The sequence below is a fragment of the Argiope bruennichi genome, chromosome 10 (genome assembly GCF_947563725.1).
Source record: "Argiope bruennichi chromosome 10, qqArgBrue1.1, whole genome shotgun sequence".
NCBI classification, from domain to species: domain Eukaryota; kingdom Metazoa; phylum Arthropoda; class Arachnida; order Araneae; family Araneidae; genus Argiope; species Argiope bruennichi.
In genome coordinates, this window is record NC_079160.1 from 42,587,852 (window position 1) to 42,659,940 (window position 72,089).

Below are 72,089 nucleotides of genomic sequence, written 5' to 3' on the forward strand. Positions count from 1 at the left end.
GGCTCTTCGAATGTGAATTAACACGATAACATCAAACGGAGAGATCCAGATAGATAAAATTTGGTTAGCAGAATTAACTTTAACAGTCTAGACACCTGTCACATTTTGAAGCAAATCCAACAAAGGATTGATTGTCAGTAGGCCTGTACTTTTAGAAACATGTAAACGCGATTACTCAAAAACGGGATTATTCAAATACATCAAATTTGGAATGTAATTTTGGACTACAAGTGTAATTTTGGGTCAAATTTTAGTTTCAAGCAGGTGAGAAAAGCACATCTAAAACAAAAAATAGTTAGTGCTTTCTAAAATAGTTAGTGCTTTCTAAATCGAAAACGTTACTGCCTGCATAATCTATTGTATTTAAAAAATAATAAAAATCAATTATTTGGTACACTCAAATCTTTGGATATATTATAAACTATCTAAAATAAGTAATAGCTAATAAAATATAGCTAATGAAAACTAACAGATTAGACAGAAACAGATCCACTTTGGAAATTTGAGTTCCCTATCAGAAAATACCATTTTCCGGACCCTGGGAAACTACAATCCATTCCTACACTGTCAACCCTCCATAGCCAAATCTCACACCAGAAGGATATAATCGGCTACCACTCTTGGAAGTCAAAACCGAAACTTATAAAATCATCAAAATTCATATTCTCCAGATACACCAGAAGAAAATAATTGGCTACCACTCTTGGAAGTCAAAACCGAAACTTATAAAATCATTAAAATTCATATTCTCCATATATACCAGAAGGATATAATCGGCTACCACTCTTTGAAGTCAAAACCGAAACTGATAAAATCATTAAAATTCATATTCTCCAGATACACCAGAAGGATATAATCGGCTACCATTCTTGGAAGTCAAAACCGAAACCGATTAAATCATTAAAATTCATATTCTCCATATATACCAGAAGGATATAATCGGCTACCACTCTTTGAAGTCAAAACCGAAACTGATAAAATCATTAAAATTTATATTCTCCAGATACACCAGGAGGATATCATCGGCTACCGCGCATGGATGTCGAAACCGAAACCGATGAAATCATTAAAATTCATATTCTCCAGATACACCAGAAGGATATAATCGGTTACCATTCTTGGAAGTCAAAACCGAAACCGATAAAATCATTAAAATTCATATTCTCCATATATACCAGAAGGATATCATCGGCTACCACTCTTTGAAGTCAAAACCGAAACTGATAAAATCATTAAAATTCATATTCTCCAGATACACCAGAAGGATATAATCGGTTACCATTCTTGGAAGTCAAAACCGAAACCGATAAAATCATTAAAATTTATATTCACCATAGTCACCAGAAGTATATAATCGGTTACCATTCTTGGAAGTCAAAACCGAAACCGATAAAATCATTAAAATTCATATTCTCCATATATACCAGAAGGATATAATCGGCTACCACTCTTTGAAGTCAAAACCGAAACTGATAAAATCATTAAAATTCATATTCTCCAGATACACCAGAAGGATATAATCGGTTACCATTCTTAGAATCAAAACCGAAACCGATAAAATCATTAGAATTTATATTCTCCATAGCCACCAGAAGGATATAATCGACTACCACATTTGAAGTCAAAACCGAAACCGATAAAATCATTAAAATTCATATTCTCCAGATACACCAGAAGGATATAATCGGCTATCACTCTTGGAAGTCAAAACCGAAACTGATAAAATCATTAAAATTCATATTCTCCAGATACACCAGAAGGATATAATCGGTTACCATTCTTAGAATCAAAACCAAAACCGATAAAATCATTAGAATTTATATTCTCCATAGCCACCAGAAGGATATAATCGACTACCACTCTTTGAAGTCAAAACCGAAACCGATGAAATCATTAAAATTCATATTCTCCAGATACACCAGAAGGATATAATCGGCTACCACTCTTGGAAGTCAAAACCGAAACTGATAAAATCATTAAAATTCATATTCTCCAGATACACCAGAAGGATATAATCGGTTACCATTCTTAGAATCAAAACCGAAACCGATAAAATCATTAGAATTTATATTCTCCATAGCCACCAGAAGGATATAATCGGCTACCACTCTTTGAAGTCAAAACCGAAACTGATAAAATCATTAAAATTCATATTCTCCAGATACACCAGAAGGATATAATCGGCTACCATTCTTGGAAGTCAAAACCGAAACTTATAAAATCATCAAAATTCATATTCTCCAGATACACCAGAAGAAAATAATTGGCTACCACTCTTGGAAGTCAAAACCGAAACTTATAAAATCATTCAAATTCATATTCTCCATATATACCAGAAGGATATAATCGGCTACCACTCTTTGAAGTCAAAACCGAAACTGATAAAATCATTAAAATTCATATTCTCCAGATACACCAGAAGGATATAATCGGCTACCATTCTTGGAAGTCAAAACCGAAACCGATTAAATCATTAAAATTCATATTCTCCATATATACCAGAAGGATATAATCGGCTACCACTCTTTGAAGTCAAAACCGAAACTGATAAAATCATTAAAATTTATATTCTCCAGATACACCAGGAGGATATCATCGGCTACCGCGCATGGATGTCGAAACCGAAACCGATGAAATCATTAAAATTCATATTCTCCAGATACACCAGAAGGATATAATCGGTTACCATTCTTGGAAGTCAAAACCGAAACCGATAAAATCATTAAAATTCATATTCTCCATATATACCAGAAGGATATCATCGGCTACCACTCTTTGAAGTCAAAACCGAAACTGATAAAATCATTAAAATTCATATTCTCCAGATACACCAGAAGGATATAATCGGTTACCATTCTTGGAAGTCAAAACCGAAACCGATAAAATCATTAAAATTTATATTCACCATAGTCACCAGAAGTATATAATCGGTTACCATTCTTGGAAGTCAAAACCGAAACCGATAAAATCATTAAAATTCATATTCTCCATATATACCAGAAGGATATAATCGGCTACCACTCTTTGAAGTCAAAACCGAAACTGATAAAATCATTAAAATTCATATTCTCCAGATACACCAGAAGGATATAATCGGTTACCATTCTTAGAATCAAAACCGAAACCGATAAAATCATTAGAATTTATATTCTCCATAGCCACCAGAAGGATATAATCGACTACCACATTTGAAGTCAAAACCGAAACCGATAAAATCATTAAAATTCATATTCTCCAGATACACCAGAAGGATATAATCGGCTATCACTCTTGGAAGTCAAAACCGAAACTGATAAAATCATTAAAATTCATATTCTCCAGATACACCAGAAGGATATAATCGGTTACCATTCTTAGAATCAAAACCAAAACCGATAAAATCATTAGAATTTATATTCTCCATAGCCACCAGAAGGATATAATCGACTACCACTCTTTGAAGTCAAAACCGAAACCGATGAAATCATTAAAATTCATATTCTCCAGATACACCAGAAGGATATAATCGGCTACCACTCTTGGAAGTCAAAACCGAAACTGATAAAATCATTAAAATTCATATTCTCCAGATACACCAGAAGGATATAATCGGTTACCATTCTTAGAATCAAAACCGAAACCGATAAAATCATTAGAATTTATATTCTCCATAGCCACCAGAAGGATATAATCGACTACCACATTTGAAGTCAAAACCGAAACCGATAAAATCATTAAAATTCATATCCTCCAGATACACCAGAAGGATATAATCGGCTATCACTCTTGGAAGTCAAAACCGAAACTGATAAAATCATTAAAATTCATATTCTCCAGATACACCAGAAGGATATAATCGGTTACCATTCTTAGAATCAAAACCAAAACCGATAAAATCATTAGAATTTATATTCTCCATAGCCACCAGAAGGATATAATCGACTACCACTCTTTGAAGTCAAAACCGAAACCGATGAAATCATTAAAATTCATATTCTCCAGATACACCAGAAGGATATAATCGGCTACCACTCTTGGAAGTCAAAACCGAAACTGATAAAATCATTAAAATTCATATTCTCCAGATACACCAGAAGGATATAATCGGTTACCATTCTTAGAATCAAAACCAAAACCGATAAAATCATTAGAATTTATATTCTCCATAGCCACCAGAAGGATATAATCGACTACCACTCTTTGAAGTCAAAACCGAAACCGATGAAATCATTAAAATTCATATTCTCCAGATACACCAGAAGGATATAATCGGCTACCACTCTTATAAGTCAAAACCGAAACTGATAAAATCCTTAAAATGTCTATTCTATAGTTTCCTTTTCCGATTTATAATCTCGTTGAGTTTCATTATTAGAATAAAGGGAGCAAAGCACCAGATTTATTGAAGATAAAGGGAGGCCCTCATCAACGGTTTCTTACCTTCGAACTCTAAGTCCAGTGTCCAAATTAAGAAAGGAGAGAAGAGGTAATCTATCACATTGACGGCAAATCAATATTTTTCTATTATCTGAATCGTCAAAGCGAATTACGTTTCTAGAAATAAACACTGTGAATGGAGCCTAATGCTGATCAATATGGCCACCAATCATTGGAAGGAAGATAAATCATTCAGAGTACTTGTACTTGCATTGAAAATCTAACAAGTGTTTATCTGACGAAACGTTGACTGGAAATTTGACTATCTCATTATTTGATCTAATGTAATGAAATAATAATCTTCATAATACAGAGGATATATTTTGTTTATAGTTGTGTGGAGTCTATAATTATTGCTAAATACATAACCGAATTCATAAACAGAAATTCAAAATCTGTCGTAAGCGCATTTTGAGAAAGTTATTTAGGGATTTCGGAGAGAAAAAGATTTTGAAATTTTTCTGTTTTGATTTGATATATGTTTATATGCCGATTATAATATTATTTATCCAGTTTTGTTTCTACTTGTGCGATTGCATTGATCTCAAGCTGAAAAAGAAAGTAGGACAATGTTCGATAATCTCCTGTTTTTTAGAGAATGTCAGAGATTTCGTCAAGCAGTAATCTGAAGTTTAATATTCTTGATTATTCCATTTGCTTTTTGTCGAATATAGGGAACTTCATTCATACATTTCATTCACTCAACCACAGATCGTAATTTAGACTTGAATCAGAGAACGATCACCCCTGATCCAGTATATTGCTTTTTTTACATCAATTTATAATGAAAGAAAGGGTATTTTAAAGATACCACTTTTTTTTCAATGAATTAAGACATTTTTTTTTAAATTTCATATTGCATTGTTGTCATTAATAGTTCTAATTGCCACGAAGAAATTGAAACCAATTTCATTGTTTTAACAAATATTTAATCACTTGATTTTTTTTTTGTTGTTATTTTTGAAAGCCAAGGGTTAAAAATTCTTCTTTATAAATTTTGTTTAACCATTTCACTACTGATCCGATCCAAAAGTGGAAATTCTACTCTGGAAGGCCGGTTTCTGTTTCGAACGAAAGGTGCAAGATATAAAACGAGTTACTACGAAAGATGTTCTCGCTTTACATCCTGCACATCTTGGTTACAAACGAAATCGACCCATCGGAAAAGAATATGCACGGCCGGTTGAGCTGGGTCAGTAATGAAAAGCTTTTCCTAACGAACCATTTTTAAGCAACATTAGCACTATTTTGAGACAGACTGCACTTGCATCGAAACTTCAAATTTCTGCACCACAGCAACGGAAGGCCATTTGGGACCAAACAGATTTAGCATGCACGAGAGCAGCGTATGCGGAGATTCTTGCACAAAAAAATCAGATCTCGAGATAGGATCCCTCCGGTACCGAAACTGAGATCATACCACCAGATCATGGCGGCTCCCGATCCTGTTTTTTATCCTTGCTGAATGAGAAATTCCATTATCAAAAAAGATAACGATCTTTAAGAAAATAAATTACATGCATAATTACTTTATTAATAGCATTATATTTTCAAGGCATTTGACTTTATTAGGAAGGTTGAAGTATATAATAAATTTTAACCCTTTGGCCCCACCCGGGACATATCCCGCTAATATTTTTAAATCATCCAAAGGGATAAGTAAGTGGGGAATTTATTGAAGTGCATGTGCCGATGGTTTTATGTGATTACATTCATATGTTAGTGTAATTTTTAACTACATCTTAGTAATAAAGTAATAATAAAGATACCCGAACGAAAACTTTATGTACCATGAGTAAAGTTGCACTCTGCAATACCTGTTTTGCAATGTATCATACATAGAAACGTCATGAATAATGTTGGATATGTAATTTCTTGCACTGAAATTGTTTAAAAATATTATAAAAACTAGAAACTGTTCACTGTGTTTTATATGGTTACCTAAACCCCAATAGGACACATGTGTCCCATTTATAAAGACTACTGGGACACATATGACCCACCTCAAAAATTGCATCTATGTTATTTTTTGTTTTTATTTTAGTACAATATAGCTATTTGTACTTCATTTGACCCATTAGAGCCCTAAAGTTTCTTAATTTTGTAAAAGAAAAACCGGTATTGAAAGGGTTAACATATGAAAAAGTATTAAAATAGCAGGCTTTAATATCTACATGCTTATAATTGAAATCAAACACAATCAATAATAATGAATCAATTGGTCTCCAAATGAGAAACCTTCAAAATAATTAGAAAATAGATAATGGTACTTTGCAAATTCAAAAACTCCATTAAGAAGGTTCATGTATACAATAATTTTCAATATGTGAAAGGCTTTATATCTTTATATATAACAAGCTTTATATCGATACCAATTTGTTGCTTAAAAATTTTTCTCCAGGAAAGAAAAACATCGAGCTAGATATGAGATGTACTTATAATTGAAATCAGACATTATCAGTAATGGCGAATTAATTGTTCGTCAAATGAGGCATCTTCAAAAGAAATAGAAAATAGCGCTGCATGCATTCAAAAATTCCATTTGGAAGATTCATGTATAGAATAAATTTTAATATGTGAAAAGGATATTAAAATAACAAGCCTTATATCTATGCAATTTCATGCGTAAAAATTTTTCTCGAGGAAACAATAACATGAGATATACATATTGTTACGAATCCTTGATGCGGCTTCCCAGCATAGTGGGTTCCATAGGAGATTCCAGAGCTTGGCGACAAACTTGGCGACCATTTGGCGACTTGGCGACGAATTTGGCGAATTTGGCGCCAAAATAGATTATAACCGAAACATCGATAATTTTCCCCAACCGTCCAGTAGGAACGGAGATACGTCTCGAACGTTCCTGATTGGTTGAGAGGCTTCTAGCCCTGCCTCCTGATGCCTATAAAAGGAAGCAGTCCTGCCACTGCCGGAGTAGTTGTGAACCAGTGGTGAATTGAGTAGTCGGAAGCGACAGAGAAGAGTAGTGTGAACCAGAACGGAGAGAGTCGTCGTGAATTGAGGTGCCGTGATCGGAGGCGACGGTGAATTGAATTCGTGGACCAGTGGAGTCGAAGAGTAGTCGGAACCGACGGTAAAGAACTGGCCTTCCAGAGATAAGCGGAGCAGCGACGGAGTGAAGCTAGTGCGGAACTAAGCTGTGCTCTACTGTCTGCAGTAGAGACTGTTGTATGCTGTTTTGTATGCTGCACGTCTCGGCTGAAGATAATCGTCTTTTGTGCTGTATATAGTTGTCGTCTTTGTGCTGTCCTGTGTGTCTTCGTCGTTGTTTTATTTTCTACTGCCGCGTGGTGATTGAGTGTTCTTCACACCATATAACTTCCACAATCCAAACGAACCCCCGGAAATTTCGTAACAATATAATTGAAATTAAACACAATTAATTATGGCAAATCTATTGGTCGCCAAATGGACTCTCTCTTCAAAATAATTAGGAAATAGATAATGGCATTTCATTCATTCAAAAACTAAATACTGGAGAAAATACACTTTCCAAAGTAAAACATTGAAAAAAATAGAGGTAAAAATGCAATGACTTTTGAAATCATGGAAAAATATTTTTTGAATTAGGTTCGCAGAAATCGTGATATAAGCTTTAGGAAACTTAAAAATATACAAAAAAAAAATGGTTATATTTAGAACACAACTTCCATAATGTGATTTCAAGTTAAATAATTAAATAACATCTCTCAAGAAAGGGCGCTTTTGGAAAAAATTTTAAACAAAAAAATTACACACACACACACACACATATATATATATACAAAAAAAATCTCTTGTGGTTTACAAAGTCTTTCCTATATATGGTTATTTATATCTTCTAGCTTTTTCTTTATAAAAAAATCTAATTAAAACTCTTAAAAACTAAGAGAAACTAATTAAAATTTGAAATATCATAGAGAATCACAAAAAAGAATCAGAGTAAAACCAGGTAAAAACAACAATAAAAAAATATACCGATTCATGAAAAAATGAAATGAAATGCTTTTTTTAAGCATATACTATTTTTAAACATATATTACATCATATTAAGTCATCGTAATTAAAATTCAACGTACAACAAAGAAAATAAAAGTTAGAATATTAGATGAGAGAGTAAAATTAATATCGTGATATAAAAAATATAAAAAATCAAATTTTGATGAAAATATTCGGAAATACTTATTGTTTGTTTGAAAATACTTATTATTGTTTCTATATCAATTGTTTTATAGCTTTTTATTTTATTTGCATTATTCGTTTTACCAATTTTAAAGTTAAGAGGATTTTGCAGTCTTTTGGAAAGGATTATTAAGTATTTTTTCCTTCATCAGTTAAGTTTCGTTTTAAAATTAATTTCCCTAAATTGTCCTTCGATTTTTTTTAATTAAATCTAAATTTCTAAATTAGAACCTTGAATTTTTTTCTTTGTTTTAATTTCTTTATAATTATTGTTTATTTTTCAATAACAATATTAGTTCCTATCTTTTACTACTTAAATTAAAGTGTTTAAAAGCTTTATATTTTTATTATTTTCAACTTTTAATATTTAATATATTCTATAACTCATTGCGAGAAATATTATAGAATTTAAAGATTTTTTTATAAAATTTATTTAATTTATTATAGAATTTAAATTTTTATTTATATTTTGTAGATGGTTACACCTGCCAAATCAATTATTTTGCAAAATTAATACAGCAACTCATTGTTAAAAACTCTAAAATTGCTGAAATATTATATTATTATCAAGAACCAATAACTGTTTCAAAACTTTAATATTCTAGTACATGACTAAGTGAGTGAAAAATCGATGATGATATTCCAATTTTACGAACGTGAAACATGCGAAGCTAAATAAAAACATTTAATAATTACTAAAAAAATAAAATTGAACAAAACAATGTTTGTTAATTTTATAGCAAAAGGCGTCACCCAAAGAATGTCACTGCATAGCATAATTAACTTATCTGTTTTTGAGCAAAATTAAACAGGCCAACTCAGTTATTGAAATGTGTCATGCAATATTTATTTCATAAATGCAAACCTATAATGAGCATGCTTAGTGGTAAAAGGAGTGAAACTGTTTATTACGCAATAAAACTCTTGCATAATTCGACTTCTACGCTCTACACTGAAATTATACTCTCCAAAATTCGACTTATACGTTCTACATTGCAATTATACTCTCCAAAATTCGACTTCTACGTTCTACATTTCAATTATACTCTCCAAAATTCGACTTCTACGTTCTACATTGCAATTATGCTCTCCAAAATTCGACTTCTACGTTCTACACTGCAATTATACTCTCCAAAATTCGACTTCTACGTTCTACACTGCAATTATACTCTCCAAAATTCGACTTATACGTTCTACATTGCAATTATGCTCTCGAAAATTCGACTTCTACGCTCTACACTGCAATTATACTCTCCAAAATTCAACCACAAACAGAACAAAAATTGAAGTTTGGATAAACAATTGTACGATAAAAAAGATTTTATTTATATGTTTTCTCGTCTTTCTAATTTCGGTGTTATTTTTAGACTCCATAATTACCGTATTGATTTCACATTATCGAGCATCTTTACGATCATTTCCAAACTAAAATAAACTAATCCAAGGCTCTTTCTCTGGTAAAATGGACTGATATGCAAATACTTTCATTAAACAACGAGATATTTGCTTTTATATCAAGCCATTCCGACTTTAAAAGCACGATTTCAGTGCTTTTTATTGATTTTCCAACAATTAAGGTGTCTGTTCATTTCCTGAAAATGAAGTAAGTGCGTTTTTGTTTAAATACATCAAAGATGTCATATAAAATGTGCTCCCAATTTTTTAAATTTTTTGTTCCATTAAAACTAGCATGGATTAAAACTAGTCAAATGATTGATATTTCTTTTTCTGCTTAACTTCGTTCAACCCGAGAGTTTTAAGTGCATGAATTCGAGAATTTTGCATTTCATTGCGAGAAAAAAAGCAATCAAATTTTTCAAAGAAGTAATTTTAAATGAGCTATTGACCGAGAAACACTTTCTATGAAAGCGTTTCGTTTCGAAAAAATAACAATATATTTTCACAATTTGCTTTGTATGTTTATTATTTTCTTTGTCTATAAATATACTATACTGTATATTACTATACTATTGTATTTTGTCTATTATTATACTATTACTGTCAGTTACTATACTGTCTATATACGCAGTATATAGACAGTATAGTAATACTGCGTTTATAGACAGTATAGTAATCGCCAAAAAACTCCAACTCGAGATTTTTACGAATCTCGACGTAAACCTGACGAAAAACACATCTTTCAAAAATGTCCTTCTGTCTATCTGTCTATGAAACTCAAAATCTCTTTAATCTAGACGGATGAAATTTGGTATACGGTTTGTTCACCAAATCTGATAGCCTGGTTGGTAGAGCGTTGGATTCGCGTCCCTTAGGTTGCGAGTTCGAACCCCGCAGGCCAAAGATTCCCCGCGTACTTGGTGGCCGACGCGCGTATAAATCTGTCATGGTCACAAAGTCCTGCATGTCCAGAGTAATACCACTGGGGGTACTGGATCAGGGGTGATCATTCTCTGATTCAGGTCTGAATTATGGTCTGTGGATGAGTGAATGAAATTCGTTATAAAAGTCCGCACCGTAAAAAGGGTTGTGACGTGTGTGTAGCTAAGTCATTCGCTTGGCCCTAGATGGCGCTACTATAAAAACAAGAGACACTCCACCATCGGCTTAAAATCGCTGTCTTTGTAACAGCGGGCTTGTCCATGGCAAGTGCCATAAAAAAACACAAACTCTGTAGATTTCAATCAAATGTTGAGCAAATTCTGCTCAGATGAAGTCTGTCTGTCCGGTTGTTCGAATATAAGTTAATACGATCATGACAAAACTAAGGGATCTAAATAGATAAAATTCTGTACTCAGAATTAACATACATAGTTTAGACACCTATTGAATTTTCAGCCAAATCCAACAAGGGGTGGATTGTTTGTCGATCTGTACTTTCAAAATCTTGTAAACGCCATGACTCAAACACGTAATTTAGCATGCGTTAAGTATTCTTAGTATATAAATATATCAAATTTGGACTTAGTATATCAACAAAATACTTAATATGAGCTCAATACAAATATATCAGCCCAAAATCACGTGTAACTGTGGTTTTGTGACTACAAATATAGTTTTGTGTCAAATTTTTGTTTCAATCGGTTGGGAAAATGTATATAAAACACAAATACGATTTTCTGTTATTATTAATCGCATGACCGGGATTAATCGCCAATTATCTCGCCAAGGATGGCATGATAGATTCAGTAAAAATGCTAATCTTATGCCAAAAGTCAATATTTTATAACTATTATTGTACGCCAATGCCATGTAAGGATTCTCTGTCGTTATATCTTTATTAGAGATTATGCGAGAAAGTTTGGGGGTGATCATTCTTAACAGCTTAACAGTTTTATTTTTATTATCTCAGGCGGGGTGGTGATAATGTAAAAGAGGCAACAAAACATCGAAGATCATGGCAGTCCGTATTTTTTGAGTATTTCTTCAACTCCCACGTGTAGCGCTGCAGTTTTAAGCGTTTTGTATTTCGTAATATAATAAAAGAAATTGACTTAATGTTTTGGATTCCTACCTTTCCATCGATTGAAGGCAAAATTTGATGCATAAGTTTACAATTTTAACCGCAAAACTTCATACAAAATTTTATATATTTAAAAAGTTGGGTTTCTACGTTTTGCGGTGATATGTATATTCGAATATACAAACTAACAAATCAGCTTGTAGCTATTGGAGATAGCGAGGACCGAACTCGTAACATCACCACTAGACAAAAGTGATCACTCCTATCCAGGGGCTGTTATCTGGCTTATAAAACTTCAAGACAAATTCAACATACTGACAGGCTTTCTTTTGACAGATTTCATCTAAAATTTAATATACATTTGCAATCTGGAAATAGATTTGAATACCGAATTTCATCTAATCAAATTTTTGCATATTTATATCATGTTCACATGTATACGAACAGACAGACAAAACTCCCTTCAAAGAATTTTAATCAAGGTTTGAAAGAAATCTACATATTTGGTGTTAAAATTTGAAACCAAATTTCATCGCTGTAGATTAATGCTTTTTGAAGTGATCTTGTGTTGTCTCAAAGTTGTGTTTATCGGATACAAGAAAGTATGAAACGGGAAAACTCGTGAAAATTTCTCAAATCGGAAATTTTTTATGCTAGGGAAAGTTAAAAAGTAAAGGGAATTTTGCAATTTCTCTTTTCAGGGTTTGGTAACATTGCTAGTATCCAGCTCTGAATCAGTGGAGTCGGCAACGCTTCTATGCAATGTGTCACTCTTATTCTCGTGTTAGTCGGTAGAGTGTAGCAGACCATTAAATACGGCAGCTGCTTTGTCAATCTGCACCAAGGGGAAAATGAGAGCAGAGATTCGTTTTGTTTATTCTTTCCGCCTTTTGTTTCGCTTTTTCGGAAAGATTTAAACCTGCAGAAATTATTAGTCGAATATAAACCCACCATCACCAGAAGTTAAGAAATTTAAGCATCAACCATCAGCTGGTAAGATTATATATCACTTTTCTGGGATATGGAAGTCGTAGTAACCATTCATTTCATCCCAAGAGGCGACACTATGAAGACTGAGAACTATTGTGATGTGAATGGTAACTATTATGAACTATTATGACCTACAATCAGATTCAAACATCGTGGAAAACAGCGAAAAAGTGTCATCCTCCAGCAAGATGTTGCTAGCCCACATTCTACCCAACGGACGACAGAAACAATAAAGGAGATGGGATTCGAATTGTTGGGACACCTGCCATAACAACCAGACATGGCTCCAAGCGATTTTCATATATTTGAAGAAATCACTAAGAGGGAGAATATTGGAAACCGATAAAGAAGACATTGATGAAGTGCAAAATTGGTTACAGATACAAACGAAAAAGCTTTTTTCCGACGATATAAAAAAACTTGTGAAATTTAGGGAAAACTGGTTAAGTCCAGGGTGGTTATGCAAAAAAATAATGTATGTCTCAGTTTTCTATTATTAAAATACATGCGCCTTTTCTCAAATGTCCCTCTATTTTTTGACTCCCCCACGTATTTATACTAACTTTCTTTATATACTTCGTGTACAAGAAAGTAAAAATGACGACTAAAATACTATAAATAGCGATTACTAGAATAGCATAACGTGTTTCATTTGTATTTATTTCTTAGAAATCCTACTAGTAACATAAAAGACAAATTAAATTTGACAAGAATAACTTCTCTAACGTCAATGTAATTCAAAAATAGAGATTAAATTGATTTTCTAGATAATAATACACTACACTTTATCTGAAATTAAGAAAACAAAAACAGGACGAAAATCCAATTTCCATATTTTCTAACTTTAGTTAGAAACAACAATAGAAAGATCTTACATCCAATCTCCAATTAATTTATTTTCTTCTTAAAAGTCTTGTAAGAAACAGACGAGCGAAGAGCCTCGTCATTTCCAAGAAGATGCTTAATATTTAACGAAGTCAAAAAATAAATAATTACCGAACTTGTTTTCTGTGACTCTCTCCCCAGCAACAAAATTAAAATAAGGCAACGCAGTTTAGATTAGGACGTTCCAGTCCTAAATGAAGCTTTAAAAATTTACGGAAAATCCTTTCCTAATCGGGGAGAGATCAAAAGTCTATCTGCGTCTTTACAATGACGTCACTAGCATTAGCAGACAGATTCATAGACAATCTGGATTATTTCCTGCGAATAATTTATGGAAGTCTGATATGAAAAACGTTAGATTTTGAAATTAAACAAAACATAAAATCTCACAAACCGGACAATACTGATTTCAGAGTAGAAATCAGTATCAAAAAACAGGATATCCACTCTAATAGTTGTTTAGAAATTAATACCTACACCTTTAGTAACAGGCATATAGTTTGAAACGGAACGGAATCTCTCTCTCTCTATCTATCTATCTATCTATCTATATATATATATATATTATATATATATATATATATATATATATATATATATATATATATATATATATATATATATATATATAGTAAACTAACTCTGGTACACTAAAATTTGAAACATTTTTTTTTTTTCTTCGACTAAATCTTACCATGTTATGAAACTCTGAATTTCATTATTTTAGGCCAATTAACGTCCTTTTCTTTTTGGAGATGGCCTTCGAAATGATCTAAGATAATAATGCTCAAGGTTTCATAACTCAGTTATTTTTATTACTTAACGATAAAACTTTTCCTCCTTCAAATATTAGTACAATAAAAATGTTTTATTGTATATACTTAATAAAACAGTCAGAATATAAATATTTAGATTTCGTTATTCTTTCAAAATGTATTTATTAGCAGAATCGACATAAAACAGAATTAGTTATATATCATTTAAAGCATTTTACCAATTGGAATGATGAGCCGGCTACTGTTGATTTAGTTGGTTGAGTTTGTCAGTTGGTCATGCTGAGAAGGGATGACGTTTATAAACCCTGCAAAGCGTTCTTCAACGCTCTTCTTGGTATTTTTCCAAAAATGATGTACATACAAAAAGATGAATGTTTACATGCTTTTTTCATAGAAATCTACAATTTTGTTCCATCGTCCGAGTCCTTCAAGATAAGATAAAGGTCATTGTTAATTTTTCAAAGTTATCACGTTAATACAAAATTCAATTTATTAAAAAAACTCATTTTTTTCATCGATCCAAATTTCAGATTTTTTTCTATGTTGTATAAAACATAACTGTTTAAATAAGGAAACTATTTAGTTTCCCTATATTTTTTTTACATACTGGAAAAATATGTTAACAAATATTAAAAATGTATTACATTTTAAATACAAGGAAATTTTCAAACCCTTGATATAGTGGCATCATTACCCCGTTACCGGAGTAATTCCATCACACTTTTGAGGTATGATGCTAACCTTTTTCAAATTTCAGGCAATGAACTTCAGATGAAATTGGAAGTAATAAATATCAGCTAGACTTACATTATTTTTTGCACAATTTAAAAATATACATATAATGAGAGATTAAAGGTTTTTCCTATTAATTAAACATAAAATTTTTTTTCAGTGATAGGTTACTTTTTTATAGCCATCAGTAAAAGTATTTTTCTTAATAAAAGTAGCAAGGGGTTAAGGAGTTAAATTATCCATATTTCCACCGTACAGACCCCGCTTTAAATAGCCCGCTACTGACTTTAATGCAGTTGACAAAGATTTACATAATCAAAATTAATTAATATTTACATAGTTACAAAATTACAAGATTTACATAAGGGGCAACTGTAAATTCTTAAATAATACAATTGTATTAAAATGTGCATTTAATTTTAATAGATAAATCACTTAAAACGTTCGCTTTGGTTTACTTTATACTTATTCTACATTTCAAATTTTAGTTACAGCGCCCATTTCTCCTCTGGTGTCGCAAATATGAGATATTTTTCTCTTTTATAAAACAATTCCTTATAGTCTAAATAAAATGTTTACAAAATGGCGCTACCTTTGGACCAATACTTTTTTTGTAATTAATCTTCAAACATCTATATTTCAGTTATAAATACCTAGCAAACTGAATTGTTCTAAAAAAAAAAAAAAAAGAGTCGGAGACTAACACTGTGCCGATCAATCTCAGACGTCTGGTCTCTTTATATATGAAACAAAAACTAAGAGGGGATTCATTTTTAATTTTCATTTATTAGAAATTATTTTTTTACCCGATTTCTATTCAGAAATTAGTTAATTAGTAATTCATTTAAAAAAACAGTTACATATTTATAAGTATGAGTAACAATATTTGAAGTAATCAGATGCATTTAATTGAAATTCGAGAAAAAAAAATGTAAAGAATTCGGAATTTTCTTGACTAACCTGTAGTGTCTCATTATGCGCCAATTGCTAATTTGATACTGATTGTTTATAAAATTTTGATGAGCTATATTTCCATTTTATATATGAAAAACAAAATTCATTTGGTTAGAAAATTAGTTGAATTTTGGATCGTAAAAAAATTAGTATATCCAATTAAATTTCAAAAATTCTTAACACTTTTAGGAAAGCAGCACCATCGTATCATTCTAATATTATTTCAATTTTCGAGTTATTTTCTAGGTTGAAATTCATTTATAAACAGGATTCTATATTTATATCTATTAATTAAAAATAATTACTTTCTTCTTAAGGTATACGAACACGTTCGGAGTACTTTTTTAGAATAATATGGTGCAAACATACTTTAACCCTATTTCTGGGTTTAAGACTATTCAAAATTAATAATAGGATACAAATATTTGAAATAAACATTAAAACTTTTTGAGAATTGGCATTTAATAGCATAAGTTAAAGCAAATTCTCTAAAAACCTTAAATTGGCTACACCAACAACTATTACTCTCATCCTAACAATACTTATACCAAAATAAACTACATAGTTTTCTCAAGGGAATGAACTACAATCGTTTGATTATAATAATAAATAAAAATTTCAGAACCAATTGAAGATTTATCAAGAAATTCTTAATAAATTTATGACGTTATTATTCAAACAATATGCTGTAAATTAAAAAAATATTCACTCAATCTAAATTCTTTTAGTTCATTCCCTAGAAAATAATAAAAAGACAAAGTCCACCAAATTTCTTAGTAATATGATAATTATATTTTGAGTTATTTGATTTGAAGTAAGCAAAAAAGAAGTGAAAATCAATTTTGAGAAAAAATGCATTTAAAGTATACAGTAACATGTTTTAATAATAAATTATGTGTATACATACTTATAATTCACCACATTTGTTGGTTATACCTTCTCCCTCCGCAGCGTTTAATAATTTTCCTTTTTTAATTATTTTTTTCTGGCAATCTTTGCATTTGGCAATGAGTGCCGCCTAGATTCATTTATTCTGTCTTTGTCGAGCTCAGCAAATGCTCTAACTTTATTTTCACTAGAATACACTCCAATAACCTTAAGGATATTCAGTAATCCTATAAAAGTTTCGTTAAAATGTATTATAGACATAAATGCCGCTAATCTGAGGGTTCGGTGCTCAACAAAGACATCTTTAAGCACAAATTCTAAAATACACCGTTGAAACTCTCATTGGCAATTTGCATTTTGCCGTGCAAATCATTTTCTGTATTTAAAACTAAATTTGTGTTTATACAAACTTTTAACATGTTTTTGACAATTTAAATTAATAGTTCCGGTTATTTAAATGTCCACTTTCGGTTTACCGATCATTACGAAAATACTAATATCTTAACTCCTAATTAACGTAGAGATAAAACTAAACCTGTTTTGGATAGCTCAAGGATTGATCTATCCAATAAAAGATAATAATTTTTTTAATGTGATCAACCTTTTCAACGTGTTCGGATACCTTAAAATGTAAATAAATAATGCTAAATCAAGAATTAATTTCAAAATAATACATCCTCCGATTTCTGTTTTTATATCTGCCATTTCTAGGATAACAAAAAATTACTTTCTGCATAAAATTTCAATAAATAATGCTAAATCATGAATTACCTTCCTAATACATCTCTCAATGCTTACAACAAGTCAAAATTCTGACAATACATGCACATAATATGAACCTCAGTGTGTAAACCAATGCTACTTTTAATAATTGCTGTATTATGATTGGTATCGGGGTTGGATGATTGCAAACTTTAATATCGCTGTTGCTTCCAGTAATATACAGATGAAGGATATTGAATTCATTTTGTATTGCAGTAGCTAGAAGCATATTAATATTACGCAAGTGCTCAATTCGGGTAAGATTTTCAATAAAGGTCGGAATCAAACTCGGTATAGGATTAGCTACGACGGAACAGCTTAGAATGCTATATTTGGAACTTATTTTGAAATATTTGTTTGTAAATATCGTCTGGAAGTCGTTGCACAAGATTCGTTACTTCAGGAAAGGAGTGGAACTATTTGAATTTACGTATGCAGTAAAAGGTCACGCCTGTGATCTTTCAACGGAGACAATTTGACCTTTTCTTTCAGATTAGCGTACTTTCTAAGTATTGTCGTGCTTTCTTTCAGATTAGCGTACTTTCTATTGTCGTGCTTTCTTTCAGATTAGCGTACTTTCTAAGTATTGTCGTACTTTCTAAGTATTGTCGTGCTTTCTTTCAGATTAACGTACTTTCTAAGCATTGTCGTGCTTTCTTTCAGGTTAGCGTACTTTCTAAGTATTGTCGTGCTTTCTTTCAGATTAGCGTACTTTCTAAGTATTGTCCTGCTTTCTTTCAGATTAGCGTACTTTCTAAGTATTGTCCTGCTTTCTTTCAGATTAGCGTACTTTCTAAGCATTGTCGTGCTTTCTTTCAGATTAGCGTACTTTCTAAGTATTGTCCTGCTTTCTTTCAGATTAGCGTACTTTCTAAGCATTGTCGTGCTTTCTTTCAGATTAGCGTACTTTCTAAGCATTGTAGTGCTTTCTTTCAGGTTAGCGTACTTTCTAAGCATTGTCGTGCTTTCTTTCAGATTAGCGTACTTTCTAAGCATTGTCGTGCTTTCTTTCAGATTAGCGTACTTTCTAAGCATTGTCGTGCATTCTTTCAGATTAGCGTACTTTCTAAGTATTGTCGTGCTTTCTTTCAGATTAGCGTACTTTCTAAGCATTGTCGTGCAATTTATTTCAAGATACTGTCATATTCGTATGATTTTACCACGCAGATGATTAATCTAATATATAAAAATGAATTTTTGTTTGTAAGCACCTTAAGCACTGCTGTCTCGTTTAACGGATTGCGATGAAATTTTGTCAACTGTTTGCTTACGCTTGCGCGAAGGTTATATTTTAAAATTGAAAAAAGGCAAACAATAACTGGCAAGCGCCACGTGTCATTCGGAGTGAATCGCATATATATCAAACAAAATAAAATTATCATGACTAATGCCAATAAGTGTGAATGAAATGAATTCGAAAATATTTCTTTTTTCTCATTAATGAATAGTCACCTGCACAGGATGATGCCATTCAGCTTGCACAATATTTTGTCTGCGACAAACCGCACATATTATTCGGAGTTTATCTCACACATAATAGTTTTATTAGTATCGATTTATAATCCCTCACAAAATAGAATTATTGTTATCGATGCCGATCAAATAAAATTATATACAATGGAAATTTTCCAGTGCAAACAGTAATTTTTCTATTTATTTAGTGAATCGACAAACGATTTTTCGGTTATAAAAGCGTATATCGTGTTCACTGCTTCGTCAAAAAAATATCCCCAAAAGTTCGTCACTTAATAGATCTACCAGCGCAGCAAGTAGAAAAAAGCCAATTCAAGCTTTTCAAACAAACGAAGAACAACAAGCGAGCAATAAAACAGATAGTTTACGAACTGCAAATTCAAGTGCTTCAGAATCTCAAGATCAACATGCGGCAAAAATCGAAAGACAACGTTTATATGCTACCTAATCACGTGCCTCAGAATCAAAAGACCAATATGCGGCAAGAAGTGAGGCAACTATTCTAAACGGAAAGTCGATTGGAGAAGATGTGCTCATTCCACGCATTCCCATTATTCTCACCGACATGCCTTTTGATTTCAAACGACTGCAGTTTGCCATTTGGCTTGCCTCGATGAACATCGACAAGGCGCAAGGTCAATTGCTTCAAGTGTGCGTTGAACCTATAAAATCCATGTTTTTCACATGCCCAATTGTATGCTAGATGCTTACGAGTCGGACAGCCAAAGAATTTGTTTGATTTTGCTGAAGACGGAAAAACAAAACAAAAAAAATGTCTTCCCTAACGCACTTGAATAATAAAGTCAAAAAATAGAATAAATATTATTTGTACTTCTCCTTTATATATCATTCGCCGGCGTCCTGGCATAGGGGTAGCGCGTCTTCCCCGTGATCTGGGCGTCCCGGGTTCGAGTCCCGGTTTGGGCATGGTTGTTCTATCTGTGAGATGTGTGAATGTGCCCTCCTGTAAAAAGGGGTTGTGCAAGCGAATGAGTGATGCGTGAGTGGCAAATTCGTACTCTTGGCCCTAGTTGGCGCTGCTATATAAAAAAAAATAATAGACGTTCCCCCTCAGGCTTAAATCGCTGTCTTCGTAACAGTGGGCTTGTCAGTGGCAAGTGCCATAAAAAACAAACAAACAAACAATATATCATTCAATTTCAATGAATGTATTCATTGCCGATAAGAAAATAAATATCATTCCTAATCAAACAAGACAACTACTTCAAATTTCAAACGGTACTTCCAAAATTACTTCTTCTGTGGCAGCAACGCGCCGGGTAAAAGTTAGTATTAAATAAAATAACTGTATTTCAGGAGTTCTTTGTTAAAACATGGCTTTCGTCTAATACGTTTGTATAATGTCACATTTTTTTTCACTTGTTATTTTCAGCTTTAATGTTTTATTTCAATTTGGAATTGGTTTAGGTATCGTTCACATAGATATTCAACGTTTCAGCATCATACGGCTACTAATTTTCGACGATAATTAGATACTTTTTCGTTCAATTTTTTTTCTTGTATATGTGAGTGTCGTGTCGTTTCTGACTGTATTTTATTTTAATTCAAAATTTATTTACTTTATTTTCGCGAGTAAATCCTTTTTACTTTTTTTGTTAAATGTAAACATCTCTCCTCTTTCTCCGTCCCTCCGTCTTTCCTATCATCCCTATTCTGACGAATTAAACACATCTTAACGCGTTCGCAAAAGCTTAGAGGATTTGGAATCTGTTGGCAAACAATAGTTTTATTTTGCAAACTGTTGGGATTAACTGCATTGTTAAATAAATATAAAGATCTTCTTTTTCATTTTTTCATCTCAACCATATTTCAGTTGAATAGACAGTTCTTTGCGCATGTGTCGAAGTTATTTCCATTATTAAAAACAAAGGAAAAAAAGATTTTTTTTAAATATCTGAACATAAATTAAAGAAGAATAAGAAGGTGAATTTGAATTTATAATATTCTAAATTTAGAAGTTCGAAGAACGTGCTAGCTATAGCTTTATTAGCAATATGATGTCAGAGGACTTAATTTAAACCGGTGAGACTATTTACAAAATAAATTGTTAAAAAAGAATAAGATTATTAAAATAACATGGATATAAAGAATTTCACAACTGGATGTTTTAAAAAAATTTTGAGGGAATTAGGAACATTAAATGATGCCTAAGATATATAATGGAAATTAAACACAACAAATACTCTTGGTGAATCAGTGAATCAATAAAGAATGTTGATTTAAAACCTTTTTAAAAACAATTTTTCAATAATATCATGTATTTTCATCCAATATCCCAAAATTGTAAGGATATTAAAATAAGACAAAACAAAGTACCACCTATTGTTCACCAGAAATAAAAGATAACAGTTTCAATTTTAAATTCAATACAATTTCTATTATTACGAGTGTTCGATGTGAGCTTCTCCAGCAACACAAACGCTGTCGAGGCAATTCTATAACCCCTTGCACACTTTGTTTTCTGCATATTTAGTGTGAAACTTTGAAAAGAGAAAAAGAAAATTATTTTCATCTGTGTTAACTTCTGGAAGCTACATTATGCAGCAGATGTTCGTTTCAATGTTATTAACAGAGGCTTACGAAATTAAGACAAGCATTGCCACATCCTTTCGAACAATCACGCATCAGATATGCTGACAAAAGTGTGCTATGAATTATTGTACCCCCTCGATATTGTTTATATTCTGGAATTTCATACTGAACTATTAAAAACTTCAAATGTCATTTTTTTACTTTCTAGTATACGTAGTACACAGAAAGTATAATTAAGTATAAGAAAGTATAAAAGCTATTTCATTACTTTCTAGTATACGTAGTATATAGAAAGTATAATTAAGTATAAGAAAGTATAAAAGCTATTTTTTTACTTTCTAGTATACGTAGTATAACATAGAAAGTATAATTAAGTATAAGAAAGTATAAAAGCTATTTTTTTACTTTCTAGTATACGTAATATATAGAAAGTATAATTAAGTATAAGAAAGTATAAAAGCAATTTTTTTACTTTCTAGTATACGTAGTATACAGAAAGTATAATTAAGTATAAGAAAGTATACAAACCATTTTTTTACTTTCTAGTATACGTAGTATATAGAAAATATAATTAAGTATAAGAAAGTGTAAAAGCCATTTTTTTAATTTCTAGTATAAGTAATATACAGAAACTATAATAATCACCAAAAAAAAATAATTCAAATCAGACATTTTGACGAATCTCCACGTTTTATATCTCCCTGAGTTCGAAAAATGCATTTTTGGAAAATGCAACCCTGTCTCTCTGTACGTGACAAAGATAACTCAAAAGCGCTTTGAGTTAAAATTCGGTATACCGTCTTTGCACTTAATTTGCAAGTTTCTGTTAAATTTTGTGTAAAATCTATTCAGAGGGAGTCCGTCAGTCCAGCTATTCAAATATAAGTTAACACAATAATTACAAAACGAAGAGAGCCAGATAGATAAGATTTGGCACATAGATCTAACATATATAATGTATGTGTTAAATGTAAATTTTGAACCAAACCCAATTATACATTGATTGCCGATCTGTATTTTCTGAAATAGGTAAACACGATAGTTCAATATATATATATATATATATATATATATATATATATATATATATATATATAATTACTAGCAGTACCCGCACAGCATTGCCCCTGGCATAACATCTAAGAGGAAAAATGAGCTTTAAACTTAAGTCTGATTCAACTGCAGTGCGATTTAGAAAGAAACGGTTACTTCGCTCTACAGAAGACACTCCTTCCCTAAGTCAGGACATTTTTTCTCTGATATTCGCTAATAGAACGTTTCTTTCCTCTACATTTTTATTATAAACAAACGAAGTGTTTTGGCATTTAATGTGCTCCGACCAAGGTTGGATTTTCTTTTTTTTTTGGGGGGGGGGCATAGTGAGTTTTGAATCGATTTTTAAAATCAGACGTAAGCAAAGAAACGTATCGCACATGCACATCACAGCTCTTGCTATTTGTGCATGCGCAGTTTGAAGTTTGCGCGCATGCGTGGATAAATGCAAAGAACAGATACTGCTGTTTTACGCATACGCGAATCGTAGGAGGAAAATAATTAAAACTTTTTTTTATATTTTGATATGATTTTAATATACTAAAACCTTCCTCAACAAATTCTATACAAAATGGTGCAAATATCTCCAATGTCAATTATTTCTCGAATTTTTCTCTTTCAAACGTACATACGCTTTCAGGAGACTTCATTTTATACAATGTATAAAACGAATGCCAGAGATTAATCGCCAAATATCTCGCCAAGAATTAAGGTAGATTCAATAAAAATGCTAAATTGAAGCCAAAAATTGATATTTCGTAACTCTTGCACGCCAATGCCCATGCACGACGTTATCTGGCATGACAAGTGTGCGAGAAAATTTTGAAGAGACCACTCCCACAGGTTATTTCCGCTGAACAAAAAGGTTTACATTGTTTTGTTTTCTTTAAATTGCCCTTAGTCCTACCGCTGGTGTGGTGTGGAGAGGGGGGTGCCAGCTCAGGTGTTGTCCTCGTCATCTGACCGCGGTTCAAAATTACGAGGTCCGTCCCAAAATAGCCCTAGTGTTGCTTTACAACGGGACGTTAATATAACTGAACTAAACTTAAATTGCCCTTCAATATTAACATATTTATGAACAAGCTGTCTAATTAAATATCATTCCCACTAAAAGATTTAAAACGAACTAATTATCATAAATGGCTTTCATGGTTATTTCTTTACTCGAAATAACTATTATTAACTCCTATCTATGTTTTATAATTAATTTTTAATAGATTACTTTGCCTTTTTTTTTATACATTTTACAAAAATATCTCACAAAGGTCGCTGCTTTTTTTTATCTTTAAAAACATCTCACAAGGTCACAGAGTTGTTTTATTTCAATCATAAGATCAAAGTTGAAAATTTCTTTATTTTAAATCTTTGTTTTCCCCCAAAGAATAAAGTTTTAAGTCCGATTTACTTAAAAGCTCTGCATATTCGAGAAAGTTAATCAGAAAATGAAAAAAAAATAATCACTTCAAGGAATGAACACTTAACTACAATAAATCAAAAATTTCCAATGGCTTTTAAAAGCGTTCCTAGAATTATTTCAAGCAAAAGCAACTTTCACACAGATGTTTGAAAAGCAATAATCAGAGTTTTAAAAGCCTGAATACTCTCGAAACAAATCACGATGTTTAATGAACTAATTTACATATCAGCACTTTACAAAAGGGGAAAGAAATCAAGAATTTTTCGTTCTAATTCAGAAATGTCTGGGAAAATGTTTTGAGTAATGTAAAATCAATAGGTAATTATAAAAACTTAAAAATAATCCTGAAATTGGAATGATGAGAAATATCTTATTAGAAATTCCATTCTTCAGATTGAGTTCTTTGATTATATATAGTATAACAACTTTTGTTTTGAGTTTTTTGTTCGCGATTCGGTATGATGAAAGAGTTCTGAAAAAAATTTTATACTTAAGTAAACCATGTGTTTCTTCAAACTCCAGCTCCAAAATTTCGAACCATTTTAATATTATTTGATACTGCAAGATATTGTTGATACGGTATTCGGTATACCTGGGTAATCACAATATTGTTCAGTATTTCCGAAATATTATATAGTATTGTGGTGCTACTAAGATACTTACTTTTATTTTTGAGTTATCGAGCAAGAATGGATGGGATAGAATATTATTGTACAGTAATGAAATGATATTCAACAACGTTTGCATTATCTGTAATAATAATATCGCTGTGTGTGTGTGTGTGTGTGTGTGTGTGTGTGTGTGTGTGTGTGTGTGTGTGAATGTGTTGTATTATCTCTACTAATAATAAGGCTACATTTGTGAATGTTTGTGTACGTGTGTGTGCGCTTGTGTCTGTCTGTGTGTGTGTGTTGTATTATCTCTACTAATAATAAGGCTACATTTGTGAATGTTTGTGTGCGTGTGTGTGCTCTTGTGTCTTGTCTGTCTGTGTGTGTGCGTGCGCGTGTGTGGTGTATTATCTCTACTAATAATAAGGCTACATTTGTGAATGTTTGTGTGCGTGTGTGTGTGTTGTATTATCTCTACTAATAATAAGGTTACATTTGTGAATGTTTGTGTGCGTGTGTGTGTGTGTGACTGTGTTCATGTGTGAGAACGTGTGTGTGTTTTGGCACTCTACGTTATCTGCAGTAGATCGTTTGATCTACAGCTACTGCATTTGGCCTTTATACACCTTGGAGCGAATTTTTCTAAATTTTAATTAATTAAAAATTAAGCGTTATTTTAGAGTTTTTCTGCGGTAATTCCTAAAATATTATTACGCAAAATGAATTTTATACTATTAGAAATTTTTTTAATGATATCAATTTAATAGTCACGAAAATTTTTGCTATACTTCAGCAAATTTTTAAAAATATTTTTTGTATGTAATATCTGACGATTGATGCTATTACATTGATGCTATTATTGGATGCTAATGAACAACATTTGCATTATTTGTACTAATAATAATGTTTCACTCGTGTGCTTGTACGTATATGTGTGTTGCATTATATCTCTAATAATAACACTGCATGTATTCGTGTGTGTGTTGAATTATCTTTACTAATATTAATGCTGTATGTGTGTGTTTGTGCGTGCAAGTGTTCGTATGTATGTGTCTGCTACAGGCCATAACATTCGAGCTACAGCATTTGGTATTTATACACGTTGGAGGGTGGGAATGTGCCTCTGGGAGTAAAGTGTTGTTGTTGCTGTTTTCAAATTTTAATTAATTGAATATTAAGCTGCATTTTAGCGTTTTTCAGCAATAATTCCTAAAATATTATTATGAAAATTAAATTTAACACTATTAGAACATTAAAAACAATTGTAATGATATCAATTTAAAAGTCGTGAAAATATTTCTTCAATTTCAGGAAATCTGCTAAAATATTTTTTGTGCGCAATTCCTGATAAATATTGTTGCTCCGAAATTCAAACAACCGTTTTCATTGTTTCATCAAATGTTTAATTCGTAAATTTCTCCTTTTCTTGTTGAAAGCTGAAGAAGAAAGTTTCTGTTTGATATCCGCATAGTTTATTATACAAATAAAAAAGTGCTGTTACAATATAGTGAAATTTAGGAGATAAATATACAGGAGATAAACTTTTAAATAATGCTACAATACCGTAGGATATATACATAATATATGCATAAATAATAGAACATATGTAAGACAATTAAAATAACATGGCTATAATACTTGATTGTTTGGGAAAATCGCTAACCTGAAAATATATATTCATGAGGAATGATTTAATAGGAATAAATATCTATGACTTAATCAGCCTCTTTCTATTAAAATCACGTCGATAATAGGTTAAATTAAAACTCCCAGTATTCTTAAAATTAAATACTTATCTCATCCCCTTAAATTTAAATATAAAAAACCGTTCCAAGTTTGCGCGAACTTCTGTTTCCGTTTATGCTACACCAAATCTAATAGCAATGACATAATAGATCATTTATTCTATTGTTAAATCCATACACTTAATTTAGCAATTTAGTTTACAAAATACAATTCAATATTTTATATTTAGCTTCTAAATGAAAAATGGTCGAAGTGAATTTTTTATTAAGCAAAAACGAATATATCATGGCTGAAATCTTGTGATTGCAACACTTCAAAAATTGTGAACAATTTTAATATTATTTGATACTGTATGATATTGTTGATACGGTATTCGGTATACCTGGATAATCACAATATTGTTCCGTATTTCCGAAATATTATATAATATTGTGGTGCTACTAGGATACTTATTTGTATTTTTGAGTTATCGAGCGTGAAAGGATAGGGACGATAAAAAAGAGAAATTGACCATGAACAGATTTTGTCAAAATTTGACGAAAATCTGCAAATTTAATATTAAGTACAGATACTAATTTCGTATCTGTAGTCTGTTCCATTTTTATGTTATCGTCTGGATCAGAGATCTAAATCAGTGAAAATTCAGGGAATTAAATAATTTCTATTGAAATACAAAAGGAAAAATAATAATTATTATTTTAAATTTTGATCATTTCTTATTAAATTTGATTTTAAAAGGGAATCATGTAAAAAATCTACAAAACCCTGATTTTTCTATTAATGCAATTTTACTTGTCTTTTCCAAGCAATTTATTTATTTATTTATTTGTCGTTTATTAACATGTATTTGCTAAATATAATTTGGCATCAAAATAGTGAATGTTAACTATTTGTTAACTAAAATTTTAAAAGGGTAAATTATATATTTCTTTATTTTTTATTTTATTATTATTATTATTATTATTGTAATTTTCTAGAAATTAATTCTATGTCGTAGAATCTTCTGGAATTTTAATTGTGTTTAAAATACTGTTGCATCCAAAGTTGGAATTGAATAATCCATTATAAGTTTTTGAAAAATAAAGACAAAAAACGGAAAATATCGATGAAAAAAATACAAAACGGCTTTTGTTAAAAGTTATATGTAGTTTTTCCCAAACTGTCATAAGAAATAGACAATTTTCCAAAACAGACATATTTTTTCCTCCAAATGTTTACTACTTAACATTTTATAGCCCAATTAATCTGTCATTTCTACTCAATTTAAAAGATTGGATATTCTGATCGGCTTATCATCGTATGCGGAAATGTATGCAGTTGAAAATGTTTATAAACTTGAACTGTAATATAAACTCTCTATCGTAGGAATAATAACAGCTTTATGAAGGTCGCAGAATTTTTTTTCTTGAAGTGATCCGTTTACGATGATTCTAATATTTGATGACACCTTTTCCATATGATTTCCTTGCAAATGTCTTAGCTGTTTTCTGATGACAAAAATGGGTTTGATTTTTCTCTTCTTTTTCCTGTAATAAATAAAGTTTATATATGAAGACGGCGTCCTTTTTGGTAGCAATTCTACTATCTAAAACGTTATTATCTCTTTTATTTTGAATATAAATTAAATTTCACTGATTAAACTCCATATATGGATTATTTATTCTAAATATGAATCAAATTTTCCACTTGTCCAGCATTTGAAATAAACATCCAAGATAGTTTTGATTTTTACTACTCTTTAAATAGTTAAATCAAAATAAGATACTAAATATTTTTTACTTCGAAATCGTCTGCCATTTAATTCTGGGCGACTTCATTTCGCAGAGAGGTGATACGAAGTAAGAAGAGCTCTTATCCGGAATTCTTTGTTAGGGTTTGTTTCTATTCTCATGTTGATTTTCACTTTCATTTTTTATTATTATTATTATAGGACTGATTTTCATTTAGATTGAGGAGAGTTTTGGTAATGAATCCAGAGTTTGCGGGTAATAGTATCCGAAAATCGAATTTGGGTTTCAGACACTTTTTTCTCTACCGATGGAAACAAAGAGTTGACACAAAATTGCACTGTAATCACAAAATCCCATACCAAATTGCATATATTTAAATTTTTGAATTATCACGTTTACATGTTTCTGAAAATACAAACCGACAGACCGTAAACACGTTATTAGATCTGGCACAAAATTTTACATATGTCTGTTGACATTGTGACTTATGGCCCTTTACAAGCCGCATCTGTCAGCGATTTAAGACCAGTGAGCGTCTCTTGATTTTTCAGTAGTGCCAACTAGGGCCAAGAGTACGACTTAGCTACTTCATGCGTCACATTCGCTTGCAGAACTCCTTTTGACAGGGAGGCACATTCACACACCTCACAGATAGAACACAGAAGAAGAACAACCATGCCTGAACCGGGACTGAACCCGGGACGCCCAGCTCACAGTAAAGACGCGCTACCCCTATGCCAGGAAGCCGGCTGATAAATGTTTACACTGAAAATGTTAAATTTGTGTATAGAATTTTATCTATTTAACTCTCTCCGTTTTGCTGATATTATGTTAACTTATATACGAACAGCCGGACAGACGAACTTCTTCTGAACAGATTTTATTTGAAATTGGATAGAAATCTGCAAATTTGGTGTAAAGATCATATATCAAATTTCAATCGTCTAGTTCAAAGCATTTTTGCGTAATCTTTGTCACAGACAGACAGACGGACATTTTGCTAAAATTCAAAATTATTTTTTGAACATAAGGAGGTCTAAAACGGGGAGATTCATCAAAATCTCACGTTCGAATTGTTTTGATGATTATTTTACTTTCGCTATACTACATAAAGTAAAAAGGGGTGAACTTTTCCTACTAAATTCATTTTGTTCTAAATTCCGATCCAATTCATTAACATTATCTCACCTAATATCCAACAATAATTAAATGTATAATAAGCAGGAAATTTAATAATTAGTTTATATAACAGTTTAATTATATTTGTTTAATCAAACAGAACGCAGACAATAATAAAGTTATAATTTATATACCTAAAATATTTAACAAAACAAAGCCATTAGACTAATTGTACTGCATATTAATGAGCTTAAAACTTATTAACATCAAAAGAATATTTCATATAGACTGAATTTCAGGATAATCGTTTTTAATATCTCAAATTTTTAATATTCCATTTGGGCATTATTCCCACAAGTATTCTTAAAGCACCGTTTAGTATGCGAGTTCCTGAAAGTCTGCTTGCTCTTAATAACAAAAGACAACCTGTCCAAGCACCATCTAATTAAGCAAACGCTCTTAATTGAATTATCAGTTAGCAGGACGCCCATTAATGAGCTGATGGATAATTGCAGCGTCGTTAGTCGTAATTGTTGCCAGCCTTCCGCTGTTTTTACCGTGTGACAATATTTGCCATTCCCTATAGACTGCCACTAGCCTATTTGATTAGGATTTTAATTACACGATGGTACTTTGTCAGCAGTTTTTTTTTTTTTTTTCGATTTTCCTTATATCTTTTGTTATTCTTATATGTAATATATGACTAATGTGAGATTGACTATGAATTGCAGTTGTGGACAACAGGATTGACTGCAACAGGTGTAAGATAGCATTATATGTAGACAATTGTAATCTGATTTTTTTTCTAATTCTATCACATATTTCTGAATACACTCTTCAAAATATTTGAAATCATATATGAACTCATAGGGTTGCACTGGTCATGGTCTAACAAAACTTTCTAAAATAGGTATTATCCCCTCCTCCAGAAAAATTGGGGAACCATGAACAAGGACATGCAACAACTGCTCAGATTTTTATTTTCAGACTCTCGTCCACAAGTATTTTGTGCTTGGTAGCACAGTGAAGAAAATTAATTACGAATTTTGGATATTTTTTTCCACCAATTAAAGCCGAAATTTGGCATAATACTATATTTCTAGTAAAAATATCGCGTGTGAAATTTCAATTATCTATATGGCTCCGTTTTTGAATTATCGAATATGTAAATGAAATACACATGCGAATATGTAAAATGAAATAATATCAACATTTTGAAGAACTTGGTTCAAATTTTGATTCAAATCTAATTTTATCTGTCTAGATCCTTGCGTTTTGTAATAATCATGTTCAGTTGCACTCTGAAGAACACATATGCAAACATTCTTTAAATGTGTTTGACTTAATAATTAATAGAAATGTAAAACCTTCGAATAAAAATCACATGTTACATTTCACCTGTCTAGCTCAAAACTGTTTAGAGTTATAGTAATCGAAACCAGTTAGTTTATCATAATTCCAAAAATATGATTTTTGAATTGAAATGTGGATATCCGCAAAAAATCTCGTGGACAAATTTTTCGACGATTATAATACTGTCTCTGTACTTCATATTTGTGGAGATAACCAGCGAGAGTCGTCTAAACAAAACTTTTTCGCTTCCTGTCTAATAAACTTGTCATGCCGGAGATCGCATTACATGCAAGTGGCATGTAATAGTTACGAAATATTAATTTTCGGTGTGATTTTAGCATTTCTATTGACTCTGTCGTGTCATCCCTGACGAGTTATTTGGCGATCAATCTCTGATATGCAATAATAATATCGAAAAATCGAATTTGTTTTAGACACGTCTTTTCAAACCAATTGAAGCAAAAATTTGGCACAAAACTAAACATGTAGTCACAAAATCAAATACCAAATTTCATACATTTAAGTTATTGTTAAGTTATTTCATATATTTAAGTTATTTTGAACTATCGCGTTTACATATTTCTGACAATACAGACCGACAGGCAGTCAACCCTTTGTTGGATTTGGCTCAAATTTTTACAGGTGTGACAATAGTGACAATTTTGACACTATAGATATTAAATCTATGTACCGAATTTTATCTGTCTAGCTTTCTTCGTTTTGCAATCGTATTAACGTATATTTGAACAAACAGGCTTCCTCAGAACAGAATCTGCAGATTTGGTGTAAAGACCGTATACCAAATTTCAACCGTCTAGCTCAAAGCGTTTTTGAGTTAAGTTTGTCACAGGGAGACAGACAGAACAGACGGACATTTTCCAAATGAATTTTGTAATCTCAGGTAGGTCTAAAACATGGTGATTCTTCAAGATTTGGAGTTTTAATTTTTTTTATGGTTACTATATTTTATACTATTTATACGAGAATATAAAAAGACGATAACTTGGACTTATTCCATTTGACGCCAACTTGTAAAGCCGCTCATAAGTTTGTGGAGATTACGGAAATTATAATTAACTGTAAACCAATAATTTATAAAAATGTTTAGTTCTCTATGGTAACTCAAGCATGGTATTCTACAAAATGGATTAAAAATTGAAATAAAATTCAACCAAAGAAAATGTGTTTTCGCTCAGACAAAATTCCTTGAGTTGAAAGAAATTTCATCAAGATATTATTTGTCTTTATGAGTCAGCAGTTTTTATATCATCCTTATGATAATTTAGCATCCACTAAGAAAATCATAACGAACCATTTTTGTATCCACATGAATTCAAAATCCATAGCAATTCATTCGATAGATCCGTAGCAACTCATGTCTTCATGTTTCTTCTTTTCAAAATTAAAACAATAATTAATATGAGATTATATAATATTTCGCAGTTAAAACAATAATTATAATGAGATTAAATTATGTTTATATGAATTAGTTTTTTTTTTCATTAAAAATGCATGTTTAGAAAATTGGACTTATCTGTCAACAAAATAGTAATCATAATCTACTTCAAATTGTAGACACCCTTTCAAAGAAATTTTAAAGTCTTAACTGATTATAAGTGCTCTCGCCCATTTTGCTTTCTTTATTTGATTTATAAGAACTGAAGAAATATTTCGATCGAAGACGTCTTGAAAATTGAATTTAACAAAAGATGTTACCATGGAGACTAGATGTAGTAGTCTATTTAATATTCATCCATTGTGAGTTATTTTTTATATATACGTACAATTTTAAGAATGAGTGAAATACCACTGATGACGATAGACCAATAGTACATGGTGAATTAATTCACCACTGGTATTAATTTTATTTTTCTTTAACCGAAGTAAATTTCTTTAATAAAAGTTGAAATTTGAACTATTATATTTAATTTCTGAGCAATTTTTCCTTTGATTTTTTTTTTGAATTTAGTAAATAAATGAATAGTTGCAGACGATTTCGCAATAAGGAAATTCATAGACATTCCATTTCAAGCACTTTAATTTGAAATGGTTCTACCTCAAATTATTTCCTATTAATAATAATTATTAAAAAATTATTCTTTCTTTAAACTATTTTATCTTTGATTTTTTTCATATTTCTGTTTTTAATACAATGGTTATTATTTAAACCAATTGGCAGCCACAAAAAAATCCTGAAAGCAAATAATCGGCAATTTATTATAAATTATAAAATCTAGGAACGAAAATTTCATACACCTGTCGGGGAAAAAGAGAAGTTGAATCAATTTATTGTTTGTTAAAAATTAAAATTTCTTTTTTTTTATGAATAACATGTATTTAAAATGATTTTTTGGCATTCAAATAAAAAAGGAATATAAAAAAGTAGCTGTATTTATAGTGAAAAATAACAAATATCTTTAAAGCACAAATAAAAGATCTTGTTTCGGAAATTGATTGGACCTTGAAACTATTTTATTTTTCTTTTATTCCTTTTAAACATATCATTTTAATAAAATAGAATAGAAATAAAAAACTATCAAAGAAGTAAATTAATTCCCGAGTCAAAATACAATACATTTTAAATTATTCAGATGTCATTGTTAAGCTCATGCAGACGATAATAGATTCCGCAGGCGGCAACAACTAATTAAAGAGGAGAAAAGAGAAAGAAGGGAAAAAATCGTAAAAAATAATAATTCTAAAGTAATCGATTAAGTAATTTTTGAAGATGCCCAATTTGAAAAAGAAGAAAAGAGAATTTATTATTTGAAAAAGAAAATTGGAATTATTTGAACTGAGATCCAAAGAAGAGTTAATTATGGGATACAAATGCTTCATTTAGAAATATTTCATTTTTCATTTAGAATACAAATAATGTGTTGGAATTAAGAAATCTATATGAGCTATAATAATCAGCTGAATATTATTTTTTATTTGAAATTAAAATTTATTAAATCCATATTTTATTCCTTAAAAACATGAGAATAATGCAAAGAAATACAAATTTTAAAATGGCCTACAACAAAGTTAGTATTAGTATTTTCAGAAACACGCTTTCAAAGAAGGAGATTCAAAAGTCTTTAAAGGAATTTAAGGAGTTGGTCAGCTTCACAGATTCAAATGATATTTGGAATAGAAAGTTTGGTCTCAAAATGCGACGCCTATACGCTGTTTGTTCTATATCGTAAAATTAAATAGGCCAATACGAAAATTATTTTATTACTAGCCGCCTTTGGCGACCAGCCGGTTCGCCAATCTTAATGTTCGTTTAAATTTTAATAATTAAATAGGTTGAACCGGAGTTTAACCCCCTTTCTTCGCCAAGTTGCGATAACGCACCAAAGCTGCCAATCTTTATTATGCACTATAATTGAACATCTGCTTCTTTGCTTTTGAACATTTCGCAAGGCCGTTGTTTGCGATTTTTAAAAATTTCGCCAAGCAGGGGATAAAACTCCGGTCGTACCATTAATAATTTTACGCAATTCCAACTTTGATAGATTCTTCAGCAAAATATTTTAAAACTTCAAATTTTTATAGTCATATAATTCACTCATAATATTATAAAGGCCTTCAGTCATAACGTGATATGTGTGTCTCTTTCATTTTCTGTTACACGTCGTAGAATTTATGCTTTAAATTAAAGTGTAAATGATTAATCTGCAATTAATATAATAATATTTTTTACTGAAACAAAGCATTTTTTTTAATAATATGATTACTGATAATTGAGTCACTGAGCGGTTAAACTTTATGGTCACTAAAGAATATCTTTCTTAATTTATGTAATATCTCAAGAATTTGTCAACAAAAATTTCTCAGATTCACCCAGATCGATTCATTAACAATGTTTAATTTTAAATGCATCAAACACTAAGAAAATAAAATGAATCGTTTAAAATAATCGGTCGAAAACAGGTTTAAAAATAACTACTTAAAAAACGATGTATTTAAAACTATAAGCATATACAAAAAATATATAACTAACATAAATACATTTTACTTACAAAAGCATGCAACTAACCTAAAAATAATTGAAATCGTCCGTTGGTTGTCATGCCAACAATCAGAACACAGTGCACATGCGTGAATTTTCTTCGCCAGTTACGTTAATGCAAATGCGTGAATTTTTTCTACGCCAGTTGGGGTAACGCTATGCAGATTATACATTTTTAATTTCTTTTATTCTGTGTTATTTTAATTCAAAAGTACTTCAGAATGAATCTGAAACATGGATTAATTAACAATGTTTAATTTTAAATGCATAAAACATTAAGAAGATAAACAGAATCGTTTGAAATAATCCGCCGAAAAATCTTAACCCTAGCCTCATTACTGTTGGGAGAAAAAAACAACTGATGCCTTGCTTATTTGGCGGTGGGGAAAATGGAAGATTTTTTTGGCGGAAAAGTTGGCGGTGAGGAAAATGGAAGATTTTTTTGGCGGGAAAGTTAGTTTTTAATTAATAATTAAAATTTCAAAAAAAGGGACCCCAGGTGCACATTCCCGACCTCTAAGGTATACATGTACCAAATTTGATAGCTGTATGTCAAATGACCTGACCTGTAGAGCGCCAACACACACACACACACACACACATTGAGCTTTATTATAAATATAGATTAAAATCGTCTGGAGAGTATACGGCAAAAAACACATTTTATTGAAAAACAATTAGTGTTTTTTTAAGCTTTTGATCTCAAAAATAGGATATTTTTTTAATATTTTATATGATTTTTGTGAATTTTATAGTGTATTTTAATGTTCTACAGGTAGCCCCATATACTAACATTATTATAGAAATTATTTTTTAAGTTTATTGAATTCGAAAGAATATACTGATTTAATTTCAAATTCAGTTTCCAGTCCTAGGCTCCCGTTTTAGGCACCCGTGAAATATCTGCCATCGTACCGAAGAAATGGTCGCAATATTTTATAAAAAAATCAAAAAGTACTAAAATAATTAAAAATACACTTTTTCAAATATTATTATTGATTCAAATCCTCATAAAATGTCAATTGCAACATTCTTATAAATAATCCAATAGCCATGTTTCCGAAAATGTGTTCAATTATTTGAAATTAGGATATGTTAAGGAATAATTAATTAATCTAACCAAACTTGAGTGAATATCAGATTCAAAGGTTTAACAACAAAAAATGTGAAAAAATAAAAAACAGCACATAAAATTCATGAGTTATTCATACCTAGAGTTACTTTTTGTGCAAAGAGCCAAAAAAAAGAAACCTTTTCTTTCGTTGTTTAGAAATCCTGATCTCACACAAAATTTCATCATAATTCACCTGAAGCTTTATCAATTCCTAATATCTTTCAAAGTCACTATGCCCGTATCTTTTGAAACTAACAAACATTAGAAAAGATTATCAGATTTCCAATTCAACGAACAAATTCAATCAACTTGTATTGAGAGTATCATTATATCGCACTAAAAACAACCATCAATTTCTTTTCTGCCGTTGCACATATTATTATTATTTTTTTTTTTTTTTGATATTGCACAAGTTCTGCGGTGGAACTTGTTACCGAGCATGTTATTACTTTTTCATCCCTTTCTATCCTATTACGAAATAAGAAACGATACATTTTCCTTGTCGATCTCCTTTCAACATTTTTTTCTTTCTTTTTTAATTTTGTTATTTTCTTGTATACAAAGAAAACTGGAGAGTAATTTGCCGTGGCAGATATATAAATATCTTAGTGCTAAACTCTGGCATGTAACCAATTGTGGATTGCGATTTCAAAATTAGTATTATAGAAAACTTTACATCTGCCACACTTGGCTTTCAATGCATTTTCCTTTGCCTTTATTAAATAAGATAATTTCCTTAGTATTCTTTAAATAAGATAATTTCCTTCGTATTCATTAAAAAAATAACTTGGTGTATGTAAGAGATTCTGGCTTCAAAACTACTATCTGTACAAAGAGTTACATCTATCACACTTGACTTTCAATGCATTTTCCTTTGCCTTTATTAAATAAGATAATTTCCTTTGCATTCGTTAAATAAGATAATTTCCTTTGTATTCGTTAAATAAGATAATTTCCTTTGCATTCGTTAAATAAGATAATTTCCTTTGTATTCGTTAAATAAGATAATTTCCTTCGTTAAGATAATTTCTTTGTATTCGTTAAATAAGATAATTTCCTTTGTATTCGTTAAATAAGATAATTTCCTTTGTATTCGTTAAATAAGATAATTTCCTTTGTATTCGTTAAATAAGATAATTTCCTTCCTATTCATTAAAAAGATTAACTTGGTGTATGTAAGAGATTCTGGCTTCAAAACTACTATCTGTAAAAAGAGTTACATGTATCACACTTGACTTTCAATGCATTTTCCTTTGCCTTTATTAAATAAGATAATTTCCTTTGCATTCGTTAAATAAGATAATTTCCTTTGTATTCGTTAAATAAGATAATTTCCTTTGAATTCGTTAAATAAGATAATTTCCTTCGTATTCATGAAAAAGATTAACTTGGTGTATGTAAGAGATTCTGGCTTCAAAACTACTATCTGTACAAAGAGTTACATGTATCACACTTCACTTTCAATGCATTTTCCTTTGCCTTTATTAAATAAGATAATTTCCTTTGCATTCGTCAAATAAGATAATTTCCTTTGTATTCGTTAAATAAGATAATTTCCTTTGCATTCGTTAAATAAGATAATTTCCTTTGTATTCGTTAAATAAGATAATTTCCTTCGTTAAGATAATTTCTTTGTATTCGTTAAATAAGATAATTTCCTTTGTATTCGTTAAATAAGATAATTTCCTTCGTATTCATTAAAAAGATTAACTTGGTGTATGTAAGAGATTCTGGCTTCAAAACTACTATCTGTACAGAGTTACATCTATCACACTTGACTTTCAATGCATTTTCCTTTGCCTTTATTAAATAAGATAATTTCCTTTGCATTCGTTAAATAAGATAATTTCCTTTGTATTCGTTAAATAAGATAATTTCTTTTGAATTCGTTAAATAAGATAATTTCCTTCGTATTCATTAAAAAGATTAACTTGGTGTATGTAAGAGATTCTGGCTTCAAAACTACTATCTGTACAAAGAGTTACATGTATCACACTTCACTTTCAATGCATTTTCCTTTGCCTTTATTAAATAAGATAATTTCCTTTGCATTCGTTAAATAAGATAATTTCCTTTGTATTCGTTAAATAAGATAATTTCCTTCGTTAAGATAATTTCTTTGTATTCGTTAAATAAGATAATTTCCTTTGTATTCGTTAAATAAGATAATTTCCTTTGTATTCGTTAAATAAGATAATTTCCTTCGTATTCATTAAAAAAATAACTTGGTGTATGTAAGAGATTCTGGCTTCAAAACTACTATCTGTACAAAGATTTACATCTATCACACTTGATTTTCAATGCATTTTATATTGTATTCATTAAACAAGATAAATTAAGGCAAAGCAACAAATGTCAAAACATAGATATAATCTAGGATATAAGCTGTATTCTTATCCTAGATCGAGTTAATTTAAAATTCAGATACACAGTACAAAACTTTTTGATATAATTTCAATTGTCTAATCAAAAATAAAGGTTAAATAATAGAAGAATAGAAATAAATTTCTTTTAAGATAAAATAATAACTCCCAAATATATCTTTTCATGCAACTTGTCGACTTCAGAACAATGTATTCCTGATTTTATATTATTACAGAAAATTCGGCAGAAGAATGAACAGTGGGAATTCCAAAAGGCTCAATAACGGAGAACAAAATTTTATTCCACAAGGAAGCATAAAAATACAGATAGAAAAACACTGTCGAAGTGTTTACAAAAAGATTTTACTTGCTGAAATCAATGACCTATTAGCAGACAACAAGCCACTAACTAAACAGCAGCATAGACGAAATGCTCTGTGCAAAACAGGTAAAGGGATTACTTCACGAACAAGACTCCAAAGAAAAAATACACAAATAACTTTATTCCCTATCGTTTTATATAGATTCCCCTACAGGACAGGGGACCTTCTAGAACAATCATCGGATTTCGAGTTCTAAAAAAGATATAGCCTTAATTCCTGCCTTTTAGAGAGCTTCAATTTTTATCTCTATATTTCTATTACTAGGGATCATTAACCTGGCATCCATTAGAAAATCTGTGAAATTATCTAAAATTGCTTAAAATACAATATCTGTAAAACTATCCAAAATTGCCTCAAACACAGATTCGATCTTTGGATACTTTTAACAGCATACCCTGGATTAATCGCCAAATACCTCGCCAAGGATGACCCGATAGATTCAGTAAAAATGCTAAACTCACACCAGAGATTACTATTTCGTAACTACTGTGCGCCAATGCCATGAAAGACGTTCAATGGGATAACAATTTTATTAGAGAGTATGCCAGAAAGTTTTGGGATGACCACCCCCGATGGTTTTTATTTGAAATATTCAATAAAATTTCTTATTGAGAACATTTTCTATTAACGTACCACCTGTTCTCTCTTAAATAACTACCAAAACCACTCTTCTTCATAAACAATATACTGGCGAATGCATTCATTCTATTCAAGAAAATCCCACATAATCTCCAGAGAATTCCAAGAAAAGACTGCGAATTATTTATTTATCCTCCCTTCCTCGTTCACAGATATGTTTCCTTCCCTGGTGGGAATTTTAACAAGGCTATAGATACCACACTTCTCCTTCGAAGTTAATTACCGTGACCCTCAAAAGGCAAGCATCTTCATCTCCCACACTCCCCTTTTTGAATGGCGTCGGATGAGGTAACTTTATTTCAACTATCGAGACACGATGATTGGAGACTCACTCCGATTCAAATGTTTACACAGCTCTCGAGTGCAGAAACTTACAGGACAGTTGCCCGATAATTTCGACGTCTTTTGTACGAGTTTGGAGTCATCAAGGAATGGTGAATCGTATTTACATCGGAACGAGGAATGCTCAATTATCTCAAAGAGTTTTAAAAGTTGAGTAGAAAGTCTATTTAAATAGCGTCTAGAATGACGTCTAGCCTGTTTAAATGTCATCGAGTGATTTACATTCTCCATTACCCAGTTAAGAGATTGATTGTAAAAAAGGGCATTCTTTAAGAGCATGTGTGGTATGTTTTTTTGTTCCAAATATTTGATTAATATAAACTAATAAAGTAATAAAAAGTCTTGGTTTACAGTGAGGTTACAGAAATTCCTTCTCAAGAAGAATGTGTACCTCTCTCTTTCCCTCTCGCTCTTTGCATTTGTGAGAGGCCGCGGTGGCCTGGTGGTAAGGTCTCGGCTTCGGAACCGGAGGGTTTCAGGTTCGAGACCCGATTCCACCGAAGAACCGTCGTGTAAGGGGGTCTGTTGCACGTTAAATCCGTCATGACCAAACGTCCTCCCGCTGGTGTTGTTAGGCGTGGAGAGGCAGGTGCTAGCTCAGGTGTCGTCCTCGCCATCTGACCGTGGTTCAAAATGACGAGGTATGTCTCAAAATAGCCCTAGTGTTGCTTCAAACGGGAAGTTAATATAACTAAACCAAACTTTGCATTTGTGATCAAATTTTTTTTAATAAATATTGTAGCGAAACGTGTTGCGACTTGGCGCCGACTAAATGGCTCAGTGGTAAAATACTGTGAAATGAAAGCGACTGTTCGCGAGTTCGTGTCTAACTCTAAGCCAGTTGCCCTTGTTGTTGATTTGCTTTCTGTTATTTCTCGTTCATTCTAGAATGTTCTTGTAATTTCTAAATTTGGAAGATTCGAGTCATTTTGTCTTGTGAATAGAAACAGATGTAGGGTTTAGTTCCTTGAATAAAATCTCGAGTTGAGTCTTTGACTTTAGGTAATGCACAGTTTATCTACGCTAACTCTTCCCCGTGATCTGGGCGTCCCTGGTTCGAATCCCGGTTCGGGCATGGTTGTTCTTCATCTGTGTTCTATCTGTGAGGTGTGTGAATGTGCCCCCCTGTAAAAAGGGGTTGTGCAAGCGAATGTGTAAGTTTCATCTTCATATGAGCTAGAAGTCAGACTTCTGCCCTCGGGTGCTCAGGGGTCCTTACTCTCAGAAGCTACTGTACTCCCTTTCCGACATCATCAGATATGCAAACTTTATCTAGGCTGGCGTCCTGACCTAGGGGTAGCTTGTCTTCCCCGTGAACTAGGCTTCCCGGTTTCGGGTCTTGATTCGGGCATAGTTGTTCTTTACTCTGTGTTCTATCTGTGAGAGGTGTGAAAGAGCCCCTCTGTAAAAAGGAGTTGTGCAAGCGAGTGTGTGAATGTCATTTTCATATGAACTAAAGTCAGACTTCGGCCCTCGGATGCTCACGGGTCCTTACCCTCAGAAGCTACTGCACCCCTATTACCCCGATTTCTTGGACTTGGTTTGAATTGGAGTTCAATCCTAAGGGGACAACAACTTCATCTACACGACAATGCAATTGGAGCAAAGGTGCACAAAGGGAAGTTTTATAATTAAATGAAATAAATTAATATTTTAATAACTTTTCAGTCATTTCTTCTCAAAATAAAACAGAACACACTCAGTTTATACACCTATTTAAAAAGAAAAAAGTGTATAGCAAAGGAATTAATTCATATTTATTAAAAATAATAAGAATAATTGGATATCATACGAAACTCTTAATGAAGTAAGTTAAGTTCCTTAATTTTTAGGAAGTTATTTTACTTAAGTCTCGGTTACATCCGAGCATTTTATTAATCTTATTCAGTGATTTATCGCCTCATCTAATTGCTATAGGGTCTTTAAAAAACACCCAACTGGAATTATCTATCGCCGATTTTCTCATATACTTAGGCAATATTCGCGCTTTTGCGCATGCGCTAGGATGGGTTTAATTCGCCAAAATAGGGGTGAAGAAAAATATGAAAGGAGGTAATGTTTACATTTAACAATAAAGTAAATTTGGTTTACTCGCGGACTGAATTAAAATAAAATAATTAGGTCAGAAACGACAAGACACTCGTATACACATAAAAAAAAAGAATTGAACAAAAAGGTAAGGGCGAAAATCAAGGTCAAACAATGACGAAGAATACAGGAAACGCGCTCATCCTTCCGCTTCTCATCTCTTAATGAGATAGGGCCGTGGTGGCCTGGTGGTAAGGTCTCGGCTACGAAACCGGAGGGTTTCAGGTTCGAGACACGATTCCACCGAAGAACTGTCGTGTAAGGGGGTCAGTTGCACGTTAAATCCGTCATGACCAAACGTCCTCCCTCTGGTGTGGCGTGGTGTGGAGAAGGGGGTGCCAGATCAGGTGTCGTCCTCGTTATCTGACCGCGGTTCAAAATGACGAGGTCCGTCCCAAAATAGCCCTAGTGTTGCTTCAAACGGGACGTTAATATAACTAAACTAAACTAAACTCTTAGTGAGATAGAATCGTCGCAAAGTGATTGTCTCAAGATATTGAAACTAGCAGTACCTTCTTTTATCTTCCTCTACACTTTTCGGCTATGTAGCGGAAATGCGGTTATGTAGAAAGGGGTGAACACGAATTCCAAGAATGTGGAATATCAATCATTGATGCACGTGTGCTTCAATGCACCCCCTCCACACACACACACCCTCACCCCGATTTCCATGTGTACTGAATAGCGTATTTTTTGCTTCCTAATATAATGAAGAAAAATAAATATGTATTTCAGAAGTCTACCTTACCGTCTATTAGATCCAAAATTGACCCACATCTACAATTTTGGCTTCAAGACGGTACACGAAATTTTATTTATCTAACTGATTACGTTTCTGAGTTATCGTGTTCAAAATGGTGCCCACACCCCATCCTTCTGAAAATTCAATATAGATCTACGATTCGGCATATAAATCATCATGTACTAAATTTTGTTTATATTGGTCTAATGTCTCTGAGTTATCGTATTTATATGCAATGCACATATTCCCTTCGAGAATTTTGAATAACATCCATGAATTTGGTGTTAGGAATGAAGATTAAGTATCCTCATTTAGTTTGCTACTTTTTTTCCTTTATTGTGTTTGCAGATAGGTAGGAAGAATATGTTTTTCGGACTCATTCCCAGAATGTGTTTTAAGGACTAGTTCCAAGAATGTGTTTTTCGGACTCATTCCCAGAATGTGTTTTAAGGACTCGTTCCAAGAATGTGTTTTAAGGACTCATTTCCAAAATGTGTTTTAAGGACTCGTTCCAAGAATGTGTTTTTCGAACTCATTCCCAGAATGTGTTTTAAGGACTCGTTCTAAGAATGTGTTTTAAGGACTCATTTCCAGAATGTGTTTTAAGGACTCGTTCCAAGAATGTGTTTTAAGGATTCATTTCAAGAATCTGTTTTAAGGATTCATTACAAGAATGTGTTCAAAGATCAACAAATGGTACTTCTCTACCCTTCTCATAGATAGATTTGAGCAAAGGCTAACTCATTCCAAGAATCTGTCTTAAGCATTCCTTTCAAGAATGTATTTTAAAGATTCATTCTAAGAATATGTTCAAAGGTCTAGAGATGATATCCTCCTACCCTTTTCACGGATGGATTAGGAGTAAGGACTAACTCAGAAGAATGTGTTTTGAGGATTGACTCATTCCAAGAATGCGTTTTAAGGACTCATTCCAAGAAAGAATATGTTTTAAGGACTCGTTCTAAGAATGTGTTTTAAGAACTGACTCATTCCAAGAATCTGTTTTAAGTACTCGTTCTAAGAATGTGTTTTAAGGACTGACTCCTTCCAAGAATGAGTTTATTTCACTATTTTCACTCATTTTATTTTTACTCATTTCAAGGAGCCATTCCAAGAATGTGTTTAAAGGACTCATTCCTGAAATCTGTTTCAAGGATCCATTCCAAGAATATGTTTTAAGGACTCAAAAATGTCTGAAACGTTAAGATTCGTCTAAATTACAATAAATTCTTATACGGGGAAATAAAAAAGTAACAGTTACAAGTTTATCGTTGAAAATTTCAAAACTGATTGAGAAACAACACAATTAAAAATACATTAAAAAAAATGGACACCAAAAACTGAAGAGAGGTGACCATTATTTCGTGCTATTGCAATAATTCTATTTTTATTTTCAGACACCAGTTCCCACATAAAACCCTGATATCTATCTAAGCCCAAACAAACAATCATTTCGCAGAATCCGCGATAATATTCCTCAGCAGATAGCTGGAACATCAACATTCCATTTAAGGCGTAAGTAACTGAGCTGGTTACCCGTCTCCCGCCTAATCTCCGGTCGGAACAATGGAACGTGGAAATCATCTTTCAAAAGTAATCCTTTTATCCCCTGAGCGGGTAATCGCCCGTTTCCCGTTTCCTCCACCCCTATCCCCTTGTTATTACGCCAGCTGTCTGTACGGCCCACGATAAAACGTTTCCCAATGCAACACTTCGAATAATCGATAGACCAGCTCGCTGTTCTGTCAAGTAACAATTTGAAATGTCACGTCCACCCACGACTGTTTCTTTAAAAAAAAATGCAGTATGAAAGATTATTTGTTTTCGTCGAAGGAAAAAAAATAAGGAAATGCGCTGTATTATAGAATAATGCTCTTCATTTGGTGATAATTCTTCTCACTTTCTAAGAATGTATTCATTTTTCAAAAGTTATGGTATGGAGTAATTTAGTTATATTAACCTTCCGCTTTAAAGCAACACTAGGGCTATTTAATTTTGCCTCGTAACTTTGATCCGTGGTCAGATGACGAGGACGACATCTGAGCCGGCCCTTCCTCTCCAAGCTTCCACACAAGCAGGAGGACATTTGACCCAACTGATTTAGCGTACACCGGGCCCTCTTTTACGGCGGTTCTTCGGTAGAATCGGATCTCAAACCTGAAACCCTCCGATTCCGAAGCCGAGACCAGGTCAACGCAGCCCTTGCTATGATATGGAAGGTCTAAATTTTTGGAATTCTAATTGAAAGATTACAAAGGAGAAAGACTTATTAATCATTTAACTGTTTTTTTTAAACTTATTATCTAATTAGGTGACACCTTCCTTTTCTGGAATATATTGTATCATTTCATTACATTTGCATCTGAAGTTTAACTTCTGAAGTAACCAATGAAAAAAAAACCTTTTAAACTTCCTTCAGTTTTAAAGATTTCTGCTTTTTCCTGTAATATAACTCAATGTATAGGATTAAATTATCATTGCTATCTCTCTTTAAAACTACTTTCTTATTGTAGTAAACAGAATTTTTTGTTCATTTTTTTAGTTATATTAAAAGCCGCGATTTCAAGTAACACTAGGGCTATTTTGGAAACGGCATCGTACTTTTGAACTGCGGTCAGATGACGAGGACAAAAAATTAGCTGGCACTCTTCTCTCCAAACTTCCACACCACGCCGTTTAGGATGTTTAGCCCCAACAAATTTAATTTGAATCAAACCCGCTTACATGATGGTTCTTCGGTGGAATCGGGTCTCGAACCTGAAACCGTATGGTTTCGACGCCGAGATCTTACCACTAGGCTACTGCAGACCGAAGCTTTTTTGTTGAATCAAAGAAATTTTTCAAAGAAAAAATAATGGTTTATTTCCTAAATTATAAAAATAATTCTGATTCTGAAGTTTTTTTTTTTAAATCCACCATTTAATTCATTAGTACTTAATGTATGCATCATACTATTTATTGTATAATTTAGAGCAATTATTCTTTGATTATGAAAATTTGAATGCCTGCATTTCAACTTTTATTTAAATCGTAGTACAATTTTAATTTAATATTTATCTCAAACTTTATTACCTAGAAATTCACTAATGATAGATGACCAAAAAAATTAGTGAAAATAGGAAAATATAAGTAAAGACATAACAATCCATATCAATTTATTAAATATTGATTTTTTTTTAAATTAAAGAAGTAAAAAAAAATAATAATTTAGAAAGAGAAGATGAAACCCCAGTTAATTATCGTCAGAAAGAAAAATAAAATCACTTCGAATATTTTAAGGAGTTTAAACATAAGCCTTAAATAACCATAATTTTCTGCTAATAGTAAATACGTCTTTTTCAATACATTTTAATAAAATTCTTCATTTATGCTTCAGATTTTCTTCGTTCAGAGTAATAATATTCATAGTAATTTTTCTTTCGAGACTTCTTTAAAATGAGCATCCTCTCATCGTCTTATTTTTTAATTTATCCTTCTTTTTATATCTTTCTATGCTTCTTCGATTTAGAGACAATTTCAATTTCCAATTATTCAGCTAAATGTCAAATACAAAACAAATAGAAAATTGAATCCATTAAAATTTCGATACGACTTTTGCTGGAATTCCAATATTCGTTTAAAACTTTTGTTCCATAAATGAATTTGACGTGTTTTGAAAAAACTGGGAGAAAAAAAACAATTCCCTATTAGATCTGCATTTCTCAAACACAGGAAATTGTAGCAGAATTCATTCTAAACATCTATGTTTTAAATATTTGAAAACAAGAATTCATTATATAAATCATGGAAAGCTAAAAAAAAATGTATTCACTGTCAGATATAATTTGAAGTCAGAGTCAAATGACAGTTTAATGTTCCTCAAATTATATACATTTTTTGCTAAGTATGAATTCTGAAAGAATGCAAAATTTCCCGAACTTCTTTCGACAAAGTATGTAACCTTTCAGTTAACTCATTTCTCATGATAAATGTCATGAAAGAGTCATCAAATTGCTACATTAAGCACATTTTTAATATTTTTTCAGCTATATTATTTAAGAAAATTATTATCTCCCAAAAATGATTATTAGTTTCACTTAAAAACTCAAACTATTTTTCAATTAAGCCAGTTTAATTTTAATAAAATTCCTTTTGTAGTTTCAATATTCTTTAAAACTTAATTTGATATAAAAGCAGCAATAATCATTTTTTTTCTTTGTTACGGTAAAATTCAAGCCAATATTATTGTTCCTTCATAGCATTCAATAATATGCTTTTACCAGTTTTAAAATTGAGAAAAAAAGATTTTTTTTTCTTGGACTTTAAATCAGAAATAGTATTTTCAATCTGAAACTTTATTCTGTAGCATTTATGCTAATTTTTATGAGACTATTTGTAGTAAAATGAAGGAATATACATTTTTCAGTCTTATCATACAGCAAAATGAAATGGATTTCATATTGATAGCTTAACAGCGTGGAAAATCAACTATTATTTTGGCCGGACAAACTAATTGCTTTAAATCGATAATAAATTAACATTTGATGATATATATCAGTATTATAGATAATCTTACAATGGACACATATATTAAACAGTAAACAATAAGAGAGTTTAGCTCTTTTTAGTCAGGGAATTTTTTGACACCTTTTTATAATACACAATTGTGTATTTCGTACTATCTTATAATACATGTTTTCATATTCATGCAAAATTATTTACTGAACAAGTCGGCACAAAATACAAGTATTTAAAAATCAAAATTATGAAATATACCCAAAAATTAAATCAAATTTCTTTAATGTCATTTCAAAATTTTAATCTTACGATAATGTAATATCCTAAATACTTATTTCTTTTAACAAAAATAAGGATTATAAAAAAAATCGACCTGTACCTGAATAAATTAAATAAAATTTTAAGAGCAATGAATCACTGAAATAACATCATTGTAATATTTTGCAGAACAAAATTTCAAATATAATCCTAATTACCAATCAAACTAATTATTCTACAATATACAATATCCATTATCCAAATCTCATTACTCTCTGTTCTTCAATAACTATATCATCTTTCCATAATTTCTTGACAGTTTTCTATCCTGTGCTCGGTTCTGAATAAGATAGCCCGTTAATAACACGATCGCACACTCAGTTATAACTGGTTAGGTTGCATTAATGAGTTTCACCGCAGCAGATGCGGTCAACATGGGTAGTCTGCGGTGTTAACAACAGAGGTGACTTCCTACAACGTTACTGACAGACATACCGTGCATCTAATTAAAGTAGGAGTTCCAAATTCCGCCGCTTTCGCTCCGAGTAACGATGTTTTGGTATAATATAATTACATTGTACAGTCTGAGGGTATAATTTTAATAAAATTTTTATACTAATTTTAGTTTTTTGAATTTTAATTATGATTCTATAGAAAAAAAAAGTATTATAATAGCCAATATATATTAACAAATAAGGATATGTAGAATTCTTTTTGTTAGAAAATATATGTATGCATACATTTATTATGTTAAGGTTCCACCAATATATAGGGAGTTCATTAATTATTGTCGGGGTTTCCGTACCTCATAACTTTCGAAAAAAAAATATTACGCAAAAACCGATTACGTATTCGTAAGTTACAACTCAAAGAATTTTATTAATGATATTAAAAAGATTAATGAATTTGCACATGGCTGCCCTTCGTGGCTCGTAACACATCGAGACGAAATTCGATTTCCCTCCAAGTGTTCTCCAGCATTTGTGGGATAACATTTTGGAGCGCAGTAACAATTATGCGCTTCAATTCATCAAGAGAGGGCACAGGGGTCTTGTTCTTGACAACTCCCCATAGAAAGAAGTCCAGCGGTGTTATATCTGGTGATCTCGGAGGCTATGGGATTGGTCCACCTCTTCGCATTGTTACCACGTAAAATTCTTTGAGTTGTAATTTACGAATACGTAATCGTTTTCAGCTGAATGACTACAAAGTGCAAATTGTGCAAGCTTTACACTTTAATATCATTAATAAAATTCTTTGAGTTAATCGGTTTTTGCGTAATATTTTTTATTCGAAAGTTATGAGGTACGGAAACCCCGACAATAATTAATGAACACCCTGTATTTTTAGACCACTTTCTTTTTTTCTTCTTTTGTTCGAAAACATATTTTTGTAACATATTTGTTAGTGTATTGAAGTTCCGCCAATATATTTTAATAAATATGAATTTTTAGAATTCTTTTTGTTCAAAAAATATTTTTGGATACATGTTAGTGTGTTAAATTTCCGCCAATATATTTTTAATAAATATGGATATTTAGAATTTTTTTTGTTAGAAAAAATATTCTTGGATACATGTTAGTATTTTGAAGTTCCGCCTATATATTTTAATAAATATGAATTTTTAGAATCATTTTTGTTCTAAAAAATAGTTTGGGATACATGATAGTGTATTGAAGTTCCGCCAATATATTTTTAATAAATATGGATATTTAGAACTCTTTTTGCTAGAAAAATTATTCTTGGATACATGTTAGTGTATTGAAGTTCCGCCAATATATTTTTAATAAATATGGATATTTAGAATTCTTTTTTTAAGAAAAATTATTCTTGGATACATGTCAGTATTTTAAAGTTCCGGCAATATAGTTTAATAAATATGGAATTTTAGAATCATTTTTGTTCTAAAAAGTAGTTTTGGATGCATGTTAGTGTGTTAAATTTCCTCCAATATATTTTTAATAAATATGGATATTTAGAACTCTTTTTTGCTAGAAAAATTATTCTTGGATACATGTTAGTATTTTGAAGTTCCAGCAATATATTTTAATAAATATCGAATTTTAGAATCATTTTTGTTCTAAAAATAGTTTTGGATACATGATAGCGTATTGAAGTTCCGCCAATATATTTTTAATAAATATGGATATTTAGAATTCTTTTTTTTAAGAAAAATTATTCTTGGATACATGTCAGTATTTTGAAGTTCCGGCAATATAGTTTAATAAATATGGAATTTTAGAATCATTTTTGTTCTAAAAAGTAGTTTTGGATGCATGTTAGTGTGTTAAATTTCCTCCAATATATTTTTAATAAATATGGATATTTAGAACTCTTTTTTGCTAGAAAAATTATTCTTGGATACATGTTAGTATTTTGAAGTTCCGGCAATATAGTTTAATAAATATCGAATTTTAGAATCATTTTTGTTCTAAAAATAGTTTTGGATACATGATAGCGTATTGAAGTTCCGCCAATATATTTTTAATAAATATGGATATTTAGAATTCTTTTTTTTAAGAAAAATTATTCTTGGATACATGTCAGTATTTTGAAGTTCCGGCAATATAGTTTAATAAATATGGAATTTTAGAATCATTTTTGTTCTAAAAAGTAGTTTTGGATGCATGATAGTGTGTTAAATTTTCTCCAATATATTTTTAATAAATATGGATATTTAGAACTCTTTTTTGCTAGAAAAATTATTCTTGGATACATGTTAGTATTTTGAAGTTCCGGCAATATAGTTTAATAAATATGGAATTTTAGAATCATTTTTGTTCTAAAAAGTAGTTTTGGATGCATGTTAGTGTGTTAAATTTCCTCCAATATATTTTTAATAAATATGGATATTTAGAACTCTTTTTTGCTAGAAAAATTATTCTTGGATACATGTTAGTATTTTGAAGTTCCAGCAATATATTTTAATAAATATCGAATTTTAGAATCATTTTTGTTCTAAAAATAGTTTTGGATACATGATAGCGTATTGAAGTTCCGCCAATATATTTTTAATAAATATGGATATTTAGAATTCTTTTTTTTAAGAAAAATTATTCTTGGATACATGTCAGTATTTTGAAGTTCCGGCAATATAGTTTAATAAATATGGAATTTTAGAATCATTTTTGTTCTAAAAAGTAGTTTTGGATGCATGTTAGTGTGTTAAATTTCCTCCAATATATTTTTAATAAATATGGATATTTAGAACTCTTTTTTGCTAGAAAAATTATTCTTGGATACATGTTAGTATTTTGAAGTTCCGGCAATATAGTTTAATAAATATGGAATTTTAGAATCATTTTTGTTCTAAAAAATAGTTTTGGATACATGTTAGTGTATTGAAGTTCCGCCAATATATTTTTAATAAATATGGATATTTAGAATTCTTTTTTTTAAGAAAAATTATTCTTGGATACATGTCAGTATTTTGAAGTTCCGGCAATATATTTTAATAAATATGGAATTTTAGAATCACTTTTGTTCTAAAAATAGCTTTGGATACATGTTAAATTTTCTCCAATATATTTTAACAGATATAAATTTTTAGAAATATTTTTGTTTGAGAAAATATTTTTGGATATCTATTAATGTGCTTGGTGATACGTAAAAAGGCGAATGCTTGATTTCATTTGATTTAGTGGAGTTTTGTGGCGCAAAGACCTTTCTTGATTATGCTGCGCCAAACGTATGGTATTAAAAAAGCGATTGCAATAACTGAAAAAGGCAGATAAAATTTGGATTACTATCATAAAATATTTATGTCAATATTTATTGAACTTTATCAATTTATACCAACCTTCCAAAAAAATGTTTTGTTTTGTTTTCAAACTGCAAATTCCGAAATTGTTGAATTATATAAAGTAAGAATTTTATTTAAAATAAAACATATTTTATCGTTCTCATCTGCATTGAAATCATAAGTTTTGTCCACAATAAAATATTCTTTGATTTAAATATTCATGAAATTTGACATATCATCATTTTGTGATAGAGAAACATTGATGATAGTTTAATAGCATGAGATAGGTATAAAAATTGGCTTTTTTATTAAAATATATTATTTGCTTTAATACTACTAATTTTTTTTATTTTAATAATATGTTTTACTACAGTCAATTAAATCCTTATTATATTCATTATTGTATTTGTGATTATCTATATGTCCACAGAATATCATAAAATAAGAGAAAATATAAACGAAAATGTAATAACAAAATAACAATAAATGTACAAAAATAATACAAGCAAAAATAAAGCAAAAAAATAAAAGTTAAAATATAACAAAATAATAACATACATTAAAAAAAATTAAGTGAAAACCAGAAGTAAGCCAGAATAAAGAAGAAAGCTACTTAAAACATATTAAAAAAAGAAGGGGATATAAAATGCATGCGAAACAAATACACAAAAGGATGCGATTCAAGAGATATTGTGGAAATCAGTAGTAATTGTAGAAATAAAATGTTAAATAGAGCTGTTAATATATTAATTACTCATTTAGGGATGAAATGAATGTGGACCACTGAAAGAATTATAACAATTTCTGAAAAAAATATCGAATAATTAAATGAAGAAATACCGCTTTCATCTCAAGTGCTATAGTACACCAATGTGAAAAAATATGGAAAACAAAGTAAAGTTGAGATACAATATAAATAATTTAAAAGAAAAGTATATAATACACCAAAGTACATCAAACTAGGAAACACACTGGAAATAAAAAAAATGACAACATTTAGAGAAAACATATAACAAAGGAAAAAGAAAGCTGCGAAGATTTCGGTCGTAGTAAAATGTGTGTCTTTCATACTCTTCTTTTCCCTTTCTCATACACGTTTTCTTCTAATTCCTTCATGTTTTTTATCATCTTGTCTTTCAAGTTTCATTCTAAGTATACACCTTTCATATCTAGTGAATCATATTCATATTCAGTATTCATATCCAGTGTAACACCTTTTCCTTTCTATTGCAACAGAACATCTAGAATCACCCCCCCCCCTAAAATTTCAGTCGAATAGATACTTTACCACATTGAAATTGGATTAATGAAAGAAAGATTCATCCAAAATCTAAAACAAATCCATATAAAATGATAAGTAGCGGAAAATTCATCTGCGAGCGAAGTCTGTTTTTGCAGACAAGATGGGCTTGAAATTTAAAATCATCGAAATAAAATATCCTCGAGTTTCTGACTGCTTGAGAAAGAGAGAAAAATTTAGTTAAAACGAACTTTTTGAAATGTCTTTTGACCGATTTTCATCTGTCGTTTTGAAATCGAGATTCCAATTAAATTTTATTTATAGAAATAACTTGAGATTTATATGTAACCTTCTATCTTTCTTACGAATGAAATATTGCAATAGGAAACGGAATGGTTCGATTTCGGATAGATGGCTTTGGATGTGTATTTCAAATTGTACTCGTAGGTAAAAGAATCGAGAAATTTTTTCGATTTTTGGCAGCCTTATTTAAACCGGCTACTCAAACCTACCCGAAGGCACACGGAAAATTTTTTAAAAAACCGGACAGTCGCAACAGCAACAATAGAGATTGAATCCTAAGGGTCATCGCCGTCCACAACCTTTCCCTTGGGAAGTAAGTCCCATCATCGATAGCAGGAGTCAACATCCACATATTTCTGTACCAACCATGGCAGCGAAAACCAACTACCATACCGGTAGCATCTCTATTACTAGGCACTAGACTTCTCTATTACTAGGCATTTCCTCTATTACTAGGCATTTCCTCTATTACTAGGCACTTCCTCTATTACTAGGCACTTCCTCTATTACTAGGCGCTAGACAGTTGGATCGATTTTGGGCAAATAGGTAAGAAATCGTCCCCTTTTTAACAGATGGTTTTGATATCAGTTGATTTTAGGTAGATTCCTATAGGAAGACTACCTATTGCTACCTATTACCTATATATATATATATATCCAATTAGCCAAATTAGCAACTCATTAAGGAGAACAACTTTTAGATTTGAAGTTGTTGCAATATATATAACTGGAATAACTTAGAAGTTAGGGGCTGAAAAGTGATTTCAAAGCCCTAATTTTGATTATTTCTAATATCAATAATTTATGTTGCCAGATAGTAAATTAGATGTAGAGGTATCGGCCTTTGCATTCCAGCTTGCCGAGAGGAATTTTTTTCATTATCATTATGAGAATTATCATTATCTTTCATTATCATTCATTTCTTGTACTATAGTACATTAAACAACACGAGACTTACATAGAAGCTTTTATCATCTTTGAGAATGAAATATCAAAATAGAAAACGAAACTATTCTGTTTCAAATAGAGAGTGCTTTTAAAGAAATGGTTCTGGATGTCCACTTTAATTTGTGGCCAGAAATAAGAAAATCGAGTAACATTTAGGTTTTTGGCTTATAGAAATGAAACATTTTTCCTAAGAAATATTTTTCGACATGAGTGAACTTTTATTAATATTCTACAATTACTTTGCTTCATTATCATTATCAATTTTTTGTATACTATGGTACATTAAATTTCATATTTTATCATCATTCAGTATTTTTTTTACCAACTCTCAAATGGATAGCTTTATTAAATCTTATTTTAACTGACATCATTTTTTTTATTTTAACACAGAATTTCCTTATCTCTCACATCTACCATTATCTACAAAGTTTTGTGTCAAGTTTTTATTTTAATCGGTTGGGAAAAACGTGTCTAAAACACAAATTCGATTTGTTCATATTATTAACGCCTGCCAGGGATTAATCGCCAAATAACTCGCCAAGGATGAACACGATAGATTCAGTAAAAATGCAAAAATGCACGCCAATGTTTAATATTGCTATTTCGTAATTATTGAACGTTAATGTCACGTAAAGTATTATCTTGAATAAAATATTTATTAGAGAGTATGCGAGAAAATTTGGGGGTGACAACTTCTGCTGGTTATTTCCTTAGGACAATCCTTAGATTTATAGCGGTTTTATTAATAGAATATAGAAACCGAGAAATATGCAGGTTGGTTATAATTAAACTCCCCCTATAAACAGCATTCTACAACGCAAATGGGTGAACGGATTGCGACGTTATTCGTTAAAGTATATACGAGAAAGTTTTCGGGTGACCACTCCCACTGGTTGAGTTATCACAAAGCAACAACAAATAGGTAGTCAGAGTTCTAAAAAGATGTTTTTGGAAAGTCTGAAACTTAGAAAACCTTCTGGAAATTTCTTGACGATTACAATATTTTGTCTTAGTATATTTCATATGCAGGTTGGTTATAACTAAACTTCCCCTATAAACAGCATTCTACAACGCAAACGGGTGAACGGATTGCGACGAAATTTGATAAATAGGCTATACACGAGATGCGCTCACGGAATTTCGAAAAAAAAAAAGGTCCAAAATGTCCACCAGAGGACGCTTTTACTGGAAAAATATTAATTTTAACACAATAAACGATCAAAACGGAATGCAGAGACAATACCAAGATTTATTTACTAGTTTCTGATCTCCTTGTCATCGAACCACATTAAATAAAAGTAAGGAATAAATAACAGTATGCGGTTTGAGAAAAAAAAAAGTTCACTTTGCAGAAACAAGAACAGATTAGGACGAAATTGCACAAGAGGAGCACTTGTTAATCGTGCCCAGGATGATCCATCTGACCACCCTCATTCACCTCCAAAATTTCAAGTCGGTGTACAGTGTGTTCAACAGCAGATCGTAACTGATCAGTTGTGATGCTTCGCACAAGAGGCGTTATGGAATTCTTTCAGTCATTCAACGTCGCAACTGAAAACCGTCATCATTACAGTCGGGAACATCGAAATAAAACACGACAACGATTGCAAACGTTTCTTACCCTAACCCGTTTTGCATGAAGCTTCCTGTTCTTCGCAAGTATTCAAATCTCGACATTTTTTCCCTCAAAAGTTACAGCTTTTCCCGGTTTTACATTTTATTGCTCATAATTCTTGTTCTCCATTGTTAAAATTGTTTCTGTATTCCGTTTTGGTCTTTTATTGTGTTAAATTTGATATTTTTCCGGAAAAGGCACCCTCTGGTGGATATTTTAAAACTAAGATTTTTTTTTTTTTTGTCGAAATTTTGAGAGAGCATCTCGTGTATGGTTTATATACCAAATTTCGCTGCAATCCGTTTGCGTTGTAGGACACTGTTTAAAGGTAAGTTTAATTACAACCACCCTTTATATTAAATTGTATTCGAAAGAGATTAAATCCAGTCTAAGATTTCAATTAATGGCTCTTTCCTTTTTATCTTCGAAAATGCAGGACAGATAATTTTTTTTCTATTTAATTATTTTTCTAGCGCCATGTTTAAGGAATCTAAGTAAAATTAACTTTTAATTAGTACTAAATCTGTTAATTAAAAATAAATAAAGATTTGGGTTAATCTTAAAGAATTAGATGAAGCTCATTTTCTCTAAATCTTTCATAGACAAAGAGCTTCATTGTAATTAAATGATTATTTTGCCCATTGAAATAATGAGCATGTTTTTACTTTCTCTAATCCGAGGTATACAAAAAGAGAAAGTTTGCTATTGTAAATATATTCTGATTCAAGACTTTGACGAAACTCCCCGTTTTACAACCCCCTGAGTCCGAAAAGCACACTATTCAATTACGTCCGTCTGTCGGTACGGTAACTAAAAACTATTTCAAATAGACGGATTATGTTTTATATATAAATATATTTATTTACGTGATATTTGTAGATTTATAAGAAATTTCGGCCGGCGACCTTGCATAGGGGTAGCGCATTTTTCACGTGATATGGGTGTCCCGGGTTCGAATCCAGGCTCGGGCATGGTTGTTCTTCATCTGTGTTCTATCTCCGAGGTGTGTGAATGTACCCCCCCTCCCGTAAAGAGAGGTTGTGCAAGCCAATGTGTGAGTTTCATCTTCATATGAGCTAGAAGTCAGACTTCTGCCCTCTGGTGCTCAGGGGTCGTTACCCTCAGAAGCTACTGCACCCCCTTTCCGTGGTAACGCGGGCACGACATCATCATCATAAGAAATTTCAAATGAACACCGCTTAGGAGACGTCCGCTTGTTCCGTTGTTCCAAGTATAAATGAGCACAATGTTTACAAAACGTGAAAAACTATATAAACAAAATTTGGCACTCAGGTTTTGCATCTAAAGTGAGAATATTCAATCAAATTTTGAACCAAATGCGACAAAGAATTGACCACCTATCGGTCGATGATTTAGCATGCAACTAAACGCGATAATTCAAAAACACAATTATTTATACAAAAATTTTATATATGATCTTTTTGCTACAATTGCAGTTCTAAGTCGAAGTTTGATTTCAAACAGTCGAAGAAAAGTCGTCCAAAATACAAAATTGAATTTTGGGTATTTGCGTATTAAACGCATGAAAGTGATTGATCAGTAAAAAGATTCCGTTCTAAATCCTAGATTGACGCCAAATATTTATATTTCGTTACCGTTATTCAGTCACGCCATGTAAGAGATTCGAGGTCTTAGCTTTATCAACAATTTTATGGAAGAGGAAGATAACACTTTATTATTGGGTTGATGCATAATTATCAGGCGCTTCATTTAACGTGCTATATTTTAATAAAAAATTACAATATATTATAAATTTATGAATGAAAATATTTTCCTACTTTTAGATTATAAAAGTTCGTGTCGATAATCATATTCATATTCGTCATAGTATGCTGTACCACTTTGAGAAAGAATGGAAAGCAGTCGCAGTCATTTCGCGAACTTTTCGGTGAGGGGAAAATCAACGAAAATCGATGCAGAGAATGGTTTGCCTGTTTCAAATCTGGCGACACTAGCTTGGAAGATAAGCCAGGAAGAGGTCGAAAATGGGATTTCGTCGGCCAGGTGCAGGATTTCGTTGCAGCCATCGAAGTGTATGAAAGCTTGACAATTCGAATGCTGGCCGTCAACTTCAATGTGGACCATTCAGCCATTATTCGTCGTCTGAGAAAGTTGAGAAAGGTATAGAAATTGGCTGGATGGGTCCCCCACGAAATCAGCGACAATAATAAAGCCGAACGTTTCCGAATTTTCACCGATTTATTACAATGAAATGAGCGGGGTTCGTTTCTGAAGAGTCTTGTCCCTGGGAATGAATTATGGCTTCACTTCAAAAACTTCAAAAGAAAGAAGGTCTGCGTTTCGACAGGAGTTTCACCAAACGAAATAAAGAAGGACCTGCACTGTAAGAATTCAATGTGGCATGTTTGGTGGGACAGAAACGCAATCATCCATTAGGAAATCATCTTTAACAGGATTTGTTATTGGTGGAACGGCACGATGAGCGTCATCAGTGGTGTATTCCAGACAAAAATGACAAGCGGCAATTCAACTTTAACAGCTATGTATATCTGGATCAACTCGACCACCTATACGCTGCAATCAATTCGAAAAGATAGCACAAAAAGAACCTATCGTCTTCCACCACGATAATGAGCGTCCACATGTTGGGAGTGTTGTCGAAAGCATCGCCAATAAGGGCTGGGATCTGCTACCACATCTGCAATATTCTCCCACAGAAGCGCCAACTGATTATTACGTCAAACGGTCGCTAAAAATTGGCATATGAACAAAGTTTATGACGATTTTGATAGTTAAGTGGAAGATATCAAAGTATGGATTGCCTACAAAAACCGTGAATTCTTTGCCCTTGGAATCGACTGTCTTCCAAGTAAATGGGAAGTATATATTGAAGTAGATGGCGGCTACGCTCCGGATTAATCATTAAAAAATGTTTCCGTTGAATTTTTATGTTTTCTTTTTCTTAATAAATAGCGTTCTAGAACGCTTATAATATCGTTTAAAAACGCCTGATAATCATGCACCAACCCAATAGATACTATACGAGAAAGTGTTAGAGATCATTTCGTCGTATTTCTTTTTATAATAATTTTGTTTAGCCTGCTTCTAATTAGTTAATTTTTGGTTTAAAACAGTGGGAATGTGTTCCCTCTTATACTTAGACAATCTGATGCTTTCTGTTCATTTCTTAGTCTACAGTCATTTGCATCCACTGAGGAAATAGATGGAGTGGAATAGTACGGAGTGGAAGACAACAAACGTTGGAAGGTCTCAGAATTCCGCAAGCATGAGTGTTTAGCGACCTTTATTCATATGTAGTGACCTACATATATAAGTATTGACACGGTATGGTCTGTCAAGTGCTTAATTATATAAGAAAGTAAGCTTATAATAACCTTAAATAAACTTAATATATTAACTAAGGAGACATCGACGAATAGCAGACGTTTGGAGAGACCTTAATGAATAGTGCGTTAATTCCGTCCTCCTGCTGCATTCTATTTGGCCGTTTTGTGTGATGTGGTTGTTGTTTACTACCGATTACTTCTTGTGGTCTGCTGTTTGTTCTAAGTGTTTTTATGCATTGTTTGTGTACGTCTCAGCATGTGTACGTCTGTGTTTGCATGTATTTGTACTTACGTGTTTAATAAACGTTCTTATTTGTTATAGGCCATGTTGACTGTGACACCATGCACCCACTACAAGATAGCTCATTCCATTTTAGCAGAATAATTTTCATAACAATATATATGATTAACGCGAAATGGTCTGTCATAAAAAAAAAACTCAGTATGTGTTTTTAATGTCTTCCTATTCTTTCACCACCTGGTTCCAAAATTTATCATATATCTACATTTTTGTGCAAAAGACCACAAACCAAATTTTATTCATCTAAATCATTGAGTGTATGATTGAGGGTGTTCACGTACTTTCCTATATGTAGATTGACAAATAGTACCACCTATAAAATACTTTATCCAAAATTTAATGCACTTCTTTCATTTTTATGATAAATCTGGATACCAAATTTCATTTATATTGTTCTTTTTATTTTTGAGTAATTCTGTTCACTAGCATACATGCATACATATTTCCAATAGAAAGATTTCACTCAAATTTTTAATCCACAAACTTGCGATAAGGCCATAGCCTTATATATACCAAATATCATCGCTTTAGCTGGAAGCGTTGTTATGTTACTGTATTCATAGGCATATAAGCAGAATTAATTTCCAAAATATGCTGTAGTATTTTAAGTCAGAATGAAACTAAATTAAAGATTCATTAAAGTTCCAAGTTTGTTTTTTGTTTTTACAATTTTTTTCTCTGTATATATTTCATATACTGGAAAGTAGAAATAGCTTATATCAAACCAAATAATTACAGGAATTCAAATTTTTATGAAACCAAAATCCGAAATAGTTCAATCTGCATATCTAAGCATAGAAAAACCACATCAAAAGTATTTTTGAAAGAAACTCAGTTTCCCCCTTTTCTTATTGCGAAAAAAGGTAGAAGATTCAGTATAAATCTCACATTACATACATGAATAAAACTTAACGGAACCCATCGTATCATAAAAAGTCACTTTCACCAAATATATCTCCTCTACAATCAGGACCGCAGAGATATTGCATTGGGGAGACATTTCAGAAATTTTGAAATTCCAAACCCACTCAACAAACGTACTCGGTTATATTATCGCAGTCGAATTTTCTGTCGCTTAACTTTTTAACTCTCAAAAAAAAGGTTTGGTGTCGGATTTCGGAGGGGTCTAAGGCCGATTTTGAACAGGAATGGATCCATTCGGTTGAAAACTAGAGAGAAATGTAAGCATTGGTGTAAGGTGTTCTGACTTCCAAGAGAAAAGTAAAGGATTGTGCAGGGTGTAAGCTGAATGTTAACCATGAAACCATGAAAATGGAAGGTATGGATTATTTTCTATATTCTTCTATTTCTTTGCACTATTCGAAAAATTCATATTTGGATATTCCTATTTGTTATTGATTTTTTATTTTTTTTAAATGCAAAAATATTTAAAAGTCAAATTTCAAAAACGGAATCTTTCTTGATTTTATTTCATTGGTGAATACTAGTCGGTGAATTCATATTTGGGCATTCGAAGATATTGCTACTTTTCTATTTTTTTTTAAATGCTAAAATATTTATAAGTGAAATTTCAAGAACAGTATCTTTCTTGATTTTTTTCATTGGTCTTAAATTCCTTTATTGCAATGAATTTAATAACTATATTTTTCAAATTTATCTATTTATTTTATATATATATATATATATATATATATATATATATATATATATATATATATATATATATATATATATATATATATAATAAAAATTAATTATTTATCATTATTATTTATACTTCAAAAAATTTTGATTTTTTCGTTTTTCAGGTTAAACATAATTACAATTTAAAACACAAACATAGAATAGAGAATATATGGGGTAGGGGGTTAAAGCGTCTATCAAAGCTTTCACCTGGGCATTGTAGAATTTAAAGTATTATAAAACTTTCTAGACTTTTAGATATTTAATTATAGACAGTCTCTCACCGTGCGATGATGGCGGACAAACTACCTCTACATGTCTGGGATGTTTCATAACTTACGATAAAGTGATGCAATTTTCTCTAGTGTTTTCTTGTGGGAAAATTTGGAAATATATCCCCGAAAAATTATATTTTATAGATTGGGGTGGTTAACATGAATGGAATGGTTCAGGATTAATAAAATAGGGTAAATATTGATTAAAAGAAATCAAAGGAAACTTTTATAATGCTTTTACATTCTCGGATAAGGAGTGAAATTTTGTTTGTTTCTTATGGAACTTGCCACTGACAAGCCCGCTGTTACGAAGACAGCGATTTAAGCCTGAGGTGGAACGTCTCTTATTTTTTATAGCAGCGCCAACTAGGGCCAAAAGTACGACTTTGCCACTCACGCATCACTCATTCGCTTGCACAACCCCTTTTTACAGGAGGGCACATTCACACATCTCACAGATAGAACAACAGAAGAACAACCATGCCCAAACCGGGACTCGAACCCGGGACGCCCAGATCACGGGGAAGACGCGCTACCCCTATGCCAGGACGCCGGCTGAAATTTTGTATATAGTGTTACACTAAATTTGCACATATCTATGAGATTGCAAATGAAATCTATTCAAAGGAAATCTGTCCCTCTGGTAGATTAATAATATTTAGTGCACATATTTACCATATGAATTATCCCACCGGAGGAAAGACCTCGGATATGGGGTTGATTGATCTGCATTTTAATGAGGATGAGAAAGTTCCAGCATAGTGGTTGGTTCTGGTCACCCGAATGGGTTCAGAAATGATGTGGGGTCGACGACCCCATTCCGATGACTGGATTTTCTTCCGATGGGAAGGGTTGTGCCGTAACCTGAGATGGCCTTTAGGACTCAATCTGAGTTTCCGCCAATTTTGTAACAACAGTCCAGTCATTCAGATTTTATTCGTGTACCTCAGTGAGTAGTCAATGTGTGATCGTCTTCTAAATAATACATATGTATCGAATTTGAAACAAAATTCATCGAAAACACGACAGTTTGTCTATCTGTAATTTTGAATGCATGTAAACGTGATAAATCAAAAACACAAAAATCTAGGGGTAAATGAATGGTTGCTCTTCTACTTCTGCGCTCTATCTGTGAGGCGTGTAAATGTGTCCCCCTTTAAAAAGGGGTTGTGCAAGCGAATGTGACGCATGAAGTAGCTAAGTCGTACTCTTGGTCCTAGTTGGCGTTAATGAAAAAACAAGACACGCTCACTCGGCTTAAATCGCTGACAGATATGCCAGGGGGCTTGTAAATTTCCATAAATAACAATAACAACCACATAAACGAGAATAGTAAAAAAGCAACTTTCCATCCATGAATCAATGCAGTTCTGTTTATGAAAATACTTCTTTTATGAATGTACTTCTGTTTATGAAAAGGATGTAGCATTCATTTTCATAAGCAGAAGTACAATTTCGTCAATGATTATAGTAAAACAGCGATAACATAATAGCAATAAAAAACATATTAGTTTATATTTTGGAATCTCCAAATCATCTCTAGAAATTCAAGAAAAGACAATTAAGTATTCTGGATTATATTTCCTTCCATTCACTCGCTCACTCTCTGAATTTGTTCTTCCCCGGCACTAATTTTAAAAAAAAGCAATTCCCAACCTCTTTTTGAGCAGATTCATAAGGTGATGCATTTTGAAGTATTAAATGGAATCAGATGAATAAGCTTTGTTTACGCGAACTCAGACACAATTAGGAACATGATTCGTTTTTGACTGTTGATGAAATACTCGAGCAATAAAACACAAAATGTTATTTTTCAATAAATTCTTTATGTCTTGAAGGCGGTTGAAGTCATTCTAATGGCGAATGAGGGTGGAAAATAACCATTTATTGGAAAGAGTATTGAATTTATATTAATATCATTCAAGAAGATTATCCTTTATTTTTGGAAAATGTTTATTTATTAGAATCTTTTTGAATGAAAAAGGTAAAAAGGAAAAGATACGATTATTCTTTCTATAAAACCTCGTTATTTAAAAATTTTACAATAAAAGAAATCTAGAAAAATGAATGAATACAATAAAGCTATGATGTTCACAGAAAACCCATCTTGAATTTGGAGAGTATTAACATTGGAACTGCTTTTCATTCAAGAGTGTTATGACTTAATCATATATCGTAAAAACTCAATAACTTTTTTTGAATACTTTTAAATAAATAAACTTAAATAACCATATTTTTGAATAAAAGCAAAATAGTCTTATTTCCTTTACTAAGGAATAATTAATTTTTCATTTTATTTCCTTGAAATTCTTTATTTACGCTTTTGAGTTTTAACTCAGTGAAAATAAAATGGAGTTGATTTTTCCCTTTTCAAAAACCATCACTTCTTTATTAAGAATACTCTTTTATTCCCTTTTTAAATATTTGGAATCCTCTTTCACTTTAAAAGCAATTTCAACTTTCAGTCATCACTTTGAACGAAAAATATAAAATAGAAAGAAAAAAAAAACCGATTCCATTAAAATTTCCGATAAGGCTTTTTCCCGAATTTCAATATTCACTTCATCATATTGTTAAATGAATAGATTTGACGTTTTTAGGACAAGAAGAAGGCCTTTTACAATTTTAAAATAGATTTCTTAAACACATATCATATTCAAAAATGGTATTTAAAATCCATCCATGTGTTAAATATTTTATTAAAAAAGAAATTACTAATCAAATTTCATGGGAAAATAAAAATAATTGATTAAAAAATAGAACTTTTATTCAAACTTTATATTTTAAATATTTTTAACGATATAAATCTTAATGATATATTCGAGTCATTTATTATACCATTTAATTAACAGGATTAACAAGAAATAAGTTTCCTATTTCAGAGGATTCTGGCATGCCTTTCATTGGTCCAAAATAATATAAAAATTGAACTACAGATATTTCAAATGATGCGCGTGTCATTTGTTAAATAAAACATTTCAGCATCAAATGTCAACAAAAAATGGCGGTATAACACACATGGTATATATTTGTATAAATTGAAAAGTGAAATATCATTTGCATTATAGCGCATGCATATTGGCATTATTCTTTGGATTAAAAGTAGGTGGATTATGCATGATCAAAAGTCATTTCCCAGCTCATCAAGCACATTTTTTTGAAAAAAAGCATTACTGAATAAAATTGTTAAATCAGAACCAACATCAACTCAATCAAAGATCTATTTTTATTTTTAAAGTTGATATTTTTGCTGTAAAAATGCAATACTACACATACTTTAACATTCAAATCGGATCCTAAATTTTTAATAATGAATTAGGAACAGTAGTTTTCGCTTATCACTTCTCAAATCCTTTATCCTGATGCATAACATTACATGCTTTATTTACCAGATATTGATCCTTTCGATTTCAGTCTATGCAGTTATAAAAACAATTATATTTTTAAGAAGCCAAAAAAGTATTTACAGAAGCCACATATTTTTAATGTATTTTTCGCACAGGGAAAAAGAAACACTCAAATCAGCATCTGATAAGTTTTTGACTGGTTTATGTTAGTGCACTACTTTTGACATTTCTTACTTTAAAATGTATAATCAATTGTATTTATTTACCACGTTTTCTTTCCAATAAAAAGTATTTGCGGTGCTATCTACAAGGGCATAAAAAATGAATTGTCTTAAAATTTCAATTAAAATAAAATTCAGGGCATATACGAAATATATGTATAATTCAACAAGTTCGATTTTAGGTGAGAAGTTGGCTAGTTTCATACACCTCTTTCCTAAAACTACTTGAGGCCATGGTGGCCTGTTGGTAAGGTCTCGGCTTGTGAGCCGTAGAGTTTCAGGTTCGAGACCCGATTCCACTGAAGAACCGCCGTGTAAGGGGGTCTGTTGCACGTTAAATCCGTCGTACCAAACGTCCTCCTGCTGGTGTGGTTAGGCGTGGAGAGGGGGGTGCCAGCTCAGGTGTCGTCCTCGTCATCTGACCACGGTTCAAAATGACAAGGTCCATCCCAAAATAGCCCTAGTGTTGCTTTATAACTAGGCGTTAATATAACTAAACTAAACCGGGAGCTACTTATTACTAATTATAAGCATCCAAGAGTTACTGATTTGGACATTTCAGACAAATATACTCGTTAATAATACTAATATGCTATAATATAGCTGTCTTTAATCGTAATTTTCATTTCTTTTCACAGGTTTTTTATTTATAACAAAACTTTCATGAAGTTATATTATATTTTGAGTTTTAAACACTCTGTCTTATCAGAAACAAAACAGATCTGCTTGGAACTCTGCTTAAGTTTTTTAATTGATGAACTACCCATTTTTATACGTACTTTGTAGCACCTCTTTTTCCCCTTGAGCAGAGAGCGCTCCCTTGTGGCGTTTTGCAGAAGACAACCAGTTGAACGGCAGACCTGCACCCTGAGGTCGACTTTTTTTCTATGCGCAACCCTTGCGCTAACGCCAAATGCTTTCGGCTGAAAACCGTGGAATCCCTCCACCATACTATTCTTTAACCTAATTTTCTATGTGTGTTTGTAGTAATAAGTGTTTGTGAATTTTGTAGTGTAGCTGTGTTTGTAGTAATAAGTGTTTGTGAATTTTGTAGTGTAGCTGTGTTTGTAGTAATAAGTGTTTGTGAATTTTGTAGTGTAGCTGTGTTTATAGTAATATCTTATAATAAGTGTTTGTGAATTTTGTAGTGTAGCTGTGTTTGTAGTAATAAGTGTTTGTGAATTTTGTAGTGTAGCTGCGTTTGTGAAGATTAAAAATAGTGTATTTAAAACCTGGCAGTTCCTTAGAAAACCACATACACCACTATAACTTTAATTTGTCATAACATGTATAAATGAGCTAAAGTTTTGTGATTAAAGTAAGTTTGTAATGCTTTTTCATTTTATGAACCATCAGAAGTGGTCCCCTCAAAACTTTCTTGCATACCTTTTAATAAAAATGTTCTCCCTTTCACCCTGCTGTCTTAAGCACTGATTTGATAGTTGGTACGAATTTAACATTTTTATTGAATCTATCGTATGGTCCATAGCTTGCTATCACAAAATCACACAAAATATGATATATTTAAGTTACTGAATTTACATGCTTGTGAAATTCAGCTCCTTGACGGATTTGGTTTCCAATTTGATGGGTATTCACATTTTAGCTATTAAATCAAAGTCCAAATTTTACGCATCTAGCTTTCTCCGTTTTATAACTATCGTGCTATCTTATATGCGAACAGCCGGACAGACAGACTTCCTTTGCATGTATTACGCTTAAAATTTGATATATATCAACAAATTTGGTGTAAAGACTATATACCAAATTTTATGTCTAGCTCAAAGTGTTTTTGAGTTATCTTTATCACATACAGCCATAATGCCCAAAATATGTTTTTCGAACTCATGAATTTCTAAAATGTAAAGATTCGTCAAAATCTCGTGTTCAATTGACAATTCCAATACTCTCTCTATACTTTAGTTTAGTTAAGTTATAATAACGTCCCGTTGTAAAGCAGATGACGAGGACGACACCTGAGCTGGCACCCACCTCTCCACACCACACCATATAAGCGTAAGGACGTTTGGCATGACGGATTTAACGTGCAAAAGACCCCATTACACGACGATTCTTCGGTGGAATCGGATCTCGAACCAAAAACCCTACGGCTCACAAGCCGAGACCTTACCACGTGGCCACCGTTGCCTTGCTTTCTTTATACTATGAATACTATAAAGAAGAATTCTTAAAATATAAAAAATGGCGTTAATTAAAAATACCCAAAGGGTAAGGATATCTATATCCTTAAAAAACTTTAACTTGAACTTTAACTTAACTTTTTAAAAGTCACAAGTTCAATCCAATCACACTTGCATGCACAATTTTTATTTTGTTCAGTATCACAGTATTTTTTAAGTATCTTTTTCATTTAATGGAACTTGAATCCAAACTGGATTTAAACAGTATTTAATTTACTCTTAACAAGCATCATTTTCCATTAGATTGGTTGTATAAAAATCCCATTATTCACTGTTTGGTATTGAAACTAAATCAATTTCATTCCCTCTTTTGAATTAGTAGTTCTTTTGTCATGTTTTTGGAATTCCTGCAGGCACAAGAAAAAAAGAATGAAAGATTTGAATTACTTCTCAGATGCCTTAATATCGTGTCGCTTCTATTAATTTTATAAGTTTCTTTATTCTTTCAAAGCCAAATTAAATTGGTAATTAGCAATGCAGTTATTGTTTTAAAAGGAAACACAGAATTTGATTGAATCTTATAGCATCAATCATTGTTACATTTACCCAATATCTCGCTCGTGCGAATCATAATCTTCTTGTAATTAAAACATCATTTTGTCCGTTGAAAGAAAATATTTTTTTTCTTTTCCTGTTGCCACGATTTTGAAATAAATATGGAAATAATCAACTCTAGATTAAAAGAACGAAACGCATTAGATTGCAGACGATTTTTCTGTCAACCAAGAATTCATTAGTATTCCGAAATCTAGTAGAAGAATCGTCCGCCATCCAATGAATTTTTTTTCTGTTACGCTGGAGTTGATTATTTGCTAGTGAAATTATAATAGAAAGAAATTATTTTAATCTATTATTTTAAATCATTTTAATGATTATTTGTTCATTAGGTAGAAAGCTTGTGATTTAGAAAAAAGTATATATTTTGTGCTCGACTTTTCTAAATATTTTTGATTTTAAAATTTCAATTACAAATAATTTAATACTTTTCCAGTGAAATTTCTGATAGAAAGTGTATATTCAAAGAAAATAATTAAAGATACGAAAGATTGGAAATTTGGCAGTTCATTTTATTGTTAGTAAGAAAGAGATGAATACATAATTCTAGATAGAGAACAAATCAACTTTAATATCCATGAAATAAGGAAAAAATATTTGTACTATGTTTACTTTTTCGTATACATAATATAAAGAAAGTCATCAAAAAATTCGAGCTCGAGATTTTGACGAATCTTCAAGTTTTAGACCTTTCTGAATCTGAAAAACGTATTGTTGGAAAATGTTAGTCTGTCTGTCTATGACATAGATAAATCAATAACATTTTGATCTAAACGGATGAGATTTAGTATACTTTCTTTAATCAAATTTGTAGATTTCTATCAAATGTTGAGTAAAATCTACTCGAAATAATGAATGGAATTCTTCGTTATTTCGTCATGAGACAAACTATTTCAATGAAATGAATGAGATGTCATATACCGAACGTGAAACGTTGTACTCCCTTTTAATAAATTAATACATAGAGAAATTATAAACGTTAATTATTTTTTAATTACTTATATATCAACATTCATTGATAAGAAAAAAGAAACTTATCAAAAATCCTGTGAAGAGGCGCAATTGTAGATGTGATGTGAAAAGTTCAGTTCCAATGATCATAAATGATGAATGGATGACTTACTTCATCATGAAGGACAAACTAATTTGATGAAACGAATAGGAGGAAATATACTAAATTACTGAGGTGTGTAAATTTAAACACCAATCGGTATATAACAAGAAAACGCACAATATTTGCCAAGCTCACAGACCCTGCAATGAAACTAGCGAATTACACTGTAGCTATATCGAAATCTCAGCCGTCGACATTAGCAGGAAAGCTTCGGAATTTGAATTTCGTACTTTAATTAGATACAGCAAATACCAACACTGTTATGGCAAGTCGCACATGCTATTAATACCGCCCATGCTGCCTACATCTGTTGCAGAGAAACTCATTAAGGCAACTTGGATTGATACAGATGCGTGGGTGTTATTTTCTTCATATGTAGACCTCCTTTATCAGAACCGAGCCCAGTGTACAAGATATCATGGAATTAGGATACTATTTCATTTCAAAAATAGAGTCTGAAATGTGAAACTTCCATTACATGCGAAATAATACTGTATTAATAAAAGTGATGTTTTAGATTTATTTCAGTTCATCGTTTGGATATTGCGATAGAAGATTTATAGAGTTAAATATAAACTGCGCACGACTTTGAACAGAAATAACTTTTCAGAGCATTAACTGATGTCATTATGGATGCATGAATAAGAGAAAGTATAAAAGAAAATGCTTAAAATTATTTCCATTTTTCTCAAAAAGTCTTCCATTTTTTATTATACGAACTATACAAAAAAAAATATTGTAATCTTCAAAATTCTATTTCGGAATTTTGACAAATATTTATGTTCCAGACCTTACAAAAAGTCTTATACTCTTTAGTATGGGTCGGTTGGTAGGACGTTGCATTCGCATCCCTTGGGTTGCGAGTTTGAACCCCACCGGTCGAAGACTCTCCGTGTGTGGTGGTGGCTGGCGCACGTATAAATCTCTCGTCGTCACAAAGTTCTCCATGTCGAGAATAATGCCACTGGGGGTACTGGTTCAGAGATGATCGTTCTCTTATTCAGATCTAAATTACGATCTGTGGATGAGTGAATGAAATGCATGCATGAATCCACCCCATAAAAAGGGTTGTGACGCGTGAGTAGCTAAGTCATACTCTTGGCCCTAGTTGGAGCTACTGAAAAAACAAGAGACGCTCACTCGGTTTCAATCGCTGAGAGATAACTGTCAGCGGGCTTGTAAAGTGCCATAAGTCACAACAAACAAATTTTGTTTTTCGAGTCAATTGAAAATTAGGAATATTCATTTTTTTCTCACTGTATTATGACGTTCAACATGTTCTAGTAAGGGATTCTGAAAATAAAATCCGGAGAAAGCATCGATGGCTTTCTCCGGAACTCCAGATAATTTTTATGTCATGAAGGGTTTTGTTTAAATAAGGAAATGTTTTTATTATTGAGTATGCGAGAGAGTTCTGTGGTTATCACTAATTCTGTGTCAAAATGTCTTTGACTTGTTCTGAGTTATCACAGTTTAATAGTTAAATATCTGTGAAAATGAGAATTTATTTTAACAGCATTAGGATTCATTCAATTATTCAACTCATTTCATTAATCAACTTGGACTATGAAAAGTAAACTTCGGAGCAAGCTATCACCTTCTTACTAAACATTTACCTAAAAAATTTACTTATTCAACCACCCAATTTATCAGATAATTCTTTTGATTTTTATCACCCTCTAGTATCTAAAACATTTACTTATTGAACCACCTATTTATCAGATAATTCTTTTGATTTTTATCACCCTCTAATATCTAAAAAAATTTACTTATTCAACCACCCAATTTATCAGATAATTCTTTTGATTTTTATCACCCTCTAGTATCTAAAAAATTTACTTATTGAACCACCCTATTTATCAGATAATTCTTTTGATTTGTATCACCCTCTAATATCTAAAAAATTTACTTATTCAACCACCCAATTTATCAGATAATTCTTTTGATTTTTATCACCCTCTAGTATCTAAAACATTTACTTATTGAACCACCTATTTATCAGATAATTCTTTTGATTTTTATCACCCTCTAATATCTAAAAAAATTTACTTATTCAACCACCCAATTTATCAGATAATTCTTTTGATTTTTATCACCCTCTAGTATCTAAAAAATTTACTTATTGAACCACCCTATTTATCAGATAATTCTTTTGATTTGTATCACCCTCTAATATCTAAAAAATTTACTTATTCAACCACCCAATTTATCAGATAATTCTTTTGATTTTTATCACCCTCTAGTATCTAAAACATTTACTTATTGAACCACCTATTTATCAGATAATTCTTTTGATTTTTATCACCCTCTAATATCTAAAAAAATTTACTTATTCAACCACCCAATTTATCAGATAATTCTTTTGATTTTTATCACCCTCTAGTATCTAAAAAATTTACTTATTGAACCACCCTATTTATCAGATAATTCTTTTGATTTGTATCACCCTCTAATATCTAAAAAATTTACTTATTCAACCACCCAATTTATCAGATAATTCTTTTGATTTTTATCACCCTCTAGTATCTAAAACATTTACTTATTGAACCACCTATTTATCAGATAATTCTTTTGATTTTTATCACCCTCTAATATCTAAAAAAATTTACTTATTCAACCACCCAATTTATCAGATAATTCTTTTGATTTTTATCACCCTCTAGTATCTAAAAAATTTACTTATTGAACCACCCTATTTATCAGATAATTCTTTTGATTTGTATCACCCTCTAATATCTAAAAAATTTACTTATTCAACCACCCAATTTATCAGATAATTCTTTTGATTTTTATCACCCTCTAGAATCTAAAAAATTTATTTATTCAACCACCCTATGTATCAGATAATTCTTTTGATTTATATCACCCTCTAGTATCTAAAAAATTTTCTTATTGAACCACCCAATTTATCAGATAATTCTTTTGATTTTTATCACCCTCTAGTATCTAAAAAATTTACTTATTGAACCACCCAATTTATCAGATAATTCTTTTGATTTTCATCACCCTCTAGTATATAAAAAGGAACCTAAATAGATAGAATTCGTTTCGCAGATGTAACTTCTACAGTTTAGATGCCGGTCAGATGTTGAGCCAAATCTAGCAAAATATTGACCGTCTGTCGAGCTGTACGTTCAGAACGCTATAATTCAAAAACGCAATGATTTAAATATATCAAATTTGGTATCTCATTTTGTAACTACAATTTTAGTTCTATTTCATGTTGGTTTTAATCGGAAGACGCATTTATAACATAAATTCAATTTTTGGATATTATTAACTGCATGTCAGGGATAAATAGCCAAATAACTCGCCAAGGATGACACGAAAGATCCCATTAAAATGCTAAATTCACCAAAAAGTAAATATTTCTTGTTTTACGCCAATACCATGCAAGACGTTTTCTACCTTATTTCACATTCTTTTTACCGGTGGTGTGAGGGACAACACCATTGGTAGAAAGTATATGCAAAATGTTGTAGAGAGATCATGCCTATTGGTTTATTTCGTGATTCCTTGTTATTCCATAAAAAAACTGTTCCCTCTTTGTGAATTATTAATTACTGACAAAATGAAGCATGATCCTATTTCATCTCGAAAGATCCGTATTTCGTCCATTGTAGAGTAAATTTGTTTGTTCTACAATCGCGAAAAAATGAAATGTTAGATTTCTTTCAAATTCAGTCTTGGGCTATAAATAATGATACATCTGAAAAGCTTTTCAGTTTGTTTGTTTTTTAATTTCATTTCAAAATGGCTACTGTTTAACA